Source organism: Petaurus breviceps, unplaced genomic scaffold (assembly GCF_028583685.1).
Source record: "Petaurus breviceps papuanus isolate PSGF00001 unplaced genomic scaffold, PetGlider_PUasm1.0 79, whole genome shotgun sequence".
In the NCBI taxonomy this organism is placed as follows: Eukaryota; Metazoa; Chordata; class Mammalia; order Diprotodontia; family Petauridae; genus Petaurus; species Petaurus breviceps.
Window position 1 is genome coordinate 7,490,452 of NW_027186523.1, and position 71,220 is coordinate 7,561,671.

The 71,220-nt window shown below is 37.5% G+C and overlaps 1 long non-coding RNA gene across 1 annotated transcript; it reads right to left on the reverse strand.

The window, feature by feature from the left end:
• Nucleotides 1-7,305: 7,305 nt before the first annotated feature.
• On the reverse strand, nt 7,306-60,486 carry LOC138175734 (uncharacterized). The gene is made up of 6 exons (XR_011172074.1): nt 60,285-60,486; nt 59,675-59,710; nt 25,226-25,390; nt 15,314-15,410; nt 13,760-13,893; nt 7,306-7,549 (listed from the first exon to the last, which is right to left on the reverse strand). It is a non-coding gene; the product is annotated as an uncharacterized lncRNA (long non-coding RNA).
• Nucleotides 60,487-71,220: the final 10,734 nt, after the last annotated feature.

Sequence of the window (71,220 nt, forward strand, 5' to 3'; positions counted from 1 at the left end):
GCCCTCGTCACTTTATGCCTCGGTTATGGCAGTAGAATGCTCATTGTCATACCTACCATGAATTGTTCCCCACTCCCATCTATCTTCCACTCAGTTGCCAAAAATATATTCCTAAAGTGTAGATCTAACCATTATTACTCCCATCCACATCAAATAAACCCCAGTGGCACATTATCACTTCTAGTATCAAATATAAAATTCTCTGACATTCAAAGTCCTTAAGGACCTGCCTCATCTGCACACGTTTCCAGTCTTCTTACACCTCCCTCATATCGCCTCCCTTCTCTACATTCCCTGTGATCCGCCGACTCTGGCACCCAGCTGTTTCTTGAAAAAGGCATTCCATCTCCTTACTCTGGGCATATTCATCAGATGTTACCTATTCCTGTTCCTTGTTTCCTCTTCTTGGACACCCTGGCTTCCTTCAAGTCCTAGTTAAAAATCCATCTCCTACTAAAGGAAGATTTTCCTCATCTTTCCTAAGGTTAGTGCCTTCCCTATGTTAATTATCTCCAATTTATCTCATATATATATATATATATATATATATATATATATATATATATATATATATATATATATATACACACACACACACAAATATATATATATGTACATATATCTTGTTTGCACATAGTACTTTGTATGTCATCTCCCCTGTTAGATTGTAAACTCCTTGAAAGTCATAGTGTTTTAATCTTTCTTTGAATCCCTAGTTCTTAGTACTGTGACTGGGAAATTGACAGGAGTGGTCCTGATCCTTTTTTTCCCAAATGCTTTATTAACTTCTGATTTACATCATCCATTTCTGCATGATTTTGAGTTACAAATTTTCTCCCCATTTTTTCCCTACCCACCACCCCAAAATAGTAGTCCCACAGGATATCCCCTCCTCCAATCTGCTCTCTCCCATACCCCTTTCGACTTTTCCAGTGGATCTCTATGCCCCACTGTATATCTTATTTCCAAATTACATGTAAAATAGTATTAATAATAGTATATATATTTAAACATTTGGTTTTAAAACTTTGAATTCCAGATTCATTCCCTTCCTCCCTTGTCACCCACCCTTACTGGGAAGATAAGCAGTTCAGTATAGGTTATACATGTCTGGCTAATGCAAAACAATAACATAGTAGATATATTGTAAAAGACTGACTATATTTCCCTCCCTCCTATCCCACCTCCCACTTGTTCTATTCTCTACTTTGATCCTGTCCCTTTTCAAAAGTGTGTGCTTCCAACTTCCCTCCCCCTGCAGCCTTCCCTCCTTTGCATCATCACTCCTCTCATCCCCTTCCCCCCTATTCTATTGTAGGGTGAGATACCCTATTTAGTGTGTATTTCATTCCCTCCCTGAGCCAAATTCAATGGGAATAAGGTTGATCCATTCCCTTTTGCCTTCCTATTCTTCCCCTCCATTGTGACTAGTTTCCCTTGCCTCTTCTATATGAGATAGTTTACCCCATTCTGTCTCTCCCCATTTCCTCTCATTATATTCCCCTCTCACCTCTTAATTTCACCTTTTAAGTATCATCCCTTCCTGTTAAATTGGTCCTGTGCCCTCTATGTATACCTGTAAACATATGCCCATATACCCTCATATATAATTCTATTCCCTTCAACTACTGAGAAAGGTTTCCTAAGTTACAATTATCATTTTTTCCATGTAGGAATGTTAATAGTTCAACTTTGATAAGTTCCTTATGATTTATTTTCCATTTACCTTCTCATCCTTCTCTTGCTTCTTGTATCTGAATGTCAAATTTTCTATTCAACACTGATTTTTTCAACAAGAATGCTTGAAAGTCCTCTATCCCACTGAATGACCATATTTCCCCCTGAAACATGATACTCAGTTTTGCTGAGTATGTGACTCTTGGTTTTAATCCCAGCTCCTTTGCCCTCTGGAATATCATATTCCAAGCCCTTCGCTCCCTCAGTGTAGAAGCTGCCAGATCCTGGGTTATCCTGATTGTGTTTCCACAATATTCAAATTGTTTCTTCCTGGCTGCTTGTAATATTCTCTCCTTAATCTGGGAATTCCAGAACTGGGCTATAATATTCCTAGGAGTTTTCTTTCTGGGATCTTTTTTAGGAGTTGAATGGATTCTTTCAACCTCTATTTTGCCCTCTGGTTCTAAAACATCAGGGCAGTTTTCCTTGAGAATTTCTTGGAGGATGATTTCTAGGTTCTTTCTTTGATCATGGCTTTCAGGTAGTCCAATAATTTTTAAATGATCTCTCCTGGATCTATTTTCCAGGTCAGTGGTTTTTCCCATGAGATATTTCACATTGTCTTCTATTCTTTCATTTGTTTGGATCTGTTTAACAGCATCTTGATTTCTCATAACGTCATTAGCTTCCATTTGCTCCAATCTAATTCTGAAGCAATGATTCTCCTCATTGAGCTTTTGAGATTATTTTTCCATCTGGCAAATTCAGCTTTTTAAGGCATTCTTCTCCTCATTGCCTTTTTGAGCCTCTTTTGCCATTTGAGTTAGTCTATTTTTTAAGGTAGTATTTTCCTCAATCAGGCTGTTAACTCTCATTTCATAATTTTCTTGCATTGTCCTCATTTCTCTTCCCAATTTTTCCTCCACTTCTCTTATCTGCTTCTTAAGGTCCTCTATGGCCTGTAACCAGCTTGTATTTTCCTTTGAAGCTTTTGGTGCAGGATTTATGACTTCACTGTCTTCCTTCTGTTCCATGCTTTGCTCCTTTTTGTCCCCCAAATAGGAGTCTAATGTTGGGTTCTTCTGTTTGCCTTGTTTCCTTTGCCTGGTCATGTCGCCCCTCAGTCACTTGACTCCTGGGCTTTTTGCCACAGTAGGACTCTGCCACCAGACAGGGGAGCTTTTGTCCCAAATGCTGGGGTTTTCTCAGCTGCCAGAGGCATTAGATGGGTGCCCTCTCTGAGACCTTCACACACTCTAGCAAGCTGGACACACACCCCAGGACCTCCACCCTAGATTGCAATCCAGATCCAAGCAGGTTAAAGCAAGAGTGATTACCCCTCAGACTGGTGCTTGGTCCCCCTGCACTCTACAGGCTAGAAGCTGAAGCTGCCACATGGCGCTGGCTGACTGTGCCTGCAGCTCAGAGGCTTCTCACCCTGGCGGGCAAAAGCCACACACTCACAATTACTGGGTCCCAAAGTCCAGACTACAATGACCTCTCACTTTGTCCTTCGCATCTATGTGTTGATAAATCTGGAAAAGGCCACATCTGCTGCTGATCTGGAGTCCCTCTGGCTGGTCAGCCCTGCCCTGGGGCTAAAGCCTTGGGCGTGGGGATGGGCTTGGCTTGCTGCCGGCCTGCCGGGCTGTCCTCAGTGGGAAGTTAGCTTCTATGTGTCATTTTGTGGGTTCTGTAGCTCTAAAGTTTGTTTAGAGTCCCCTTTTTACATGGATTGGGCAAAGTAGAAGCTGGAGCAGCGGGGAGGTCCTGATTCTATTCCGCCATCTTGACTCCGCCCCGGGACTTGGTCCTGTTACTCTTTAAAAACATTATTTTATTGTATTATATCACTTAAAAAAAATATACACATACCTCGTCAGCAGAGGCTGATTCTGTTAACATTCCTCACATTGTTCTTTATTCTCCTTAACAATATTTAACTTTTCCCCAATTACATGTAAAGATAGTTTTCAACACTCATTTTTGCAAAATTTTTAGTTCTAAATTTTTCTTCCCATCTCCTTTCCTTCGCCAAGACAGCAAGCAATCTGATATACGATATACATGTACAATCATGTTAAACATATTCCATATTAGTCATGTTGTGAAAGAAGAATCAGAACAAAAGGGAAAAACCATGAGAAGGAAAAAAACAAAAAAGGTGAAAATAGTATGCTTCTGTCTCCTCACACTATTCTTATAGAATCATATCTTCATTCTGAATTACTTACCTTTGCTTCTATCTTCTGAATGTCTGTTTAAAGGGTTTATTGCTAACTTTTGCTTTTCCATCATAATAATTCCTGTTTAACCTCTCCCCCACCCCTATCACTGTGCCTTCTTTTGTGAGAAAAGAAAAACAATTTAATAAAAACAAACAACACAACAACTCTATCTGACAAAATGTGCAATATTCCATACCCATAAGTACCCTCCTATATGATGAAAGCATATTTTCCAAGTTTGTTCATCACTATCTTTACTTACCTTTTTAAAAATCTAATCATTGTCTTCCTTGACCCATATGATTCACTTCAGTCACTTACCCCTTTGCTCATCAAAAACTGCTTCACTTTATGTTTTCAGAATTTCATTTCTTACATCTCCCCCTTGCCAATTTTCATTACAGAATTTTTAGGTCATGTGATTCTATTGCCTAGCTTTTCTTTGAACCCCTTGAAATGTATTCTCCTAAAATCTAGGGATTATATCAGACTAAATTCTTTCCTCTTTTTAAAAAAATCTATCACTAATTCAAAGACTTCTCAAGTTCTCATCATTTTTTCTCAGTAACCAGCTCTTCTTCAAGGTTCATAATAAGTTTCAGAATACTAGGTCCCCTCAATGCTTCTTCCACAGGTAAAAGTTTGGGTTCTCACCTATGCAGTTTCTTGGATCTATTAGGCAGGTGCCAGACAAGATAAGGAAATACAGGGCGACAGGAGTTGGATTCCTTTAAACAGTTAACATAAAGGATGTTTGGCAAGAAATACAGGGCGACAGGAGTTGGATTCCTTTAAACAGTTAACATAAAGGATGTTTGGCAAAGACAATGTTACACCAACAACTTTCAGAACAAAGGCAGCTGGGGTCTGTTCTACAGTAATAGTGTCAGATATACTGGAGAGAGAAGCAGCATGGACAGAAAACTGCCACATGGTGCTGAGTAGATTCTGTGAGTGACTTATGGTGGTCATTGGTCAGGACTGGCAGCTTGCAGATTGTTGGCGAGGTCATGGCCTTCTGGATGGGAAGGACATCAGTGAGGCCCAGGAAAAGTTAAAGACAGTATCTGCATAGTGATGCATTTTGGGAAAAGTAACAAGCAATGGCTCCTCCTGGGAGAAGTCCAGGTGACTTTGACTTGGAATCCGCTAATGGTCTGCTCACTGAGGAACCAGAAGCAGGAACGGATATAGGTGAACAGATTATTTTTTTTCTTTTTTTCTGTGTTTTGGAAAGGGATGGTGGGGGCTGGGGTAGGAATGTTGGAAAGAGATTTCCTGATATACATACCTGTGAATAACCTTCCAAAGACTTAAAGGGGGAAAGTAGAGATTTCATACCTTTACCTAAGTTGATGACACCATCTGGTGTTTTTTTTTCTTTATTTCTGATTACATTTTATAAACTTATTCTAATCTATTATGTGAATCTGCATTCTTTGGGGCCATGCAAAATTGGGAAGGAGATAGCACTCAATAGCGTAGGAGAAACTGAGCCAATTTTAAGAAAGGTATAAAATATTATATTATAATGATCTTTACATCTTAAACTCTAGATTGAGCCAAAATAGAAACCAGGAAGACATACTAAAAAACTAGGGACACTTTGACACACACCTGGGCTTGGAAGACATCCAGGTATGGAGACACTATCTACAATGTAGTTTGAGCCCAGACTGCCACCTGGTGGCTGAAACAGAGATTTCACTCTGAGAAGCTATTCCAGCAATGCCTTTGGGAGGCAAGTGGGCATTACTTGCCCACATACCTGTCTTTTCATCTTCTATATGTATGTATGAACAGGTGCTTCTGCATAGAGAAAAATACATATGCCTTCTTAATTAACAAATGCACTATTTTGGGCAGAAATAGTGCTACCATATGTCCAGATCATGCTTCTGCACAAGACATTTCCTAAATTGTTCATTTATTTGCTTTTTGTCCAGGTAGTCCATACTTAATATTACTTCTCTTTATGCCTTTGTGAATCTTCAGTCAAATGTTTTTCACCTCTCATTCCCGAATTTCCTCACATGACTTGATCTTAGTAGACAATCTTAGTAGACATTGCCCCTGTATTGTGCTTTTTAAATAAAATATGAACCACAATCCAGCCCCACACTGACAAATTTTAGTAGTATTTGTGAGGTTGAATTTTTCACTCTTAGTTAGTATCTCAAAGTTTGCCTTAGTTGTTATCTTTTCATTGTTTGTATAAAGACATGAGGTATATTCCTCTCTCTTGACTGGAATCATTAGAAATCTTCATCCCTATTCTTCCATTTTTGCTATAGCTCCCAAATGCCTACATATGTAGCTGGGTAGATCTATGTAGGCAGAACTGCCTACTCTTTTTCAGTTTAAAGCCCATTTTATTAGATTTTTGAGAATATACTTATAAAGGACTTTTATATACCTATTTTACATACATACCTACCCTCAAGATCTCAATTATTCTATAATTTAAGCTGTATCCAGAAATTCAAGTCCTTGTCTCAAATGTCACATTCTTCACCAGCTGTTCACTTTCCAATTTTTAGCATTTGTAAGACTTTGTCTTTGGCAGCAGGGGTAAAAGCACTAATGTCCCTGAGATCTTCAACTTCTTGCCCAAAACTTCATAATCCTTAGCAGAGTTCTAGATTTTGTCCTTCCATTGCATTTGTTCCCACATAAATCTGCAAACATTTATTGTAGTCATATGGTTTGATTAGTCTGCAGAGGTTTTTTTGTCATATCCTGGTAACATGCATCAAAGAGGCAGCAGACCTTTCTATGCTTAACATTAAATTAACAAAGAGTTGACTCGATACCTCAAACCATCATGGTACAATGGAACTAGTACTGACTCTAGATTCAGAAAACTCTGGTTCAAGGCACGTTGGATATTTACTACCTGTGTGATCTTTACCTGGGGGCATCTAGATGGCACAGTGGATAGAGTACCAGGCCTGGAGTCAAAAAGACTCATTTTCCTAAGTTCAACTCCAGCCTCAGACACTAGCTGTGGGATTCTGGGCAAGTCACTTAGCCCTGTTTGCCTTCGTTTCCTCTTGTGTTCAACAGGTTGGAGAAGGAAATGGCAAACTGCATCTTTGCTAATAAAACCCAAATGGGGTCACAAAGAGTCAGACACAACTGAAAATGACTCAACAACAACAAACAACAGCAACCTCTATCTCCATGAGTCTCAGTTATCTCTTAAAGAAAATGAAAAGATTTGACTAGAAGTCCTCTGAGGTCCCTTTGAGATCTATGTTCCTATGATAATTCAGGAGTCTCCCACTACTGCTACTCTCTCCTTTTTTCCTGACCCTAAGTGGATGAATCCCACCTGATTCTCACCTATGGGTACATATCTTTATCCTTCCCAAGATACTTCCTTCTTTTAAGGACTTTCAAATTTTCCACTCAAATAAAAATCAGGGTGAGCCTCATGTTTATTTCTTACCTTCTTGTGTTCCACAGTCCTTCTTTCCTTTTTCCTCAGGGCCACCTTCTTCTACTCTCTAATCTTCTCACACAGGTCAGGACTCTCCTCTTCCTTTCTTCAGTCTTTTCTTTTGTTTGTTTCTTCATAGCAACTGATACCAGACCCTCCAAAGCCAAAAGTACTCATCGCTCAATCTCTGCTGTGTTCACATCTTGAGGTGACAAAAGAGACAGGAAATGTGGGCCTGAATAGTCCTAGGAGGCTACACTAAATGGTATGACAAAAGCAGTTTGACAGAGAAGCTTTTAAAAGGATGATGCAGTGTTTTGTGTCTCTATCAGTGGCCAAGTTCTTTCCATTTGTGGACTCTTCTGGAAATTCCAACTTATAGCATGTGCCCAGAGAGTGGTTGCTATTTCAGTTTGAGACAGAGCCTATATGAGCAGTGCTGAATCAGGGAATCCCAAGGTGAGCAAGAAGCAGAGATAGTATTTGCCATGCATTGGGATAGTGACTCTGGGAGTCATATGGTGGCATCTCACTTAACAATCTTCAGTAACCAGCCTGTCGAAGGATTGGACCAGTTCTCATCTGCCAATTGACAGGAAGTAAATGGTAGACCCAGAGGGACTAGCATAGCTGATTGACAGCAGCCAGGACAGTAGTAAACCACAGTAATCAAGTTAGTGTTGAGATGACCCCTTTTTCCTAATACACACAAACTGTAAAAATGATGAAACCAAGTACTGCTTGGCATAAAGCCTTTTGGAGATATATAACTGTACTCCAAACTGTATGTAAATGAACAGTCACATTACATGAAGCTGGGAAGATTAATATCTTGCGGTATGGGGGTGAACATTAGCCAAGCAAGTTATAAATGTTGGTCAATTAATTAACAACCATTTGCTATTAAGCACTCATTCCGTGTCAGACATTGTACTAAGCACTGGACATACAAAGAAAGAGTAAGCAATGCCTGTTTTCAAGGAACTTATGCTATGATAGGGAAAACAACATATCCATAAATACATCTTTACAACATATACACACAGACACACACATATGTATACATATGCACACATAGAGATCTCTCTCTCTCTCCCTTTCTCTCTCTCCCTCCCTCCCTCCCTCCCCCATCTAGATTAAGTCAAAGATAACCTTAGATAAAAATACAGATGAGAGCATCTAGGTGATTATGGTTTAAGAGTGCTCAATTAATGGGAGTAAATTGCTCATCAGAAACCCAAGAACTTCTCGTAAGTGCGTAGCTGATGTGAGTCAGAGTGGCTCAACCTTGGGGCACCATCTGGCAGCTTGTGATGATACTGTTCTCAGAGGAGTTATTTGGTCATCCTCTCTTAGTGTCAAGTCAAAGAGAGTACTAATTTAAGTGGGACACAGGTTATTTGCATATGCATTGAACCTCTTTTAATTTGGTTTGTTTTCTAGGAGGGTAGTGTGGCATGGGAGAGAGAGAAAGTTTCAGAACCAAGAAGATCTCAGTTAGAATCAAGTCATAAGGCATTTATTAAGCACCTGCTGTGTGCTTGGCACTGTCCTAGGTGCTGAAGATACAAAGAAAGGCAAACATCCTAACAACATGTAAATAAGTAGGTACATGCAAGACATATCAAGAGTCAATGGAAGGAAACCTCAGAAGGGAATCACTAACAGTTGGGGGTCTTAAGAATGGCCTCCTACAGCAGATGTGACTTGAGCTGAGTCTTGAAGGAAATCAGGCATGCTGAGAGGCAGAGATGAGGAGGTTGTTCCAGGAATGGGTTCAGTTAGTGCAAAAACACAGATCTAGCAGATGGAAGATTGTGCACAAGGAACAGCATGTAGACTAGTGTTCAATGTGGGCAATTCTCTAAAATTAAAAGTTGCAGGGGGGGCAGAGCCAAGATGGCGGAGTAGAAGCATGTCCTTCCCGCAGCTCTGGCTTCCACCCTCCCCAATCCATGTGAAAAGGGGACTCTAAACAAACTTTGGAGCTGCAGAACCCACAAAATGACACTGAGAAGCTAACCTCCCGCTGAGGACAGCCTGGCAGGCTGGCAGGAATCCAGCAAAGCACTCTGGGAGCCAAGCCCAGCCCCACGCCAAGGCTTTAGCCCCAGGGTGGACCTGACCAGCCGCTGGCCAGAGGGACTCCAGACAGCAGCAACCATAGCCATTTCCAGATTTATCAACACATAGACACAAAGGACAAAGTGAGAGGTCAGTGCAGTCTGGACTTTGGGACCAGTAAGTGGGAGTGCATGGCTTTTACCCCCAGGGCAAAAAGCCACTGAGACGCCACAGCCAGCCAGCACCACGAGGCGGCTTCAGCTCTTGGCCTGCAGGGTGTAGGGGATCAAGCACCAGTCTGAGGGGTAATCACTCTTGCTTTAGCCTGCTTGGATCTGGATTGCAGTCTAGGGTGGAGGTTCTGGGGTGTGTGTCCAGCTTGCCAGAGGGTGTGGAGACCTCAGAGAGGGCACCCATCTAATACTTCAGGCAGCTGAGAAAACCCCAGGGTTTGGGACGAAAGCTCCCCTGTCTGGTGGCAGAGTCCTACTGTGGCAAAAAGCCCAAAAGTCAAGTAATTGAGTGGCAAAATGAGCAGGCAAAGGAAACAAAGCAGACAGAATATTCCAACAATATACTCCTATTTTGGGGACAAAAAGGAGCAAAGCATGGAACAGGAGGTAAACAGTGAAGTCAGAACTGCTGCACCAAAAGCTTCAAAGGAAAATACAAGCTGGTTACAGGCCATAGAGGACCTTAAGAAAGATTTTGAAAACCAAATAAGAGAAGTGGAGGAAAAATTGGGAAGAGAAATGAGAACAATGCAAGAAAATTATGAAATGAGAGTCAACAGCCTGACTGAGGAAAATAATACCTTAAAAAACAGACTGACTCAAATGGCAAAGGAGGCCCAAAAAGGCAATGAGGAGAAGAAATGCCTTAAAAAGCTGAATTTGCCAGATGGAAAAAGAATCTCAAAAACTCATTGAGGAGAATCATTGCTTCAGAATTAGATTGGAGCAAATGGAAGCTAATGACATTATAAGAAATCAAGATGCTGTTAAACAGATCCAAACAAATCAAAGAATAGAAGGCAATGTGAAATATCTCATGGGAAAAAAATACTGACCTGGAAAATAGATCCAGGAGAGATAATTTAAAATTTATTGGACTACCTGAAGGCCATGACCAAAGTAAGAACCTAGAAATCATCCTCCAGGAAGTTCTCAAAGAAAACTGCTCTGATGTTTTAGTACCAGAGGGCAAAATAGAGGTTGAAAGAATCCACCGATCACTTTCTGAAAAAGATCCCAAAAAGAAAACTCCTAGGAATATTATAGCCAGGTTCCAGAATTCCCAGATTAAGGAGAGAATATTACAAGCAGCCAGGAAGAAACAATTTGAATATTGTGGAAACACAATCAGGATAACCCAGGATCTGGCAGGTTCTACACTGAGGGATCGAAGGGCTTGGAATATGATATTCCAGAAGGCAAAGGAGCTGGGATTAAAACCAAGAGTCACCTACCCAGAAAAACTGAGTATCATGTTTCAGGGGAAAATATGGTTATTCAGTGGAATAGAGGACTTTCCAGCATTCTTGCTGAAAAAACCAGAGTTGAATAGAAAATTTGACATTCAGATACAAGAAGTAAGAGAAGCATGAGAAGGTAAACAGGGAAAGGGAATCATAAGGAACTTATCAAAGTTGAACTATCAACATTCCTACATGGAAAAACAATAATTGTGACTTATGAAACTTTTCTCAGTAGTTGAAGGGATTAGAAATATATATATATGTCTATATATTAGGGTATATGGGCATATGAATGTGTGTACATATGTTTACAGGTATACATAGATAGAGGGCACAGGACCAATTTAACAGGAAGGAAGGATACTTAAAAGGTGAAATTAAGAGGTGAGAGGAATATAATGAGAGGAGATGGGGAGAGACAGATTGGGGTAAACTATCTCATATAGAAGAGGCAAGGAAAATGGTTACAATTGAGAGGAAGTATAGGAAGGCAAAAGGGAATGGGTCAACCTTATTCCCATTGAATTTGGCTTGAGGAGGGAGTGAAATACACATTAAATAGGGTATCTCACCCTCCAGGAGAATAGGGGGGGAAGGGGATGAGAGAGGGGATGAGGGAAGGGAGGGTAGGCTGGGGGGAAGGGAAGTTGGAAGCACTCACTTTTGAAAATAGACGGGATCAAAGTAGAGAATAGAACAAGTGGGAGGTGGGAGAGTAGGGAGGGAAATATAGTCAGTCTTTTACAATATATCTACTATGTTATTGTTTTGCATTAGCCACATATGTACAACCTATACTGAACTGTGTATCTTCCCAGCAAGGGTGGGTGACAAGGAAGGAAGGGAATGAATCTGGAATTGAAAATTTTAAAATCAAATATTCAAATATATATATACATATATGTATGTATGTATATGTGTGTATATATATATTTTTATATATATATACTATTATTAATACCATCTTACATGTAATTGGGAAATAAGATATACAGGCACTGAGGCATAGAGATCCACTGGAAAAGTAGAAAGGGTTATGGGAGAAAATATGGGAGAGAGCAGATTGGAGGAGGGGATATCCTGTGGGACTGCTTTTTGGGGCAGTGGGTAGAGGAAAAACGGGGAGAAAATCTGTAACTCAAAATCTGGCAGAAACGAATGATGTAAATCAGAAGTTAATAAAGCATTAAAAAAACAAAAACAAACAAAAAAAAGTTGCAGAGATTGTATTGACCCACATTGGTAGAACAAGTTTCCTCATGCTGAAGTATACTTTAACAAAAAAATCACAAGTCAAATTCCTGAGAGAAATAATAATTTCTCTGTTGTATTTCATAACTAATTATTGACTCAGGACCAAGGTTTTCCCCCTTTTCTCTTTCCTTATCCAGAAGTCAACCTATGTGGAAAATATCTCTCAAAGAGAGAGATTACCTAGGTTAAGATCTAATCAAAAATAGTATAAGAAATTCTACGTTTAGGTGAATGGGTGGATTCCTGCTCATTGTGTTTACTCAGGTCTGGGAAAACTTGGATTCTTGTTTTTGTCACATGGGTGATATGGAAATTGATATCTCTTTGATCAAGACTTGGGTGATCCAAGTCACTACCCCCAAGACCCTCAGTAGAATGAGCCCATGTGTCATTATAATATTTGGTCATTAATTATTAACCAGTTAGAGCTGATTGAAATTCTCAGGAAAACACAGTTTTCCAAGGGCATATATATTGTGAGTTTGCCACCATGAGGGTCTTTGGCATTCAAAATGCCACTGACCTCTTTTATTAATAAAAATGACTAATTACCCAGAAACTATGACTCTTGAACTTTTTAAACATCGCACTCCTCTCCCTATTCTTTTCTAGGGATACTCCATTTCTCTCTGTAACTTGGACAATGGAGAAATGTCCCTTGAACTCCTTTGTCTTTTTTTTTCTAGCAAGGATACCAACCTGCACCCTTAGCATAGATAATGATCACTTGGCCCAGAATGTAGGCAGAAATCATGTGTTATATGGAAGATTACTGAAACATTCTTTTTGCCATCCATACTTGTTGGAAGAGAATTCTTTGTCAACCCTACTAATAGCTGTAATAAACTAATGTGGCAATAGGTCCTAATACAGACTCTATATAAAAACAAACACAGCTGAGTGGTTCAGTTACTAGGAGAGTTGGGAGGTTTGTGCTTCAATGAAAGGAAAGAAGGTTGTGCATTAAATTTTAGGTTCCCTGGTTCTTCCCTGTTGCTCCATTGGACAGGATTCAGCAAATGTAATGCCCAAGAATTCAAGGGAAGCCAGGCCTAAAGGATCTGTGGAGTTCCCCTGTTCATGCACTCCATACTCCTAAACCAGAAGACTTCAGGGAGGACATATTGAGTACTTGATAAGCAAACACATGGAAGAACAATTAGACCGATTGTACTCAGCCCCAGAAAGCAGAATTAGAAGCACCAGACAAAGTCTGTTAAGAGGCAGCGCTCTCAATAACCACCATTCAGGGGCTCCACATGCCTATCAAAACTTAACAAGAGACAACTAGAGAATAAAGTTGCTTTCTGGAAAGTAAATCCAGGAGTGAGGTTTCAGTGCCTTACTAGCCTCAGTCAATGCCTGCAAAGAATTCTCCATTGAGAATCCATTTAGAATGCAGAATCAGCAAAAGGGTAGTTCAACAACTGTTCTCTGTTCAAGGGCCTTCTGAGTTGCAGACTAAATATCACAAACTTTCTCATACCTATCTCCAAACTGACATCACCAGAAATTGTGTCACCATCCTTTGAGGCTCATTCCAAACACTTCCCTCCTCTTTGTCCACTTCCCTTTGGCCCATTAGCAATTCTTTACTTTCTAGTTCCATCCACTCACCCATTGTTTCTCCTTCTATCTTCCATAAATCACAATTAGTCTTTGATATGTTTCTTTTCCAAATATTTCTTTTAGTTCCTATTTCTTTCTTCTCCCAGTTTCATCGTTCTCCATGTTCTTTTGTTGTTGTGGTTCTGGGGAAACATCATGCAGGAGGCATCTTTTAGAAAAGCTTATGATCATAAATGGAAAAGAACCTTGAAAGTCATCTAATCCAACCCTCTCATTTTACAGATGATGAAACTGAGGCAAAGACTTTAAAAGACTTGCCCAAGGTCACACAGTTATTAAGTGCAGAGCGAGAATTTGAACTCAGTTCATCTGACTCTAGACCCAGCATTTTCCCACTATATCACAGTGAAAATTGCTACACGAATCTGCTTAGTAACATCTGACTCCTCATGACCCTATGGACCATAGAGCACTGATACTGTCCATGGGGTTTCCTTGGCAAGGATACTGGAGTGGTTTGCCATTTCCTTCTCCAGAGGCAAACCAAGGTTAAGTGACTTGACCAGGCTCACACAGTTAGTAAGTGCTGCATGAATTACCAAGGAGCATATCCTCATGCCACTCAAAGTTGGTGGGTGGAGCAGGAAACACTGAAATATAGGATATGAAATGAAAGAGTAAGTCTTGAGAGATAGGCAGTGGAACAGCTAGTTTCCATGAAAAACAGGTAGAACTAACAACTGTGAGGCAAGCTCTAAGCTATGATAAAGGGAAGCCAAAGAAGACTAATTAAAATACACCCAAGGAATCCAGTTCAATGGGGAAATTGGTTTAAGCCCTTGAAATGGGGGCAGCCGTTGTACTAAAGAATTAGCTGTGATTAGAAGCAGCTGGGAGCAAAGAGTGAGCTCCTGGGGTCTTCACATAAAGGAAGAGCTGATCTTGTGAAATACAGTGTTACAAGCTCAATTTCAATGTTTAGCTGTATTTTTTTAATGTTTATATGGACAAATACTAGTGGGGGAAAATGTCTACTCATTGAAACTAACTACTGTCAAACCATAGGATAATGAAATCCAGGACAAATAGCAGTGTGGGTTTGTTAAGAACAATCATGCCAGACAAACTTAATAGCTTGCTTTAATAAAAAAAATAGAAAATCCAAAATGAATGGCTGAAGGGAACACAGCAGATGTTATCTATTTGGATGTTAGTAAAGCACTTGATAAAAATGTCCCATGAAATTTTACTTGCAAAACAAGTTCAAATTGGCTAGGAGAGGAAAATGGTGATGCAGATTGAAAACTGGCTCCAAAATTGTAAACCAAGGCTAATGGAATGATGAATAAATAACACTGGATCCAGCTATAGGGAGGTGTTTCACAGAAGGCCCCAGGGGTTGCTGAGGGTATGAGTTTATTAAAAAATCTTTATCAATGAATTGGAAAAAGGATTCAGAGCACAAATGAAGCCTGCCAGGAATACTAAATTAGGAAGCATTACAGACAACGCAGAGGACAAAGTTATAATGTAAAAGGATGTAAAAAGATGTCTGGGATATGTTTAGGAATGAGGAAAGAAAGAAGAAAAAACAGTATTCACCTGGGAAATGTAAGTCAATACATCTGTGGAAAGTTAGGTGGAATTCAAGTGTTCAATGTTGGAGAGAAATTTTGGAAATAGGAATTCACCGAGGGACCTAGGAATAAGAGGAAACAACAAATTAGATACCACTTTACAATGCTAATAAGTGGTCAAGAAGTCAGTTGAATTTCTTGCAAAAGGACATTGTATTCTGGACAGATAATATTAATAAAATCCTCCCACTTTGTGGTTTAAGTAGGAATCTGAGAGAAGGGGAAGACTGTGAGGTCCAGTTAAACAAGATCTAGAAATTTTAGGGAGGTTGACACTGGACTCACCATAATGTTACCTTATAGTATGCAATCTCCTTAAGAGCATGAGCAATTGGGCGGCTAGGTGGTGCAATGAGTAAAGCGTCGGCCTGGAGTCAGGAGGACCCGAGTTTGGTTCTGGCCTCAGACAGTTAACATCCACACCAAAAAACACTAGCTGTGTAACCTTGGGCAAGTTACTTAACCCCAGTTGCCCTCCAAAGAAAAAATAAATAAAAATTAAAAAAAGAGCATGAGCAATGTCTTACAAACATTTTAAAAAGGTAAGGCTGCATTTGTGATTTCCTATATTTGGGATCTCAAACAAGGGGCCTCCCTCTAACAGGGCAGGTCAGCATCTTCTCTGTAACTCAGTTTGAGAAAGTGGTCTGGGAGCACTGAAAGTTTAAGTGATTTAAAAGTCACACGGTCACTATTGTGATGTGTAAAAGGTGGGGCTTTGACCCCAAGTCTTTTTGACTCAGGTATTCTCTCTGTCTACTATACTATGCTACTTTTGGAATTGATTCTGATTTCTATACTTTCCCTGACTCTAGCTGTTATGTATCTTGGAAGGAAAATAGAATAATATTAGAAGCAATAATAACACTCCCTTTTACGGTTATTGTGAGGATCAAATGGGATAGATTGGTAAAGCACACTGCTTGGCACAAAGTAGATGTGCAAATGCTAGCTAGTATTAGCATTATATGAACATACAAAACATTGATTGGGCATCAGTGGAATTGGATAGTTCTACACATTTATATAGTTTGAGCTAAATGCTTTCCTTTTCCTTCAAGGAACTTAGAGTTTAGTGAGAAGGCAGAATGGATGGCAGAGACATAATACGTTTGAGTAAATATGATTCACAGCTAAATAAAGACAATTCACAGGTGACATAGAACACACTGAAAATAATCACAAATGTGTATACATATCCACACAGGCAAGGTGTATTGCATGCAGGAGCATGGTTTGGGGTGGTAAATGGTAATTTGGTAATGTTTACAGGAACAGATGGTTGGCAAGATGAAATCTAAAGTCTGGAGAGTTTCAGATTGGTGGGAAAGATGTGTTCCAAATGTAGATGGTGGGGTCGCCAAATGATTGGGAGGTAGGGGGGAGGACGGTACCCAGATGACAAAGGAAGCAATGTGGTATAGTGGAAAGAATTCTGGATTGGAAATAAGAAGACCTGGGATTGCATCCTCGTTCTGCTTCTTGCCACCTGTGTGACCTTGGACAATTCACCAGAGGTCTAGAGTTCAATTTCCTCATCTGTGAAATGAGAGGGCTAGACTAGATGACTCAACTAGGTCTCTTTGAGGCCTGTATCCTATCATCCTAAGATTGATGTTTCACGAATTGAACTATTTAGAAAGAAACAGGATTTGGAAATACGATTTCATTATTATGGAAAATTCTCTGATAAGAAAACTTCCCTTACTTAGAGAGAGGAAAAAAACACCACAATATATATTACAGGGAAAAGCTGCATTAACAGAAAAATTTTGGTTAAATAATGCACGTTAGTTTGTTGTGTTTTTTTTCCCACAGTGTAAATGTTTCAAGAAAATGTATTCAGATCAGAGACATTGTCTTTAATTTACCTATTGCCAAAGTCGGATAAAAATACCTTGTTAATTACCCAGGTTACCATGTATAAGAGCACTTAGTTAGGATGGCCCAATGAGATACTTCTAGTTCATTCCTGCGTTCAGAAACCTCTTGAAATTGTTATTCTCTTTGATTCAGGAAAACTCTGGTGAAACAAGTTATTTTTTGTACCCTCATCAAGGTATGCAAATTGTGCCTACTTTCATGTTTAATCCTTCACCATAACATATCACAAAAGTAAATACCTCATGCCACAGAAAGCAGCTATTCCCACATCTTTCTGTATAGCCCATCTCATACTGCTACTACTCTAGCTCATCTCCTAATAGATCCTCTCTGTTTCTTGGAAAGGCCATCTACTGACTCTCTTTCCTTCAAATTTCTTCCATTTGAATCCATCCTTCATATGACAGCCTCCTAAACTCCACTGGCTCTTTAGAACAGGGGTTCTTAACTTTTGGGGCAGTCTGGTAAAGCCTATGGGCACATCCTCAAAGTAGCATTTTTAAATGCTTAAATTACAATATGTGGGTTTCAATTATGTTGAAATGCAGTTATCACTATATATATATATATATTTTTTTTTTAAGTTCACTGGTCCTAGATTAAGAACCCCTGCTCTAGGGTAAAATATGAACTCCCTTATCTGACATTTGAATCCCTTCCTACCTTTTCTGTCTTTTCACTGCCCTTCCTCAAATGATATGATCCAACCACAATAACCTCGTCTGTATTCTGCACCCACCATACTCCCTAGGTCTGTCTCTTTGCACTGACTATTCCCCATGCTGCAAATGCACCCCTTCCTCCTCTGAGACTCATTTCAAGAATCATTTGATTCTTCACTCAGGAAGCCTTTTTTGATCTCCCTACCACCACCCCCAGATGCCACTATTTCTCTTGCCAAGACACCTTGTATTCATTTTGTGCATATTACGTTTATACTTCCTGTATATGTGTTCACATTGTCTCCTTATTGGAAAGAACATAAGCTCCTTGAGGACAGCGACTATTTTTTGTTGTAGTTCTGTATTTCCTCAGGACTTAACATGGTGCTTGGCACATAGAAAGAGCTTAATAATAGCTAGCATGTACATAGTGCTGTAAAATTTGCAAAGCCTTTCAAAAATAGTATCTTGTTTTATCCTCCTCATAATCCTGGGGAAAAGGTGCTATTATTACCCCCATTTTACTAATAAGAATATTGAGGCATACAAAGGGTAAGTGACTTATCCAGGGCCACACAACTGGTCAATGTCTGAGGTGGGATTTGAATTCCACCTAGCTGCCTCAATAAATAAATGTTAATTCAAAGCTTGTGCATCAAGATAAAGTAATATTTTTTTTAAAGTGCCCCTTGTTTGTACCTCTGACTTCATCTGTCCACCTTGCCAAACCCAGTTTCATTCTGCCTAGCAAGTAGTGTGGGTGGAGGAAGTCCTTTCTTTTACAGGATTCTCTTGGTAATCAAGGACACTTCACTTAGACAGGGAGGGAGTAAATTTTAGGACTTGGCTACATCAATTCCTCTACAAACTCAGACTAAAGATTGTTAGAGCCCTCTGATGCTGGACCCCTGTGTATACCTAGCATTTGTAGTATACCCTTTTTTCAGTCACTGTGGTATTGTCCTACTTCATAAAGTAAGTATCATAGTATTTAGCCAAGAGACAGCACTTTCATCTTGCTTAACAGTCATGCTAACTCAGAGTCTTTCCAGTTGGATGAATACCATCTGTTATGGTTTGTGATTTGCCTCAGTGGAGTAAGTGGTGCTTGCCAAATCCTTCTGCACATTAACAGAGAAGGATATTTTCCTTATATTTGTTTATTTATGATTCACAGTGATCAGCAAAGCATTGAAGAACTGATAAGAACACTCGTCCCTACAACCAGAACCCTGTCCCTCTTCTGCTTTCCTTTCTCTCTCTTTCTCCCTCCCATTTCTCTTCCCTCAAACCTGATCCTTTTCTTTCCCCTATGCCTCCATAGTCTTTCCCTTTTACCACTTTCTCATTTCTATCCATCCTAGGAAGGATCAGGAAGACTTTAGAGTTGCTCCAATTTGACAATATATGTTCCTGGAAAAAAAGCCCCGAGTCTAGCCCTTATCTCCTATTAGCATTGTTTATTCATTTCATGGAGTCTTCTTCAGCTATGGTCTGCGTCCCTTGTCTCTCTCCCCCTTCATTTCTTCCTTCATTTCTCTTATTTCTTTTTCTCTTGAAATTTCTCTCTTTATCTCTCTCTTGAAATTTCTTTTTCTCTTTCTTTCTTTCTTTCTTTCTTTCTTTCTTTCTTTCTTTCTTTCTTTCTTCCTTTCCCTTCCTTCCTTCCTTCCTTCCTTCCTTCCTTCCTTCCTTCCTTCCTTCCTTCCTTCCTTCCTTCCTCCCTCCCTCTCTCCCTCTCTCTTTCTTTCTTTCCTTCCTTCTTTCTTTCTTCCTTCCTTCCATCCTTTTTTACTTCTGTTTTTCCTTCCTTCTCAGATGGGGAAGGAGTTAGGTACTAAAGAACCTTGAATACATTGAAAAGCTACTCTAGAAGCTTGTGTCAGAGAAAGACACTTCCCTTGTTCATAGGGACTTCCTGTTTCAAGTAAGACAATAAAGGCTCTGTGAATCCCTTTCTTTGATATATTCTGAGATAATAGGCATGGAAAGACTTTGAAAAAAGTTAAAAGTGTTACACAAGTACAAGTTACTGGTTTCTGCTGTTGATCTTATTTAGAATCTAACTGCACAGAGACAAAAGGAAAATATGATAAACAATGTTTTGGTTAGGGTAAAGAAGCAAACCAAAGCTTGACTAAAGTTGAGCAGAACTTTAGCTGAGATTTCAGATAAACCTGTTCTTCATTCTGAGTGGTTCAGTGACTAGACACATCTGTTCCACCCAAAGAAAACCACTCTTTTGCCATCTACATTCAGAGCTTATCAAGATCAAAACTGTGAATTGAACATTGAATATAGAAAAAAAGCAAAATGTAAAGAAAGGGAGACAAATGATATTTCATCGAGTCATGGCATCTGAGAACTAGAAGGTTCTGGATTTGTAATTATTTTTGATATAGGAGACACTACACAAAGGGAAGAAATATACCATGAACATAATTGCAGGTAAAGTCCAGAGCGTTTTGAGACCTCATTTAATCCATCTTCTTCACTGAGCAAATTGCAGAACCAAGGTCCTAAGTAACAAAATAAAGTGTCCAAGGTCATGCAGAAAAGTTAGCAGCAGAATTAGAAATAAAACCCAGGCCTCTTGACCCCTAGTCCAGTGTTCTTCTGCTGGGTAACTGTGAAAGCAGGAATTGAGTTTGAAGTTTTTCTGAACTTGTTTCACCAAGACTGTAAAACCAATCTGGACTTTACAGAATGGGATTTTCTCACGAATCTTATATTATTGTCTTGTGCTTTCAGCTGAGCTAGAAATATCAAAAGACAAGCTTTTGTTTTGCAATATTTTGAAAAATTCTATGCTCTCTGAATTCCTCATCATAAGCAAGGGGACAGACATCATTCTTGCAAATAATATATTCATGGCAACATAACCAAAACTTTTATCTGTTTCAGTTTATCCTCCTTGAATTTTTACTTCAGCGTTAGATAACGGTTTTTTACAAGGCCTTTTTCTTTCTATATCAATGTTAATCAATGACAACTGGCTGATAAAACTCCAAATCTCATGTTTATCATCTGCCAGGTCTTTGTTATGGGGATTAATTTTTCTCTTTTTACAAGCTGTGCAAGCATACTAGCTATGGACACCAGATGTTTTTTGCATATTGGTGTTTTGTTATGTGTGCTTGCTTTGAGATGCTCTGAGGCTGGGCTGGTGTAGTAAAGTTACTATAGTTATCCGAGTCAGTGTCAACTTCTCCCCTTTTGCCATCTTGAAAGAGTTTTCTGTTTAGCAGATTCTGGAAGTCACTTCCTTTTAACATCCCAGTGTGCTCTAAAGCAGTAGAAGTCCCAAGTTCAAGTAAATGTTAATAAATTGCCATGTTGCTCACTCTTCCTGCCAATTCTGTAATTTGAAAACAACAACAACAAAAATCAATGGATAAGGCTATAGATATATATGTATATATATACATATATATATAAAGACAGAGAGAGAGAGAGAGAGAGAGAGAGAGAGAGATACTTGGGTTCGGATACTGTCTTTAATATTTATTTGTTGTGTGACCCTAGAAAGTCATTTATTCTCCGGGCCTCAGTTTACTCATCTGTAAAATGAGAAGGTTGAATTGGATTGCCTCCAAGGTCCTTTCTATCTCTAAACCTAGGATTTATGTTAAAGTGTTATTATATCTTTCTTCCTAATCTTTTTTTTTTTACTCTGAAAGGATAGAGTATGTCTCCCCTACCAGGGTTTTTTCCAAAAGTCTTAGGGCAGTTTTAGAGTTTAATAGCTTAAGATGGTGCTTAAAGCTCAACAACTGTCCTAAGTCTTTTGGAACACCTGGTATTTCATGCCACAGTACTTTATTGGGTGCTCAAATAATTATTGGTTAAAAATTCTTTTTCACGGCTACCTAGACCAATTCTGTGCATATATTTGCATGTCAAGACCTAGGGAAGAAGGTGATAATGCATAAGCTTCTGAGAGGTCCTGAAGAATTTGAAAAGTAGAAAGTTCTAGATTTGTCTTTTTTGGGGGGTGATGTCTTCTGATCTGTGCATAAATTGGATTTAAGTGAAGCAGAGGTTCATGGAAGTTGTCCTCCTCAGTCTCTCTTCCAGAGTCTCACAGTCCAGTGGCAGGAGTGAATCAAGACTACTGGGGATGACCCTGGATGCATGGATGGCCTTGGCTTCTTCAATGTCTAACCCGAGCTCAAAGTTCTCCACAATGCCTGCTTCAGCTGCCTTCATGGTGGTTGGAACAAACTGTTCTCACCTGCTTATTCCACCAGGGGAAGTCTTCACATATGTGGGGTAGACACCCCCTAACTCTCTAATGGTTTACCCCTAGGTTATCCTCAACTTGCTTTAACCTGTCTTCAAGATGGTTTACTGGCATGTGGCCACTGAACATGCTACAGCTTCTTGGAATTAGGTGGATCAGGTGGACACCAAAGGTAGAAAGCATCCCTGAAAGGGGCTCGACAGCTAGCTAGTCTCCCTGAACATACCCAACACCCCAGATTTGTAATTATCATTGAGATGGAACAATAAACTATGAAGATAATTGCAGGTGAAATGCAGAGTCTTTTTAGTGATATTGGTACTACTTTGAAATTGAATAAACAACAAAAATGAAAGTTTTATGTAGATAACTGAGGATACAAGAGTTGCAATTAATATAGTCATGGTAATTATATTGTAGGCTTGATATAATCATTTATAGACAGCTTAAAATGTTTTCCTTAGCACTTCCTTCTCCTTCCCATTTTATCCACTGCAGAAGGAGAAGGTGTATTCAGGGGTGGGGAACCTGCGGCCTTGAGGCCACATATGGCCCCATAGGTCCTCCAGTACAGCCCTTTGACTCAATACAAATTTCACAGAACAAATCCCCTTAATAAAGGATTTATTCTGTAAAACTTGGATTCATTCAAAAGACTGTACCCAAAGACAGAAGACCACATATGTCCTCAAGGCACCAGGTTCCCTACCTCTGGTTCTAGTAGAAATTAATATATAATACGTCTTGAATATCATCTGAGGGTATTTAGCAGTGAAAACAATATGAAAACTTTATTACAATGTTTTATAGATTGGACCCAGGGAAAGTATTTATTAATTGTAATTTTTTTGCATATTAGGAGGTGAGTGCTTTAGAAATTCTGATGTGGCGTATCTATTCTCATACAAATCTTAGAACTGATGATCAAGACCACAGAAGCTTCTCAAACATTAAGCCCTTAAAGTTGAGTTTGGCATAAGAACTGAAAACAAACCCCAAACCCACACGAACAACCTCCTGAGAAATCAGCTGTTTCACAGGTAATGACTGATGGGATTGAGTCTTGCTATGTATTCGTGCCTTTGTAGTCAGAGAGAGAGAGGGGAGTGAGGGGGAACGGGGAGAGAGAGAGAGAGAGATGATGACATAGTGGATTCACTGGACTTGGAGCTGGGAAAACCTGGGTTCACATCTTCCCTCCGATACTTCCTACCTCTTCAATCCCAGGTAAGTGCTATAAAGTTTCTGAGCCTCTGTGTTCTCATTTGTAAAATAAAGTTAATATTAGTACATACCTCACAGGCTAGTGAGAGTCAAATGAGATAATTTGTGTAAAATGCTTTGCAAATTTTAAAGCACCGTTATGAATGCCATCTATTTTTATTATATTAGCAGAGTTCTTTTTATAAGTGGGAGGAATCCTTGGCAACAAGTCACTGAAGTAGCCATACATACAGTCTCTCTTCTCAAAATTCATTTTTCCCCTCAAAATCTCATTTTACTCAGTTGACCCCAACAGCATTTTTCCAACTGGCTAGCAACAAAATTGTGAAGGTACTTTCTTTAAAATTAGATTTTAGTTGGGAGTTTGTTAGTTTGAAGTGAATATCCAAGTCAAGTTTCTGGCTTAACAAAATAGTTTCTCCTTTCTCTTGGATGCAAGTTAAGATTTGTGGTTGTTGAACCTCCCCATTCAATATCTCTTCTTTGTTCATTTGTCCATTGGATAGCTTCATTTTATTATTCTAAAAAGGTACAAGAGGAAAGATACTTTATAACATCCATGAAAATTCACCTTTTCCAGAATGTCCAAATATTTAATCTATGTCACCACTTAAATCTCTCTCTGGGTCTCAGTTTCCTCATTTGTCAAATGAGGGGGTTGGAATTGATGATCCTTAACATCCTTCCTAACTTCAACATTGAGTGGTTCTTAGTAGGTAGGACTCCTTGGAACTTTTCTGCTAGGTAGTTTATCCAGTATCATGAAGTTTAATATTTTCCTATCTCTTCTTATTCTGTCAGTCTTCAAGGGCCATGTCTTTTAAAGCTTCTATCTAACAAATATTAAATGAACAATCTTCTGCACTATTATTAACTTTTATTGTTATTATCATTAATTGTAGTAGTAGTTTTACAGGGGGAAGGGATAGGAAAGAAATAAGCATTTATATGTTTAGTCTTTTTCAATTATGTCTGACTCTTTGTGAACCCATTTGAGGTTTTCTTGGCAAAGATATTATAGTGCTTTGCCATTTCCTTCCCCAGTTCATTTTACAGATGAGGAAACTGAGGCAGACAGGGTTAAGTGACTTGCCCAAGGTCATGCAGCTAGTAAGTATATGAAGTCAGATGTTAATTCTGGAAGAGGAGCCTTCCTGACTCCAGGTCCAGCATTCTATCCATTGTGCCATCTAGTTGCCAAAGCATTTATACAGCACCTACTATGTGCCAGACACTGTGCTAACTGATTTATAATTATTATCTCATTTGATCCTCACTACAACCCAACAGTTGGGGAAACTGAGGGTAACAAAGGTCAAGTGACTAGTCCAAGGACAAGACATCTAATAAGTGTCAGGTCTGACTTGAATTTACATTCTTCTGATTCCAGGCTTAGTACTGTTTTGTCCCATTAGATTAAGAGAAACTATAAGTACTACCATGGTATATAATACAGATCACTAATGATCATTTATAAATACTGGGAGAGGAACACGTGGCAACAACCCTGGCAAGGGCATCCTGATCTTATGATAAGGAAATATCATAATCTCTATGAGATCGAGAAAGGACCTTTGAGTCTATCTATTTCAAACTTTTCATTTTACAAATGAAAAATGAGAGGACAAGAAAAGAAGTTTATTGGCCCTGTGGTCACATAAATAAGAAACAGAGCCAAAATTCTACCCCAGGTCTTCTGGCTGAATCCAGGTCTCTTCCCAGTAAGATATACAATATATTCTGCCTATGAATCTGCACCAAATTGGGGAAAACAATATGGTGATATCTGACATTTGAGAGGCAGCATGGTGAAGTAGAAGGAGAACTGGTTTTCAAAGCAGAAAGACATCAGTTGAAATCTCACCTCTGACCCACACTTGGCTGGTGATTCTGGCCAAGACACTTATTGCATTGTGCCTCGGGTATTTCTCTGAGCCTGTAACTTGCAGGACAGTTCCGAATCTGCATAAGTGAAGAGAATTTCTTCTTCAGGTGTTGCCAACACCAGTCCAGAAAGAAAAAAGAGCACCTGAAATAAACAAAACAGAGCCAGAACCATAGAGTGACATTTAGAGAAGCATTAAGGTTTAGTTAACTTGCATTCAAGAAGATCTGGATTCAAATTCTGACTTTAACTCTTACTGGCTGTGTCCTACTGGACAAGCCAACTGACTTTTCTGAACTCTCAGAGGGTTGAAATTTATATTATTGAAGGGAATTCTCACACTGACAAAAATAACAAATTATTATCAAATATAACCAAAATAACAAATTAATGGAAAGGAAAGGAAGGGAACCAATGTTTATATGGAGTTGTAGGCTTACAAAATCCTTTACATACGTTATCTCATTTAGTTCAGTTCTTAGCACAATGCCTGGTTCATAGTATGTACTTGATCAATGTTTATTGATTGAGTGATTGTATATTTCCTTCTTTATTTTACAGAGGAAGAAAGTTCATAGAAGTGGTTTGTTCCTATTCCACAAGTAAATGTTAGAGGCAAGATCAGAATTCACATCTCTCCTGACACCAAGTCCTGCACTCTTTCTACTACAAAACACTCCTTCTCATTGTAGAGGTAGATGAGCTGTGGACAGCCTCCAGAACATAATACTTGGTCATTAAAGTTGGAGGAAATTCCCCATCGGATGTAAAGATTAGGAAAAATTTAACCTGTCACTGGGTGAGCACATTCTCACTCTCCATATTTAAAGGATTTTGAATATGTATTCATGCACCTTCATGCATTCCTAGATATACAAAAAATACTGTAAAATTTTAGTTTAAATAGGCATAGCTTGACTTATAATATATCAAATATATAAATATTTGTGTAAATAAAAATAATATATTAAATATATAAACACTTGTATAAATCAAATCATAATGTAAATACACTAGGGCATCTTTTCATTTAGAGAACTCCATGAAAGATCCTCTTTGTAAATAAATGATTCATTTTATCGCCTCTTGCTTATAAATTTGGGTTTCTATAGTGTTTTCCAAAATCAGAGTAAAAGAATGCCATATGTAGGCTACCCTGACTTGGTTATTTTACAACAATATAACTTAGTATGAACAAATCCCCACATGCCATTAGGAAACCCCTCTGTCACGCCCTTTATCTGATGGCCCTATATAACATTGTTTTACCTTAAATTATGTTTTTGCTTGATAAATGTGAATTGAATTGAATTGAATTGAATTGTGTGAGAACTCTGAAGTTCAGAGTGTAGAAGACAACTCGATTTGACATTTAGAAAGTCAATGGAGGAGCCAGGAATGGAATTTATGGCCCTAAGATTTCCATTTCACTACTTTGCCCTTTGCTACATGACAACTCAGGGGAAGTGGTTTAAACACAACTGCCATTCTCTCAATGTCCTCTTCCTTGTCTACACATATGATGAATTGGCCCCTCAAGTTAAGACATGGATAGAGCAGCATTTCTCTGCACATTAAAACAACCATCCACCTGTTAATTTATCCTTTATGATTCGAAACCAAATATCCCTTCTCTGAATGAGCAACACATAAAATTCCTTTAAAACATGAGCAAGTAAGTGTACACTGGGGAAAATGCATCCAATACTATCTATCACACAAGATGGAAATTATTCTTATTTTCCTTGAAACCCCTTCTGTATATCTTAAGCTACATGAAGTTGACTGTTACTAGAGAGTATATATAAATTTGAGACACAAATTTCACCTTTATTCTTAATTTTGGGATGAGCACATATTCAAGTTAGAAGTTTATCGCACTTAAATGTATATAATTTGTGTAGAATGGTCCACTATAGAACCATGCTTATACTAAGTACTAAATAAATATTTGATCAATTAATTAATTTCTCTGAAGAGAAATTTACTGGAGTCAGTTTCAAATAAATATAATAAATATTTATAATTTAATATTATATACATGAAAATACATACTCTATGTAAAATACCTTGTTAATCATGCTGTATCAGAATTTTTTTTCAGTTATATTTCCATGAACCAGTATATCCTAGATGGAACCCAGCAGGTTGGAAATCCAAGTCCCTTCCTTATTACAATTTCATAGCTATGTAGGCCATGCTTTCCTGCAGGGTTTTGATGAGATGAATGTAATCATAACAGAGCATGTGACTAAGTATTTAGGTTTTACATATTTATCCAGTAAATGGTACCTTAGGATTTTAAGAGCAAATTATGGAATGAGTGGAAGGAGAAAATAGATGTGAATATAATTCAGCCATGAAAAGTCTCCCAAAACAAGGCAAGAAAATAAAACAACCCTGAAGCCAACTTTGAGGATTGGTGGTAGGGGGTGGGGTGGGGGAAGAGAAAAAGATATTACTGAGAGTGACATTGTCATTTGTGTTTGGCATGCCTCTTCAGGGACTGTCTCTCAGAGTTAATTCCCCTTTATCTTATCATGTTACACTCCTTATTCTAATTTAGCTGTTTTAATTGTCACTGTTCTCAATATTCCCTTCTAGATAGGCTGCTATGTCAAATGGACATTGCAAGCATGTATTAATCAAATCTCATTGTAAAAAATCACAAAGTGAATGTCACACCAGAAATTGATTATTTAAAAAAAAAACTTTGGGAAAAATACAGGGGATTCCTAAAGCCCAGAAAGAAGAAATGGTTGAGTGGGGGTGAAGGGGTAGGGGTGGGGTAGGTTTCAGCAAAACCATATCATTGAATAGTAATAATAATAATAACAATAATTATGGTGATAGTTATAGCAGACATTGACATAATGTTTTAGGTTTGCAAAAATCTTTATATACATTTGACCCATATTTTTAACCTGGGTCCCTAAAGACTACTAATTTCTAGTCCAGGCTAATTAATATACCATCAATTTCTTCTTTGGGGAACTTTGTTATGAAAAGAAAAATTGCTAATGAAACACCCACACAGATTGTACATGGTGACCTATGAGAATCTGTCTCACATCTCTATAAAATGCAATGAGCTGACAGATATTTTTTCTCAAATACATTTCTGCAAGGAACAGGTTGGCTACTGTTGCCAGAAATATGTATCAGAGCCTTATAGAATAGTGGCATTTGTCACAGCTCTGTCAGCATTAGAAGGCATCAAGCTGGTTCCCAGGGCTGAATTACAACTCCCCCTAAACTAGGTGCTCATATTCAACTCTGAAAACCTTTCAGTTTTTCTTACAGTGTTTCCCATCATTGTCATTGGCTCACACTAGAGAAACTAAAAATATATCTGGGGGCACCTCACCTTAAGGAAGAAGTCAATTAATGAAGAAACAAGAAGGCATAAGAAAGAACCATCTGATTATAATATAAGAGAAGGTAGGTCAGAAATGAGTTTTGGGGGAAGAAGGATCATCCATGCACCTAGGCAGCCGATAGGATTTAAAAGATGCCCCCAAACATATGAATTCAGTGTTGTCACATCATGGGAAGATAAGACTGTTGCACTGCCAACCAGCACAGCTTGATCAACTCTAGATGTGGTTCCTTGAGGTCAAAGTTGAAGTATATGACTCTAGGTGGTTATATCTTAAACAAAAGAAACAGGATAAGTACTCTGCCCTTGCACATCTCCTCTGGAATATTATGCTCAACGTTGGGTGCCATTGTTTAAGAAGGAAATGGGTAATCTGTACAGAATACAGAGAAGCACAAACAGGGTGAGAAAGAACCTTGGGTCTATGAAGGAGCTTGTCATGTTTATTCCAGAAAAGAAAAGACTCAGCTACCTTTCAAGGTAACTTGACAAGGACTGTCAGGAGGAGATGGGATTAGACTTGCTATGTTTGACTCCAAAGGGTAGAACCAGGAGCAATGTGTAGAAGCTTTAAAAAAGTGAATTCTGGCTTCGTGTCAGGAAAAACTTCCCTAGCAATTAGAGCTTTCTATGAGTAGAATGGGCTGCCCCGGAGGCGGTGGGTTTCCCCTATTTAGAGGTCTTCAAATAGAGGCTGGATGACCTCCTCAGGGATTCCTTTCATTTACAGATTTAGACGAGAGGGCTACTGGTATCTCTTTCAGCTCTCAAAATATGTGATTCCCTTATTCTTTGTATTCACATGACTACCACTCTAGTTCAGGCCATCATCATCTCTTGCCAACACTATTATTATTAGCCTTCTAATTGGTATTCATGTTATCTATCAGTTTCTCCCCTCTCTTATCTTATCTTCCACACCACTATCAAAATAAACTTCTTGATGTACTTTTTACTTCCCAGCTCAAAATTCATGAAAGATAAGCTTTCTATTTTCTGTTGCAAACTCCTTGATCTGACATTGAAGACTCTTCCAAATACAAACTCCTTGACTTGGCTTTGAACACTCTTTGCTTACTGTGACCCACCTTTCTAGCCTCATATTACATTGCTCCCCTGTACAAATTCTAGGATCCTGCCAACCTGGATTACTAGCTCTTTCTCCAAATTGGCTCTCCTTCTCTCTTCTCACTGTAGCCACATAAGTCATTTCCCATGCTTGGAATGTGTCCCATCCACAGCTTTATCTCATGGGAGGATCTTTCTCTTTCCTGAAGTTTCTGCTCAGGTGCTACCTGTTCAATGAAGCCTTGCTGGATACCTCCCCCTATTTCCCACACCTGTTGTGAGTGCTCCTTTTCACAAATGTCCTTAGATTTACTTATGTGTGTGTAGACTGTGTCCTGCCCTCCAAAAAATGTAAACTCCTTGAACTCAGGGATGGTTTCACTTTTGCTTTTGTATTCCATGTGCCTAGAACAATGTCTTCAAAATATTTGGGTCTTAAGCATTTGCTTGGACATTCAAAATATTTATGATTTTGGCCGTACTGGGAGCTCCAGATGTAGAGAAGGAACTCCCCCTGCCAATGCACATAAGAATATGCCTATGATTTAACTAAGAAATCCTATGGAGTTGCTTAAGGCACATAGAATTTAAGGTCACACATTTAGGGTAAGAAGTCACATTTGAACCCAATTCTGCCTGAATTAAAGCCCAGCTATTCTGTCTTTTAATAAATGCCTATTCAATTGAATTGAATTCTGGAATTCTTATTCTTGGTCCATCACTCTTCAGTATACCATTCAAATGTATGCATTCTCATAAGGAGAATGAAAGGCTGAATATTGTACTCTGTGCATACATACTCTACAGACCAAGAGGTGACCCAGTGGATAATATAAAGGGACTCAGAGTCAGGAAGATGGAAGTTCAAATCCTGCCTCAAACACTTTTATAAATTGTGACCTTGGGCAAGTCACTTGACCTCTCTCTAACTCAGTTTCCTTATCTGTAACATGCGGATAATAATTGCTTCTATTTTGCAGGATTGTTATGAGGATCAAATGAGTAAACATAAATAAAGTGCTTTGTAAACCTTAAAGCAATAAATAAATACAAGCGATTACTATTATTATTAATATAATTTGCACATAAGCAGACTCAGGGATACCATGGAAATATTAACTGTTATTTCCCAATATTTAGTTTGCCACATCTTTTAAAATTCTATTTAATTGATATTCTTTGTTTTACAAGTTCATTTCTGAATATATGTCTACCCCACCCAGTAAGTCATCCCTTATCACAAATTTTTTTTAAAAAGAGGAAAAAATGTACTTCAACATAATTAACCAATGTACCCACTGAGTTTGAAAGTATATTCAATATCCCACAACCACTTCTCCCCCACCTCTGCAATGAGAGGAGAAAGGTGCATTTTGTCAATTCTTCTTTGGGGGCCTGATCATTATATTTACACAGAATCTTGCATTTTCACAAATTCTCTTTACCTTATAAAAAACCAGAACATAATTTCTTGGAATTAGTAAAGTTTAAGGGAACTTAAAATGTCAAGAAACAAGAGACCCCAAATGTCCTCTTCTCTCCAGAATTATTACAAACAGTACACTTCTCCTGTGCCAGTGTAGAACCAGCCCTACTATGATCTAATGAGTGGTGGCAGTTGCTTTCCAGAAGTCAGCTGGGTTTTGATTTATTTAGGCAGCTCCATCAGTGAGTCAGATGGAACAAACAAAATATAGTCACCCCCCTCTCCCTGCCTGCACCCGACTGAAACGTAAACCACAGAAAGGGGAACGCCATTGGCATTTACAGAAGCTTATAAAACTGTCAGCGAATCAACCCCTTACATTCGGACCTCCAGGCTTCTGTGTTTTATAGTGCTGAAGTCAGCATCTTGGTTCAGCTGCATAAATAATCTCACTGGAGTCCTGTAGAGGAGGGGGTGGGGAGGGGAAGACAGGAAACCTGTCAGTGCTTTTTAAACAAAAGCCATCATAGGATGGAACACATAAGGCCAGGGTCACCATAAGAGTGCAAATCAATGTGGTTTATGGTGGGATCCACCATAAAATCTGCAGGTTGCAAGTATGCTAGGAAAGTAATGTTTCCCCTCTTTCTTCTAAATTCTTACTAAATCCTTGCACAGCCAAGAACAGCACACCTACTGCTCAGAAATGTTAGTCAACTAATTGAAATACTTTAAAGACCTGATTGGGTTCTAGCCCAGCTTGGTCATTAGCTTACTTGGGTAAGTTACTTTACCTGTGGTTGGGTTATTGTTGTCTCTCTTTATTGGTCACATGAGAAGGATAGACTATAAAGACCCTATCATCTCAAAGTTCCCTTTTAAGAAGGGAAGAAAAAATGCAATAAGTTTAGACAAATTACCAGGATGCCTTTGCCTCTTTCGCATGGTCCTGACAATGGCTATAACCTTATACGATCTATGTCTTCTTGTGTTATTCTCCCCTTATCATTTTCTTCTCTCATAACTTATCTCAATGCCTGCAAACCACACCATACAGCTAAACACCTTACTGAGCAGGTTCACTGCTGAAGTGGAAAGGCCAATGAGTTCAAAATTAGGAGACCTGCAATTCTGTTCTTGCTGTTGCTAGTTACCTGCTGTGTCTCTTTGCTGTGGATGGGTCACTTGATTTTTTCTGGGACTTAGTGTTCTCATCTCTTAAAGCAGGAATTTGGGCTAGATGGTCTCTCAGATCTCATCTAGTGTTTGTGAACAAGGACCCTTTGGTCAAACCTATGAAGCCTAGCATATCCTCTTGCAGTTCCAATCTCTACATTTCCAGACTAATTACGCGTTATTAGCCTTCATGTTCCCTGTGGTCTAGCCAAACTGAACTGACTCTCACACAGGGCATATATCCTCTATCCTTTACAAGCCTTCACAAGGCTCTTCCCAATGCATGGCTGGGGGAAGGAGGAGGACATTCCCATTCCTCCCATGCTTTCATCTCTTTAAAGTACTAGCCTCTTTCAAAGTTCACCTCATTCTTCCTCTTCCTTGCGGCCTTTCCTGATCTTACTCCCCCCCCCCTCCAAGTTGTTAATCCCTTCCTACAAATTGGGAGGGAAGTGTATAATTAGTAATCATGAGTTTGAACGTGAATGGGATAAACTCACCCATTAAATAGAAGTGGATAGCAAAATGCATTAGCAACCAGGATTCAAAAATATGTTGTTTACAAGAAATACACTTGAAAGAGAAAGACTCACACAGTTAAAATAAGGAGCTGGAGCAGAATTTATTATGCTTCAGCTGAAGTAAAAAAGGCAGGTACAACAATCATGATTTCAGAGAAGGTAAAAGCAAAAGCAAAAATAGACCTAATTAAAAGAGATAAGCAGGGAAACTACATCTTGCTAAAAGGTACCACAGGTAATAAAGTAATATCAATACTAAACACACATGCACCAAATAGCGTAGTATCCAAATCATTAAAGGGAAAGTTAAATGAATTATAGAAGGATATAGACAGTAAAACTATTCTAGTAGGTATCCTCAACTCTCCCCACTCAGAGTCAAATAAATGTAACCACAAAATAAATAAGTCAAGTAATAAAAACTGTATTTAATAAAGGGCCATGGAACCATAGATTAAAAGTTAATTGGAAACCAAAGAATCTAATCCTAAAATGAGTAAATCAAAGAACAAGTCATAGAAACAATGAATAATTTCATTAAAGGGAATGACAACAATGAGATAACATTCCAAAATATATGGCATGCAGCCCAAACTATACTTAGGGGAAAATTTATATCTCTAAATACATACATCAGTAAAGGAAAGAACAGATCAACTAAAAAGAAAATTAAAAATGCAATAAAAACCTAGAAAAATAACAAATTAAAAATCCCTAATTAATCACAAATGTGGAAATCCTGAAAATCAAAGGAGAGATTAATGAAATTGAAAGTAAAAAAAAAAAATAATTGTACTACTAAAGCCAGTAACTGGTTTTGTGGGAAAACCCAATAAAATAGACAAAACATTGGTTAATTTAGTTTTTAAAAAAGAAGAAAAGTAAATTACAAGTATAAAAATTAAAAAGGTGAATGCACTACCAATGAAGATGAAATTAAAGCAATTATCAGGAGTTATTTTGCTCAATTATATGACAGCAAAACTGACAATCTAAGTGAAATGAATGATGACAAAAAATACATATAAACTGCCCAGATTAACAGAAAAGAAAGTACTTAGAAAACCCTACATTAGAAAAAAAAATTGAATGAGTCAAAAATTAGCTCCCTAAGAAAAATTCTGAGGACCAGATGAATTTACAAGTGAATTTGCCAAACATTTAAGCAGCTATTAATTTTAATACTGTATAAATTATTTGAAAAATAGGCAAAGGAATCTTAATATAGTTTGAAATCTAGGACTCCTAGGATGCTTAACTTGACATTTTTTAATTGATTCCCTTGATGTTGACCTTTTGTTCTTCCAAATGAATTTCGTTCTTATTTTTTCTAGTTCTATAAAATAATTCTTTGGTAGTTTGATTGGTATGGCACTGAATAGATAAATTAACTTACATAGGAGTATAATTTTTAGTATTATTGGCTTGGCCTACCCATGAACAATTAATATTTATCCAATAACTTAGATCTGTCTTTATTTGTATGAAAAGTGTTTTGTAATTGTGTTCATATAATACCTGGTATTGTCTATAGTTGTTTTTAATTTTTTTAAAAAAATTATTAACTATTAGTTTACAACATTCAGTTCCACAATTTTTGAGTTCCAAATTTTCTCTCCCCCCATAACATCTCTCCCACCCCCATGGTGACATGCAATCTTATATAGGTTCTATGTATACCTTCACATTAAAGTTCAGTCAAGTTTTAAAGAAGTATAACCAATAGAATGAATACAAAAGAAGAAGAAACAAAACAAAACAAAAAAGAGAGAGAGCAAGTAGTTTATTTCAATCTGCATTGAGACTCTATAAATCTTTCTCTGGCCTTTTCCATCACTCCTTTGGAGTTGTCATAACTTTGCATTGCTGAGATAAACCCAGTCTATCAAAGTCAGTTATCACAGATAAGATGTGTCCATAATTAGGTACAATGTTCTCCTGGTTCTGCTCTCTTCACTAAGCTTCAGTTTATATAAGTCTCTCCAGGTTATTATGAAGACCATCTGTTCCTCATTTCTTATAGCATACTAGTATTCCATTACATTCATATACCACAATTGTTTAGCCATTCCCCAATTGATGGGCATCCCCTTGATTTCCAATTTTTTGCCACCACAAAAAGAGCTGCTATAAATATTTTTTTCAAATGCTTTATTAACTTCTGATTTACATCATTCATTTCCGCCAGATTTTGAGTTACAAATTTTCTCCCCATTTTTCCCCTACCCACCGCCCCAAAATAGCAGTCCCATAGGATATCCCCTCCTCCAATCTGCTCGTTCCCATATCTTCTCCCATACCCCCTTCAACTTTTCCAGTAGGGCATGGTGGATCTCTATGCCCCAGTGCCTGTATATCTTATTTCCCAATTACATGTAAAATACTATAATATTATTAATAATAGTACATATGTATATATATGTATATATACACACACACACATATATATATATATATATATATATATATATATATATATATATTTGATTTTAAAACTTTGAATTCCAGATTCATTCCCTTCCTCCCTTGTCACCCACCCTTACTGGGAAGATAAGCAATTCCGTTTAGGCTGTACATGTGTAGCTATGTAAAACATTACCATAGTAGATATATTGTAAAAGACTGATTATGTTTCCCCCCCTCCTATCCCACCTCCCACTTGTCCTATTCTCTACTTTGATCCTGTCTCTTTTCAAAAGTGGGTACTTCCAACTTCCCTCCCCCCCCCAGCCTGCCCTCCCTTCCATCATCCCCCTCTCATTCCCTTTCCCCCTACTCTCCTGTAGGGTGAGATACCCTATTTAGTGTGTATGTCATTCTTTCCCTGAGCCAAATTCAATGAGAATAAGGTGAACCCATTCCCTTTTGCCTTCCTGTTCTTCCCCTCCATTGTAACCATTTTCCCTTGCCTCTTCTAAATGAGATAGTTTACCCCATTCTCTCTCCACCTCCTCTCATTATATTCCTTTCTCAGCTCTTGATTTCACCTTTTAAGTATCATCCCTTCCTACTAAATTGGACCTGTGCCCTCTATCTATGTATACCTGTAAACATATATACACACATTCACATATGTATTCATATGCCCATATACCCTCCTATATAGACACACACACACACATATAAATATATATATTTCTATTCCCTTCAACTATTTTCTTACTGAGAAAAGTTTCATCAGTTACAATTATCATTTTTTCATGTAGGAATGTAAATAGTTAAACTTTGATAAGTTCCTTTTGATTTCTTTTCCCTGTTTACCTTCTCATGCTTATCTTGATTCTTATATCTGAATATCAAATTTTCTATTCAACTCTGGTTTTTTCATCAAGAATACTTGAAAGTCCTCTATTCCACTGAATGACCATATTTTCCCCTGAAACATGATACTCAGTTTTGCTGGGTAGTTGATTGTTGTTTTTAATCCCAGCTTCTTTGACCTCTGGAATATCATATTCCAAGCCCTTTGGTCCCTCAGTGTAGAAGCTGACAGATCTTGTGTTATCCTGATTGTGTTTCCACAGTATTCAAATGTTTTTTTCCTGGCTGCTTGTAATATTTCCTCCTTGATCTAGGAACTCTGGAACCTGGCTATAATATTCCTGGGAATTTTCTTTTTGGGATCGTTTTTAGGAGTTGAATGGATTCTTTCAACCTCTATTTTGCCCTCTGGTTCTAAAACACCAGGGCAGTTTTCCTTGAGAATTTCTTGGAGGATGATTTCTAGGTTCTTTCTTTGATCATGGCTTTCAGGTAGTCCAATAATTTTTAAATGATCTCTCCTGGATCTATTTTCCAGGTCAGTGGTTCTTCCCATGAGATATTTCACATTGCCTTATATTCTTTCGTTTGTTTGGATCTGTTTAACAGCATCTTGATTTCTCATAACATCATTAGCTTCCATTTGTTGCGATCTAATTCTGAAGGAATGATTCTCTTCAGTGAGCTTTTGAGATTCTTTTTCCTTCTGGTAAATTCGGCTTTTTAAGGCATTCTTCTCCTCATTGCCTTTTTGATCCTCTTTTGCCATTTGAGTTAGTCTACCTTTTAAGGTGGTATTTTCCTCAGTCAGGCTGTTGACTCCCATTTCATAATTTTCTTGCAACGTTCTCATTTCTCTTCCCAATTTTTCCTCCACTTCTCTCATTTGCTTCTTAAGGTCCTCTATGGCCTGTAACCAGCTCGTATTTTTCTTTGAAGCTTTTGGTGCAGGAGTTCTAACTTCATTGTCTTCCTCCTGTTCCATGCTTTGATCCTTTTTGCCACCAAAATAGGAGTGTAAAGTTGGGTTGCTCTGTTTATTTTGCTTCCTTTGCCTGCTTATGTTGCCACTCCATCACTTGACCCCTGGGCTTTTTGCCACAGTAGTACTCTGCCACCAGATAGGGGAGCTTCGTCCCAAACACTGGGGTTTTCTCAGCTGCCGAAGATATTAGTTGGGTGCCCTCTCTGAAGCCTCCACACACTCTAACAAGCTGGTTGCACCCCCTAGGACCTCCACTCTAGACCACAATCCAGATCCAAGTAGGTTAAAGCAAGAAACCCCTCAGACTGGTCACTTGGTCCCCCTACACTCTGCAGGCCAGGAGCTGAAACTGCCATGTGGGGGTGGCTGCTCGGTTGCTGGGCCTCAGCAGCTTCTTGCCCCAGGGGCAAAGGCCAACCCACTCCCAACTGTTGTATCCCAAAGTCCACACTGCACTAACCTCTCACTTTGTCCTTAGCATCTATGTGTTGATAATTCTGGAATCTGCCACAGCTGCTGGTGATCTGAAATCCCTCCAGCTGGTGGGTGGTCAGGCCTTCCCTGGAGCTAAAACCTCTGGCTCTCCTGGGGCTGGTCTTGGCTCCCAAAGTGCTGAGCTGGCCTATTCCTGCTGGCCTGCTGGGCTGTCCTCAGTGGGAGTTTAGCTTCTCTGTGTCATTTTGTGGGTTCTGTAGCTCCAAAGTTTGTTCAGAGGCCCCTTTTACATGAATTGGGGGAGGTGGAAGCTGGAGCCCCGTGGAAGTCCTGTTTCTCTATAAATATTTTTTCTACAGTTGTTTTAAATGGAATTTTTCTTTCTATCTCTTGCTAACGGGTGTTGTTAGTAGTATATATGAGTGGTAGTATATGTATGACAGTTTATGTATGCTTATTTCATATTCTGGGCAGCTAGATGGTGCAGTGGATAGGTGTAGACTGAAGTAAACTACTTTCTCTCTCTTTTTTGTTTTGTTTTGTTTCTTCTTCCTTGTCAAGTTAGGCAGCTTAGCAGTTCTAGATTTCAAGCTATATTACAAATATTCAGAATAATCTGGTTCTGTCTAAGAAATAGAGTGGTGGCTCATTGGAATAGATTAGATGCAGTAATAAATAAACATGGCAATCTAATGTTTGATAGATCCAAAGATTCAAGCTTTTGGAGTAAGAACTCAATATTTGACAAAAAAAACTGCTGGGAAAACTGAAAAGCAGTTTGGCAGAAAATAGGCATAGGCCAACATTTCACACTGAATAGTTAGATAAGGTCAAAATGGGTAAATGATTTAGATATAAATGGTGATAGCAAAAGTAATTTGAGGGAAAATAGAAAACTATATCTGTCAGATCTATGGATATGGGAAGAGTTTATGACCAAAGAAGAGGTAGAGAGAATAATAATTTTGATTACATGAAATTGAAAAGCTTTTGCACAAAGCAAATACAACTAAAATTGGAAGAAAAATGGGAAAGTGGAGAAAAATTATAGCAAGTTTCACTAATAAAAGTCTCATTTCTCAAATGTATAGGGAACTGTGCCAAATATATAAAAATAAGAGCCATTCCTCAGTTGATAAATGGTCAAGAGATATGAACATGAAGTTTTCAGTAGATGAAATTAAAGCTATCAATAGTCATAGGAAAAAATGCTCTAAATCACTATTGATTAGAGAAATGTAAATTAAAATGACTGAGATACTTCCTCATACTTAGGTTGGCTAACATGACATAAAAGAAAAAGGGAAAATGCTGAAGGAAATGTAGAAAAATTGGAACACTAACGCATGGTTAGTAGAGTTGTGAGTCTAGTCACTATGGAGAACAATTTAAAACTGTGACCAAAGGGTTATAAAACTATGCATACCTTATAACTCAGCAATACCACTACTGGGTCTGGATCCCAAAGAGATTATGGAAAACAGAAAAGGTCCTATTTTTACAAAAATATTTATAGCAGCTCTTTTTTTGTGGTAGCAAAGAATTGGAAATCAAGGAGATGCCCATCAACTGGGGAATGGCTAAACTAGTTGTGGTATATGATTGTAGTGGAATACTATTGGGCTATAAAAAATGACAAAAAGTATGGTTTCAGAAAACCAGGGAAGACTTACATGAACTCATGCAAAATGAAATGAACAGAAGCAAGAGAACATTGTACACAGTAGAGAAATATTGTAAGTGTGATCGACAGAAAGACTTAGCTACTTTGATTCAGAAAATGATTCATGACAATTTCAAAATTGTCATGATGAAAAATACTATCCACCTCCAGAGGGTGAAATGATGAACTTTGAATGCAGTTTGAAACATAGTTTTTAAAATCTTTATTTTATTGTTTTATTTTGTTTGTGTTTTCTTTTGAAACATGAATAAGGGAAATATGTTTTGTGTGACTTCATATGTACAATTGATATCAAATTGCTTGCCTTCTCAATGAAGGGGAGGGGTGGAAGGAAGGGAGAGAATTTGGAACTCAGAATTTTTTTTAAAAGATTATTAAATTTTTACATATAACTGTGAAATATTTAATAAAATAAAAATAATTTTTAAAAAATAATAAATTCTAGGATTTTGCCAGGAATTGAAGGCAAAATTACCAGCCTATACTCTACACTCTCTTTTTTTCTTTCTAAAATGAGTGTATTTCTCATATGTAGTCCTACTGATACTCTCCTATTATCCTTGAACTTTCCAATAGGGATTATCAATAGTTATTCTGCTATTAAATCTTTCCATTCCTTTAGTTCCCTAAAATGTGCTTTGGTCAGGCTTAATTAGAGAAGGAAATAGCAAACCAATCCAGTATATTTGCCAAGAAAACCTCAGGGACAGTATTGGTGTGATATGGTTCACAGGGTCATGAAGAGTTGGACACAAGTGAACAACAACAAGGTAAACTCACTAGACTATTCATCTAGGCATCCTTTTATAGTCTACAAACACATAATATACTGGTTTTTAGGCAGCCTGCAATAGTGAAACACTACTGAGCAAAAGACTTGAAGGTAGAGAGGTCTGGGTTAGAATTCTTCCTCAAGCACTTAATAGCAGTGAGATCCTAACCAGGTCATTTAGCCTTTCTTGGCCTCAGTTTCCACATTTGTAAAATAAGAGTGCTGAATATCATCATCTGAAAGGTCCCTTTCATCTTTAAATCTATGACTATATGGTCCTGTACCCAGTACAAAAACTATGCAAATAAATGGAAAGCAATGCAGTGCAAACCAAATACACAAGACATGCCTGCCTGTATATAAAGAGGCTTAGAGAATGATTTAGCCTTGAACCCATGTCTCCCTTATTCTACTCTGAAGCTAGATGGTATTACTCTCTGAATGCTACTTTACAGTGTCAGAATCATAGGCTTGCAATTCCGGGACACCCACAGGGAGAAGCATCCTCAGATTACCTTTGTAATTCATAGTTTGAATATAATACAAGAAATAATTCAGATAAATCCCACCATTGGAGGGAGAATGTTTTACATAGAGGTTTGGTAGATAGACTCTCAGAGTTGGAATTCAGAGGTCATTCGTCCTAAACCATGGGATTCCGAGTACCATGATTTTCACCTCCACCAAAGAAGCTTCTTCCTACCATGTTTTCCCGATAATAAGACACTGTCTTATTAATTTTTTTTGACAGAAAAACACCAGAGGGCTTATTTTCAGGGGAGGGCTTATTTTAATGAACATTGACAGCAATTTTAATAAACAGGTAAATGTGAACAAAAAAATGTACCTTTATTCAATAATGAATTCAATAAAGAACAGGATGACGCGCTCACTGCTGCAGCTCTGATTGGATGCAGCTCAGAGCGCGGCGTGTGTTTCACGGGGGTGGGGGGTGGACGGTGCATGCAGAGGGTACCGTAATGTAGCGTGTAGCACAGGGGATCGCCTTCACTACAGTAGCAATCTCAATAGGGCTTATTTTCGGGGGAGGGCTTATTTTAGAGGAATCTTACACAGTAAGGGGAGGGCTTATTTTCGGGATAGGTCTTATTATCGGGGAAACACGGTATGTGTTGTGCATAGGGCTTATTACTTGCTCTTATTAAAAATAAAGGTTACAGTTGCAGAGAAAATATGGAAGATGGCCTGGTTTGAAGGAAATAGGAAAGGTGAAGGCTTGGGAAGGAGATTTAGATGGGGCTCTTGGGAGTTTCTTAATGGGATGGATGGGACAGACAGGTTAAAGTCTGCTCGCTTCCTGCCATTTGAACATCCCCTTCCCTGAACCTTGGCCAATTTCTGAGTCCATATTCCCTTCACCTTCTTCTACTCTGCTGAAAGTGTTACATTTACTCATTCTCTAAGTACCCTGCCTTGGCCAAAGTCTCAACTTCTGATTGATGATTTATCTTCAGATTTCAAAGGAGAGCAGGCAGGGTTGCTCCAAACTCTGCTAAAAACCAGCGAAGAAAGAACAAATCTCAAGGTAAGGGTCCAGGCTATATTGTCACAGTTGTTCCTGAAGTTGTGACAACTATTGCCTCCTCATATGATACTGAATGTGAAGCAAAATGAAACATGTTTTCAAACCCTGATGTTTCCACAGGAATTTGGCTCATGATAAAGCATACATATAAATGCTGGACTGGTTGCTTAGTTAAAAATTCCCTGGTAATATTATTAGGTGGAAAATTGTATCATTTGAACATGCTAACTTTATTAATTAAGACTATTTTTAGAATTTCTGGAAAGAGTCAAATCTGTTAACAGAGGATATTTTTGTCAATAACTTGCCAGGTCACCATTTTATTCCAGGTCTTCTTAATATTTCAATTCTAATTGAATTTAGATATAAGAAACACTTTTAAAATGCCCTTTTTAGTTACAGTCAGATTAAAAGTCCTCTCTAGTACTTCTGTGATTAATCAGCTTCTTTGGGAACTCTTTTCTATAATATCATTTCATATTTCAAACAATGCCCTGGCACAAGAAGGGAAGGGGAGGGGTACAAGTATTTATTAGGTCCTACTATGTGCCAAAAACTTTGCTAAGTACTTTACCCATTATTTTATTTGATTCCCTCAACAACTCTGTGAGGTAGGTGCTATTATTGTCCCAGTTTTACAGTTGAAGAAGCTGAGACAGATGGAGGATAAGTAACTTGCCCATAGCTAGTAACTTTCTGAGGTCACATTTGAACTCAGATATTGCTGAATCAAGGTCCAACACTCTAACCTCTGTTCCAGGACCTATCATATTGTTGCTCAGTCATTTCAATGGTTTCTTATTCCTCATGACCCAATTTGAGGTTTTCTTGGTAAAGAGAGTGATGTGGTTTGCCATTTCCTTCTCCAGCTCATTTTACAGATGAGGAAACTGAGGCAAATAGGTTTAAGTGACTTGCCCAGGGTCACACAGTTAGTAAGTCTTTGAGGCCAGATTTGAACTCAGAAAGATGAGTCTTGCTAATTCCAGGCCCAGCACTCTAACCATTATGCTATTTGCTACCCTAGGATGTATCATGGTACAATACTGAGAGTTCCTGCTCTAGACCACAAGACTTCTTAACCTTTTTCTGTGTCATGGACTGCTTTGGCATTCCAATGAATCCTATGGAACCCTTCTCAGAATAATATTTTTAACTGAATAAAATAAAATATGCAGATTTACTAAGGAAACCAATGATATCAAAAGTCCACAAAACATTTTCTAAGCAAAGTTCTCAGACCCCAGATTAAGAACATCTAGAGTCAAAGAATTCAAATCCTACTACTGATGTTTACTACCCGTGTGACCTTGAGCAAGTCATTTAACCTCTATAGACCTCAATTTCCTCATCTGTAAAAGGAGATTGGACTGAATGGACTGTGAGTCCATTTACATTTCTACATGTGGTCTGTTGGTTAAGTTGGAGTCAGAAGATCTGGGTTCAGGTCCCAGTTCTATGATTTCCTAGTGTGCTCTCTGTCCCAGGGTCCCACCAAAAACTCTGGGTTGACACACACCAGGTTTGATCCTAATGACCACCATCCACTACCATCCAAGGTAATCCTTATCCCTTTGTTTTGTTCAGGGGTTTGCTGGAAAGAGCTCCAATAAGCCTTGCCCTCAGAAATCAACAATCACTACAAATCAAGTCTTGATTTATTGTTTTGTTGATTGTTTCCAGACTGAAGAAAGTGTTAATAATGCTGAATAAATTTAAAATGTTTTTGCATACATTTTCTCCCCTTGAGAGCAAATTGCTAAACTTTTATCAGTAAAGGCGTATGCATCAATACTGCTCCATAAATATTGCTTGAGTTCAGCAGGGATACAGTAGAAGGCTCAGGGAATGACATAATTATCAGACTGTAGCATAATAATCATGATAAAACAGCATTTATATAATGCTTTAAGGTTTTCTGAGTGCTTTATATCTGTTATCTCATTTGAACTTTACAATATCTCTCACTTTATTGTACCTGGTCCAGAGTAAATCTGAAAAAGTTGTAGGTAGGGCTTGTGTTCAGGTTTCCAAAGTGTGGATGATAATATTTAGGTTTCTTCAAATGTGGTTAACAGGATTCCTAGACCCTGTACAGGTACTCAATGTATGATATGGATATTGGCTATGGTACAGCCATCCCTTCATCCACCAGGGAAAATGCACAAATATAAAGGATTCACAGGAGCCTATGAAAATATACAGAAACAAAATATTCAAATAGCCTATTGTGTTCATTAGATGCCTCCTACCACCCAGCACCTAGAAGGTAAAGAAATTCTTCGAGACTGATGAACCAATATTCCCCACTGACTTTTTACCCCATACCATCCAAGTAATCAGAGAAATATAATAGAGGGATGGCAAGGTCCAGGTCATGTCCAAATTGGAGTGCTTCAGAGACAGGCAACACTCCATGGGGGATATTGTTCCCCTTCTTAAAAAGCATGCCGTTGAAAGAAATCTATTCCCTCTGAAGCCTCAGTGTCTGACTCTTTTTTTTTTTTTAAAGCAATTGAGGTTAAGTAACTTGCTCAAGGTTACATGGCCAGGTGTTTCTGAGTGGGTGCTGAGTGTCTGAGCCCGGATTCGATCCCCAGGTCATCCCGACACTGGAGCTGGTGCTCTTACTCACTGAGCCACCTGACTGCCCCTCAGTGTCTGACTCTTGAACTCAGAATTATCCATCATTTAACCCTTAAGGCTGGAATTGTCTGTTTTCAGGATCACTAGTCTCTGGCTCAGGAAACATAAAAAAGAAAAGCAGAGCAATTAGAGATCCAGAAACTCTCCTCTAAGACTCAGTTGGGCAAACACAAGGAATTCATCCATTAATTATGTGCTCTTGCAGATCATCATGTTTTGCTCCTTTTGGTGGAGGGCAGAGCAAACCAACATCCTCACCCTTACCCCTCCCTACCTTGCCCATCCATCTCTGGAAGTTCAAGATTAAGTCAGTCTATGGGAAAGAAGGAAAAAGGGATGAGTTATTTTTTAGCTTGTTCTTATAGGCCAGGGTCAGTCTCCTACTTATTCTTAGTCAACCTATTATCAGGAGGCAGCCTCAATCACTAGAGACAAATCAGAGGAGTTCCCTGTGCCTTTTCGACCAGATAGTACAACACACATCTACCTCCATGTGTGGCCCTTCCATCAAAGGTCTAGGTTCCATAATCTATAATGTTAACTGGGGAAATAAATCAAAATGACCAGGGGCTCTCCAATTACCCTAATACACCAGTTATGGGACTTTGGTCAATTCACTTAACTGCTCTGAACACTTTCCTCATATTTAGAATGGAGATAATCATAATTTTCCTGCCTGCTTCACAAGGGTTATTGTGAGGATCAAAATGAGATAAAGTACATGAAGGGGTTTTTTAAGCTATAAAAGGGTGTACACATGTAAGGTGTTATTATGGTTAGTTCTATTGCTTAGTAACACTGGCAGGCAGAAAGATGGTAAAAATATTCCTCAGGGTAAGGCTGGCGAGTAATAGGATATTTTTTTATCTTCAGGTAAGTCTATGCTTATGAAAATATAATTTCATTTTAAGTTTAAAAGCATGATGAAATGAATCAGAAAAAATAGTGTCAATTCACCTTATCCCTCATAAGCAATAAATACGTATCTAACACCTTGAGGGCTCCAGAACAATTGCATTTTCCAGTTAACAAAGATTTTGTTTCACGTGTACCTGTTCTGGCCACTGAGAGGGCCATTAGGACATGACAAAGAACAATCATGATTCTGCTCAGACCAGAGACACCGTGTTTCCTTGCTTTTGCAAGGGTGGATTTTGGCAAGTGTCCCCCAAGTAGATTCATTTCATCAGCATTTTAAAATCGTTCTGGGGAAAGCCCATGTTCTGTAGTTACATTTCTAAGAAATTCTCCATTTCTTTGCCCTGCAGCTGCATGGTCTGTTGATTATTTATGACTGAATGCATCCAGCTTTCTAACACTCTGGTGAATTTTAAAACAGGAAAGCTATCCTTTGGAAAGCAGACAAAGCTCAGTTAATTGTATTTGCTCATTTTTTTTAAAGCTGTTTCCTTTTCAATATGGGCATTGGGCCAGAGATGAAGGACCCTCTGATTGTTTCATTGAGAACCACTCTTAAGAAATCTTTCTAAGTTTAATTTAGTCATATGCATCCTAGAGCACTGTTAAACAGCTTTATTTAAAGTAAAACTAGGGAAAAATTGAGCAGCGGTCTTTTTCTTTTTGAGCTACAACAGAATGCAAGGTATACAAGCCAGCATTGTGCATTAGAACTATTTGATTCTTTCCCTTTCAAGACATGGAGAGATCTTCATCTTCTCTTTTGGTGCTGGCACAAGTTTTTGATGTTCCTCTCCTGTCAATTAATAATATACTTAGCTTCCATCTGTTGTTTGTGAATTGAGAAGTACTTTCTTTTCTCTCCTCAGTTTTCCTCTATCTCTTAATTTGCTTCATTTTATTTTCTCAATAATGTCTTTACTTCCTTTGGGTCAGAATAAGATTCTAATGTTTTTGTAAAGAATTACTTCTATGGGAAGTAGGGACAAGAAAATTCTGACAAGAAAGTCCCTTGAATTGATATTGGGAGAAAGTGCTGACTGTAAAATCCCTTATTGGAATAGAGGAAAGGGTATTTCTACTTACTATCTTCTTGCCTTCCCATAAAGAATCCTAGGAGGAGAGGGTTTTGGTAAAGGGAGGGCCATAATGGCAAGAACCAGCTTAGAGCTAAACAAGTAAGTATTAGTAATGAACCAGTAAATCCCAGTCTGCTGGTAATGTCATAATTGACTATATCTGATTCCTAAAAATTAGTATTGCTGCAATATAAGGAGAAAGAGATGATGTGAAAATTAAAAAGCAATCTGATCATTATGTTAAAATCTTAGGGAGTATTATTTACTCAAATGGATATGATTATCAATAAAATATTTGTGGATTGACACATTTACTTTTCTGTTCCTGACCTATTATCTTAGGTGTGTGACCTCTGTTACATGGTTCCCGTGGAGAGCCCTAGCAGGAAAACATTATGTGGATCGATAACATTAATTTTTTTTTACAAGTCTCTTTTAGCTTGTATCAGTGCTCAGCTTAGACAAGATTTTAGAAAAGTTTGAGGGATCTTTTTCCTACCACCTTTCTCTCTTCCTTCCTTCCTTCCTTCCTTCCTTCCTTCCTTCCTTCCTTTCTTCCCTCCTTCCTTCCTTCTTTTCTATAGTCAACTTACTAATAACATTAATAGCTAGCATTTATATAGCACTTTAAGGTTTGTAAAATTTATACATTATCTAATTTGATTCCCACAACTACATTGGGAGGTAGATTGCTCAGAGAATGGATACTCATTGGGCAAGACTGAAAGGCATCATATTACAGTGAATGGAGCACTGGGAATCACATAACCTGCATTCTATGCCCAATTCTACCTCTTTCTAGTGAAGTAATATCAAACATTTTTTTTATCATCTCTAATATTTATTTCACTTTCATCATCCACAAAATGAAGTTAACAATTCTTAAACTCCTTATTCCATTGGGTAATTGTGAGGACAAAATGAGATAATATTTAAGTAACCCTTGGCTCAAAGTCCATTTGTATGGGACTCTTCTTTGGTGGAGACTGATTACTCATTGCTCCTCAACTGTGTGAAGTTCAGAGTTGTTGAGAGCTTAAGAGAAGAGAGATCCTGCTCTTCTTTCTTTCAGCTTCAAGACAGAAGCCACCTCTCTTCAGGAAGTGGTCCCTTAAGGGAGAAAAAGCCTGGGAAAAGGCTGACCTGTAGAAGAAAAGGCACCTTGATCATATCCCTAGTTCTAACTTAATGGGGTCTTTGAGAGTTTTCCCCTTGAATAAAATCTGAGACTTCCATGTTTGATGTGAGATCTATCTTTGTTCCCAGTGGAAGAACTTATTCACTCGGTGTATTGTCTAGTATATTCTCATCTGTAAAACTTTTCTGATTTCTATTTGTAAATAAATAGATTTATTTATTAATTGTTAACATGTGGTCTTTCTCTTGAAGCTGAAAGTCACAAGACCTGAAATATCTTTTCTCCCAAACTCTTGCCAACCCACAGTCATGGAGCACTGAGCAATTAATTCTACCAATGAAGAGAGTCCCATACAAATGTAATTTGAGCTGAGGGATACATATGTGACAACACTTTGAAAATAGGTGAGCACTATGCAAATGTAAGGCATTAATATCCCTTTCATTAATCAATAAATCTATCAATTAGCAAACATCTTTTAGGAACCACCTTCTTAGATAAGTTGGTTAGCACATTATAATCATCAACATAAAATTCTGTCCTATGTATGACAAATTTCTTTCATTTTAATATCAAGTTGAAACATATTCAATAGTTTATGAATTCCATTGTGTTAGTAATTTGGAGGAAAAGATTCTTTCTTTTACTGTTTTCCCTTATTTATAGCCTATGGTCCTGATATGGAGACCTTATACACTCTACTGGTACACATATCATGGATTTTAGAGTCGGAAAGGAGTTTATCTAGTTCAGCCCAAGCACAGAGAAGTGAACTTATTTGTCCAGGGTAGCACAACTAGTAAATTTTGAGTTGGAATTCAGTGGTTCTCTGCCCTTACCTAAAGATCCTTTAGAGCATGGGGGAGGATATTTAATAGGTAGCTGGAGGTGGGTGCCTTCATATATGAGTGGTTGACCTATTTCCTTCTTTTTCATAGTTTAACAAAGGATATACTCAAAATATACTAAGGCTTTAAATCCATGAATGTGGGGGAGAGTCTAGATGGAATGAGAGTTAGTGATCTGTGTAATACTTTAGACTTTATAGCTTAATATATCGCATAATAGTACATTTCATCACTTAAATTAATTCTGAACTCTGCCAGAAGGGATGGGATCAAACTGAAGTTGCTGCAGAAGGTATATCCCCTCTCCCTTTTCCCTCCCTCCCACTTTTTACACCAGAAAAAGAAGTGCTAAAGTCCACTGTGCTGGTGCTGTAAGCAGAGTGTCAGATTGTGGCAAACTCAGATATTCTGCTCCTTCACTGGATAGTTAATACAATGACATACTGTCTTCTTGTAAGTTTGAGGAAGGAAGTACTAGAGTCAAACAAGTGAATTTGAACTACTTATAGCACTGCATAAATCAGTGGAAACCATTCGTCTATTCCTCCTTTTAGCCTTTTCCTCATCTCCTCTTCCCTTTTCTTTGGTTCTTCTCTCATATACTTGAATTTTCCTTTTCTCTTTTCCTATTGTTGCTATGTATTGTTGGGCAGGCCCTATGCTTTCATCATTGACATTTTCCTCTAGAATCTCCCCTTTGAAGAGTCAATCCATTCTCATTGCTTCAAGCATCACCTGTATAGAAGACTTCCAAATTCAGAACTTCATATATGCCTCTCAATAAAGCTCTTGTTGCTTGGTGGGCATTTAAACATTTTTTTTTTTTATAATCATCACTTCAAACACATTTCCAAAGCTAAATTATCTTCTTTTCCCTCAAACCAGCTCTTCCTCCCAACTGTATTGTCCCTTAAAAATGCTGCTATTTGGTTGTTTTCAGTCATGTCTGAGTCTTCATGACCCAATTTGGGATTTTCTTGGCAGAGATACAGGAGTGACTCGCCGTCTTCTTCTCCAGCTCACTTTTACAGTTGAAGAAACTGAGGCAAACAGGGTTAAATGACTTACCCAGGGTCACATACCTTATTAAGGCCCAGAACTCTATCCACTGCATTACCCAGCTGCCCCTTTAATGATATTTTCATTCTATGAATCAAACAATCTTCACATTTTGGCATAATGAATAGAAATGCTAGATTGGGAGAGTCAGGAAGATCTGAACTGGAATCTTGCTTCACATAATTACTGGCTGTGTGACCCTGGGCAGGTAATTCAATCTCCTGGAGTCTGCTTTCTCATCTGTAAAATGAAAGCACCGGACTCAGTGACCTCACAGATCTTATACAGTTGTAAATCTATGATATTAGGATCTTTGACGTGTCCCTCAACTTCATCTCTCAGGACCTAGTCCTTTGGAAGTGCTAAGGCATTCCCTTACAGACGTCTCTCCTATACATTCTTTCTTCTTCATTCTCAGTGCTGACTGTAATAGTAATGGAATTTAAAGATCACCCTGTATTGGCTTGGTTTTCAGATTGATTGTGTTAAAACCCAGAGCTTGTGAATCCCACTTGTGGGATGGACTTGTTGACATGAAAAGAGAGGGCTGAACTGGGAGGAGCTGGTGACGTGAATTTAGAGAGGCACAAGCAGAGAGAGAGGCAAAAGAATTTTTTGGAAGCAGCATCGTGGAGGCAGAGATGGAGAGGATTGCTGAGGGCCAGTTCGAACTGCCCAGGACTTTTGAGAGCTGCCACCCAGAGCTGCCAAGGATGAGGAGACATGGCTGTTATGCTGGTACTTTGTCTGTCTGTTTTGATGTTGTTTTGCCAGATTCATCCACTGGTGAAGGACAGTGCTGTTGTTTCAGAGATCCTGGAACCTTGCTATTGGTTCAGGGGTCCTGAGACTGTTCTGCAGACAGAGAGTGAATTGCACCCACTGGTGAAGGCCAGTACTGTTGTTGCAGAGGTTCTGGAACCTTGCTGTTGGTTCAGAAGCCCTGAAAAAGGATTTTCTTGTTGTATGTTTACAGAAATCCTGGAAGAGGGTTTTGCTAATGTTTTCAGGGGTCCTAGGACTGTTCTGCAGACAAAGAATAAATTAATGAGGACACTGGCAATGTATCTGGTGGCCTTGCTAAGCTTTGTCTCCCCAGGAACAAAGATTGCTGAGAACTTGCCTCGGATCAAGATGAAGAAAAGACCTCTCTTTGGGTATTAAATGCTGTGCTTAAGCTTGTTGTAACTCTGGGGTAGATGGACTACTCAGTTGTGATCCAAAGGTGGGAAACTTTTGACTTTTTTGTGCTCTGTGACTGACTAAATGAATGTACTTTGCTTATGATTGGAAACTAATCTCCATTTGAGAAGAGGGGCTTTGTGATTGACTAAATGAATGTACTGCCTAGGGGTGGAGTAGTACTTAGAAGAGGGACTTTGTGATTGACTAAATGAATGTAATGTCCAGGGGTGGAGTAGTACTTGGAAATTATTGAATTACACTTGGTGAATGCTGTATTTTGAATTATGCTATATTTTGATTTTCTCTGTTCTTAATTTGTCACTGAATAAAATGGAGAGCATCTATGCTGGTATTTTGAACCTTGGGAAATTGCCTTTGCTTGGCATTACACTGACATCTCATGTGTTTATTGCTCTAAGAACTACTTATCTGTCCTCTTGGAGTTAAGTTCCTCCCTGCTCCAATCTTTCTTTCAATTTACCGATACACTAATTATCATCTCCCTAAATTATCACTTTGATCATGTCACTCCCATCCAAAAAAAATTATATGGCTCTTTATATTTTTCTGCAGAAAACATAAATTCTGTTGCTAAGTGCTCAAGACTCTGCAAAATCTGGTCTCATCCCATCTGTACCTTCTTATTCCCATTGCTTCCCAACTTACACCCTCTATTTTAGCCAAACTGGTCTCATTTTGATATAAACAATCTATGCTCATTTCTTTCCATGACTTTATTCATCCTATTACCCTTGCCTGGAATGTACTCCCTTCTTCTGTCTACCTGTTTAAAACCTAATCATCATTCAAGGCCCAGTTCATATTCTATTCCTCCATGAGTGAGTCTTTGAATATCCTGGGAGTCAATGATCTCAGAATCGTGAATCTGGAAGAGAACTTGGGGATCATCTACCTTATCCTATCTCCTTTCCCATTTGAGAAAACCAAGAGCCAGAAAACTTAAATGGCTTACCTAAAATTATGTAGATTAGTTACTTGCAGAACCAGAGCCAGAAACTACATCTTCTGACTTCTGGGTCACTATCCATTCCACTGGGCATTCTTTCCTCCTTTCTGCTCTTACAGGACTTGACCTCTCTGTCACTTAATAATTGACCACTAGTTTTGGAGTTAGCAAACCTGAGTTTGAATCCTTCCCTTCCTTCTTCCTACTGTGTAACCCGGGACAAGACACTTCATCTGTTTGGACCTCATTTGTGAAATGAGAAGAGTGGAGGCAATGGACTCTTAAGTCCCTTTCAGCTCTCTTAGCGCTATGACCCATGGTTTAGATAAGATATCCATCAAAGGAGATGTACTCAACTTTCTTAGAGAATGACTTAGTACATTAAAATTTTCAACATCAGAAAATACTTTCATATGTCTAACAAACTTACTGTTTTAATATCAGTTAAAAATTATTCAAGATACTTTATAATCATTAATTTTGAAAGTTTTATACTTTACCTTCATTTTACTGGATAAAAAGTGACTATAAATTCACGGAAAATCTCAAAGACCCCCAAAGAATAAAGAAAATCTTAACTCAGAAAAAATTAAGTTAATAAAAAATACTTTATAATTTAAAATTTTAATATAAAATTTGCCTCCTTTTCTCCCTGTTCTAATACAGAATTACATAGTATCATAGACTTCCAGATCTAGAAAGTTGCTTCAAGAATATCTGTTCCTACCGTTTCATTATTTTATAGCTGAGGCCTCTCGAGATGAAGTAAATTGCCTGAAGCCACATAGGTAGTTAATAGAAGAACCAGGACTAAAACCCAAGTGCTCAGAATCCTGGTCTGTCTCTTTCCTATTATGCCATTACCTTGGACATGTCCTGTCTACCAAATTCTCATAACATTTAATTGAGTGACACAAATCAGTAAGGATAGTACATTATATAGTAAGGGCAAAAATCTAGTTCTGGATATAACTGAACTCACTTAATGCCATTATTCATGATATATATGGTATATATTATTCAATAATATCTATAGAGAGTGAACTATAGAGGAAGGTATTTCTTTAGGATTCTTATAAATAAACCACTGGCTTCCATCTTAAACCTTCTTAGGGTCCTAGATTCAGTACTCCAAGGGAACTCAAAGACCATTTAATCTGACCCCTTTATTTTACAGATGAGGAAACTGAAACCTAGGAAGATTAAGTGACTTTCCTGTGGTCACTAAGGTGGTTCTCATAGGAAGGTTCTGAACCCAGGGCCCTTCCTCCTATAGCACAAGTACAATCCCCATGGTATTGGTCTAATCAGGGAGTCTAGACCAATATGGTCTATATGGCTATACCTGATGCTATGACTCAGATCATACTATAAAATTATATACAGGAGATCTGGACAGACATTTTGAAAGCAAATGTGAGACCCCCTATGTTCTTCATTGTCATCAGCAGGAAAAGACAAGAGCAGTCTTCAAGGATAATGTGAGCTTCTCTCTACCTTCTCCCCACCCCAGACCTACCAAGGAAGAGAAAAGAAGAGGGGGCAAGAAGGGGAAAGAGAAAAATAGAGAGAAAGCAAGTGAGACACAGATGGTGTCATACAGACAGACTGATAGACTGGAAAGCCCTCATATTGGCCTATTTGCTTATCCCCTCTGGTGGGTGTAACTCATTTCACTTTGTGTTGCTTCAGATTTCTTCTTAGCATTCAGATGTCTGAGTGATGGATGTGTTCAGGAGCTGTGATTAAAATGCACATATCTCAGCAGAGCACTTAACCCAGTCTAAATATCTTCCATGCATGGCGATTTTACACCCTTCTGGGGATGCATTAACTCTGAGTAACTTCTATTGGTTAAAAACAAAACCCAGGCTGAGAGTTACCCTTTGTCTCACCAGAGCAGCTTTGTGTATGTGTGAGCAACCCTTTTGCTAATGGATAGACAAACTAATGACTTAAAAGAAACTCTCCAAATCCTGTCTTTAAAGAACAGCAAGGCAAGGGGAAAGTGGTGCCCTTGGGAAATACTGCTGTTAGTTGCAGCTGTTGGCACCCTTGGGGTTAGCCTCTGCCCAGCAGGACAGCTGGGAGTAATTTGCCCCCTTCTTCTCCCCAAATAGGGAGGGGAATAATTTGGGCAAAGCCAGAGTCTGTAACATACGGGAGAATGTATTTTAAAAGATGTGTTCGCTAAGGTAAATGAGTTCAAGCCAGCACTGTAAATCCATGTTTTTAAAATCCTTCTTAGTCTGGCAAACTTTCACCAACTGGCACAGTTTGCCTTGACTCAGGATCACTCCCCACACCTGCTCTCCATATGATAAACAAACACCTCAGGCTCCTCACCAGCTCACACATCCATGAAAACCCAATAAAAAAAGGAACAGTTAGGAGAATCAATTGTTAACTTTCCTCTAAGCCCCCAACCTCATTTCTTTTAAGCCTGCTGCTTGATTTCTTGGAAACATTACAGTGAATTGAATATGTGGAGTCAACAGTTGTTCAACTCACTGCCTTTGGCCCTGGATTAAGCAGCACTTTTCTTCAAGCAGGACTTGTGTGGAGTCTATTGTCAGAGTGGATGGTAGACTTTTAACTACCCATTTCCAGTCCTCCCCCCCAATTCTGAAAGTTGAGGACATTTTAGTCTGTCTGCCATTGAAGACTTTGAAGGAATCCCTTACTTCTGGTTTTAAAAATGGCTTCCTACCTTTGACCTCATACAACATTTTATTTTGTATTTTTCTAGTTCACTGGAGAGGATATAGGGTAGCCTCCATCAGGGAGACCTGAGTTCAAGTCCAGCCTCCTGACACATACTGACTCTGTGACCTTGGGCTAGTTGTTTAGCGTTTCGGTGCCACGGGTTACTTGCTTTTTTCTTTCTTTTAAAAATTTATTTTATTTTCAATTCAGGGAATAAAACAGGCATTTTTATAACATTATTTTTTTCTTTTCCTAATTTTCTAGGATTGCTTTCTAAAAAAAAAGTTCAGAGAAGGAATCTATTTCCATTGGTTTGGAGTTTCCTTCTGTGGAGTTTCCTATATCCATGATATCCTAGGTCTTATGAAAAAATAAAATAAAATTCACTTATGTAATATCATATATTACAATTACCTCTATTTGTGTCTTATATGTCTGTATGACTATAAGGTCTATGATGGTCAGGAGCCATCCATGCCCTATATTAAACTTGTATTCCTCCTGAACAAGCCCTAAACACTGTAGGCACTTAATAAGTACAAAGTAATGAAAGGAAATATATGCAAAATGAAGGATTATGACAAGATGATCTCTCTTTAATGCTCCCTGAAAGTCCAAATCCTATTATTCTACGATCCTGTGGTCATACAGGCATGATGAGGAGGATCCAGACTCTCCAATAACCCCCTATTATGTTTAACCCATGGTCATGGTCATAATACCCTACTCTTTGACCCTGGATACATGGAGATGTTCATGTCTTGCCCAAATCATTTATTTTTGAAGAGGCAGGAAGGAGTTAGGGAAAGAGCACCCAAAGGACGATTTGTCCTCTAGTCCTAATTCATTCCAAATAATTGTCTGACTTTTTAGTCTCAGTTTCTTCATCTGAGCATCTAAGTGGCATTGTAGATACAGTGCTACAGTAGTCTGGAGTCAGGAAGACTCATCTTTATAAATTCAAATCTGGACCCAGACACTAGCTGTGTGGCCCTGGGCAAGTCACTTAACACGCGTGCCTCAGTTTCCTCATTTATAAAATGGGCTGGAGAAGGAAAAGGCAAAGACATGTCAGTGTCTTTGCCAAGAAAACCCCAAATTAGGTAATGAAGAGTCAAACATGATTGAAAATGATTGAATCATCCCAAAAATTCTTCATCTATTAAAAGAGGAGGTTGGAATAGATGAATCAATTCAAAGGTCCCTAGCACATCTAACATTCAATGATTCTAGGTGGCACAGTAGATAGAGTGCTGGGACTGGAGTCAGGAAGACATGAGCTAAAAAAATCTGGCATCAGACACTTCCTAGTTGGGCAAATCATCCAACTGTTATCTGCTTCAGTTTCCTCATATGTAAAATGGAGATAATAATAGCATTTATCTCCCACTGCTTAGCACAGTGCCTGGAACATAATAATGCTAGCTATTATTAGTAGTGTTATTGTTATCATTCTAAACATCACAAATTAACTAAATACCTTAGAGTGAATGCACTCTTGCTTCAAGCGTAAATAATAAACACAAAAAATGACAAACATTGAAAGTGTGGGTTAGGTTATCAAGGCTGGGAAAACAGAATTTAAATTCTAGATCCCAGAATGAGGCAGTTTCAAGGTGAAAAAGATTTAATGTCAGTAGGTTCTAGAGAAATCTGAGGTAGCAAAAGCCCGGTAGATAAATATAAATGTAAAGAGAGTGAGGAAAAACAGATGGACAGCTTGAGTGCTTCACTGGCATTCATGAATTCAAAGTTCGATTTGTATGTGTATGAGTACATGTCTATGAGTACTGAATAGTGGCTTTGCATTCAAACTCCCCTTTAACCTTAGCCCTGTGCTCAGCTCATCCTGTTAGCCAACTTTATTAACATGTGAATAGGGAAGGCAGCACTGGGCTCTGCCAATTCCAACTGCCTTTAAGTCTTTTTGAGCAAGTCAGAAACCACCACAAGGCAGAACTCAGAGGTTTCAAACAGGTCTGGGAGAGGGGCAAAGAGCCATTCTCTTAAGGTGTATAGAATGTATTACAGGAAGAATCTACTGGTGGGGCATTTCCATTTACTCTCTGAGATTATGAAGAGGGGTGATATTGTGGAAATAGGAAAGCATGGAAAGAGGAAATTCTGTGGTAGGAGAGGTGGGAAAATAACATTCTAGACATCTTAAGTTTAAATTTGTGGGATATCTGCAGTCATTGGAAATGTACAGAAGGTAGTCAGAGGTATAAGAGAGGAATAATGGACAATATATCAATTCAAAAGACATCTGCATATACTTGACAGTTAAATCTATAGGAGATAAAGAGATCACCAAGGGGCCCTAGTCACTGTTTCAGGGACAAAAGGAGCACTTGTAGCTGCAGGGGATCAAGGTCTCTTCCTGGGTAAAGACCAGAGCATAGGCCAGGAGAGCAGTGACCACACCTCTCCTTGGATCAAGCTGTGTTAGAAGCACCAAAAAGTTATGGACTCCCAGAACTAGCTCCATAAACAGCAGCATGAAAAATCTGAAGCTTGGGACAGAGACCACTACACACTAGGAACAAAACCCAATCTTAAGGTAAATCAAGAAGTCAAGAAATTGGATGGAAAAATGAACAAACGTGGCTGTAAAAAGTTATGGTCACAAGGAAGATCAAAACACACTCTGAAGGAACCAACAATGTTAAAACAACTACAAGCAAAGCCTCAAAGGAAAAAAAAAAGTAATGTGGATACAAAACAAACAAGAATTTCTATAAGAGCTCAGTTTAAACATAAAATAAAATAAGAATGGTAGAGGAAAAATTAGGTAAAGAAATAAGAGTGAAAGAAGAAAATGATGAAAAAACAATGAACAGTTTGGTAAAAGAGGCACCAAAAAAAAATACTGAAGAAAATAAAACCTTAAAAAACAGAATTGTTTAAATGGAAAAAGAGATACAAAAAAATCACTGAAGAAAATTAATCCTTAAAAAGTAGAATTTGGTAAGTGGAAGCTAATGATTCCACAAGACATTAAGATACAATAAAACAAAATAAAAAAAACTAAAAGAAAATGTGAAATATGTCATCAGAAAAACAACTGACCTAGAAAAAAAATCAAGGATAGATAATTTAAAAATGATTGGATTAACTGAGACCCCCAATTAAAGAAAGATTCTAGATATCATATTTCAAGAAATTATAAAATAAAATGACCCCAATATCCAAGAACCAGAAGGTAAAATAGGAACTGAAAGAATCCCTATTACAAACTGAAAGAGATCCCCAAATGAAAACTCCTAGGAATATTAAAGTCAAATTCCAGAGTCCCATGTCAAAGAAAAAGTACTTCAAAGAACCAGAAAGCAACTATTTCAATTCCATGGAGCCACATTCGTGATATATTGGATTTAGTAGCTACCATGTTGAAGAAGCAGAGGGCTTGGAATATGATATTCTGGAAGGCAAAGTAGCCAAGATTACAAACAAGAATAATCTAGTCAGCAAAACTGAACATATTCCTGCAAGGAAAAAGTGGATATTTAATGTAATAGAGGACTTTAAAGAATTCTTCACAAAAAGACAGAATCTGAATAGAAAGTCTGACTTTTTAATATAAAACTCAAGATAATCACAAAAAGGTAAACATAAAAGAGAAATGATAAAGGACTCAGTAAGGTAAAACTGTTTACATTCCTATGTGGAAAGATAATACATGTAACTTCTAACAACTTTATCATTACCAAAGCAGTTAGAAGGACTCCAAGTAGACAGAGGGCATGGGAGTGAATTGATTATGTTGAAATTATCTTAAAAATAATGGATGGATAAGAAAGAGTGAGGCATTGGGAGAGGGCAGAAAAGAGAGAATGGAGAAGATTACAACACATAAAAGTGGTGTGCAAAGGAAAACTTTTAAAGTGTAGTAGAAAATGGGGATGGGGTGGGCAACATTTAAAACTTTCTCTAATATGAATTGGTTCAAAGAGGGAAGAATATACATACACACTCAGTTAGGTATAGAAATCTCTCTTACCTAACATAGAAGTCAGAGAAGAAGATAAGAGGAGGGGAGTCATAAAAGGGAGGGTGAGTAAAAGAAGGCAGTGGTCAGAAACAAAACAGATTTCTGAGGAAGGAAAGGGTAAAAAGAGAGAGGGGAGGGTAAACAGAAGAAAATATGATTGCAGGAAATGCACAGTTAGTTATTGTAACTGTGGATATGAATGGGAAAATTCACCCCCAAAACTGAAGTGGATAGAAGACTGGATTAGAAACCAGAATGCAACAATATACTGTTTCCAAGAAACACACTTGAAACAGAAATACACACACAGTTAAAATAAGGAGCTAGAGCAGAATCTATTATGCTTCAGCTGAAGGAAAAAAACAAAGCCAAAGAGTAGTAGCAATCATGATTTCAGACCAAGCAAAAGCAAAAGTAGATCTAATTAAAAGAGATAAGCACGGAAAATAAATCTTGCTAAAAGGTACCATAGGCAATGAAGTAATATCAATACTAGACAAATATACACCAAACAGCATAGCATCCAAATTTTTAAAGTTAATTTCCTTTACAGGAGGAAATAGACAGTAATATTATACTAGTGGGGGAAAACAACTTTCCACTTTCAGGGCTAGAATAATCTAACCATAAATAAGAAAGAAGGTAAAGAGATTAATAGAATTTTTAAAAAGTTAAATATGAAGACTTCTGGAGAAAACTGAATGGGATTAGAAAGAAATATACCTTTTTCTTGGCTTCATGTGTCACTTTCACAAAAACTGACTATATAACAAGCATAGAAAGATCACAAATAAATGCAAAAATATTAAGTTATCCTTTCCCAGACCATAGTGCAATAAAATTGCACTCAATAAAGTGCCATGGAAGTGTAGAATAAAATTAATTGGAAACTAAATAATCTAATCTTGAAGAATGAGAGTCAAAGAACACACCATAGAAAATATCAATAATTTCATTAAAGAGAAAGATGGTGAGACAACATTCCAAAATTTGTGGGATGCAGTCAAAGAAGTACTTAGGTGAAAACTTATATCTCTGAACATGTACATCAATAAAAGAGAGAGAAATCAGATCAATAAATTGGCCATGCAGCTTAAAAAAAGCTAGATAAAGGGTAAATAAAGAATTCCCAATTTAAATACCAAAATGGAAAGCCTAAAAAATCAAAGTAGAGATTAATGAAACTGAAAGAGGAGGAAAAACATTGAAATAACCAATAAAAGTAGGAGCTGGTGTTATGAAAAATAATTAAAATAGATAAGATATTGACTCATTTGAGTTTTAGAAGAAAACCAAATTATGAATATCAAACATGAAAACAGTCAATGCACTACCAATGAAGGTGAAATTAAAGCAATTATTAGGAGTTATTTTCACCAATTATATGCTACCCAAAATGGCAAATTAAATGAATTGAATGTATATTTACAAAAAATATAAATTGCCCAGATTAACAGAAGAGGAAATAGAATACTTAAATATCTATCTTAGAAAAAGAAACTGAACAAACATAAATGAGCTCCTTAAGAAAAAAGTCCCCAGATCAGATGGACTTAAAAGTGAATTCTGCCAAATATTTAAGCAGCAATTAATCCCAATGCTATATAAACTATTTGAAAAAATAAGTAAGAGTCTTACCAAATTTCTTTTATGACACAAATACGGTTTTGGTACCTAATCCAGGGAGAAAAATAACAGAGGGTTAAACTATAGGCCAATTTACCTCATGAATATTCATACAAAAACTTTAAAGTTTTTTAGCAAGAAGATTAAAGCAATATATCATAAGGATCATACAATAACTGAGTGGGATTTATAACAGGAATGTAGGGTGAATTCAACATTAGAAAAATTATCAGCACAATTGGCCATATCAATAAAAAAATAACAAAAACCATATGATTCTCTCAATAGATTCAGAAAAAGACTTGAACAAGATACAACTTCTATTCCAATTAAAAACACTAGAAAGCATAGGAATTAATGGAAACTTCCTTAAAATGATAACTAGTATCTATCTAAAACCAAGAATAAGCACTATACATAATGGAGATAAGCTAGAAGCTTTCCCAATATGATCAGGAGTGAAGCAAATATGTCCATTATCACCACTATTATTCCATATTGTACTAAAATGCTAGCTATAGCAATAAGACAAAAAAAAAAAAAAAAGAAATGGAAGGAATCAGAAGAGCCAACAAGGAAACAAAAACATCACTCTTTGCAGATGAGATGATGGTATACTTACAGAATGCATTAAAAACTAACTGAAATAATTCACAACTTTAGTAAAGTTGCAAGATATAAAATAAATCCACATGAGTCATCAGCTTTTCTATATATCACCAACAAAGTCCAGGAGGAAGAGATGCACAATTCCATGTGCAATTGCTGAAGACAATATAAAATACTTGGGAGTTTATCTGCCAAGACAAACTCAGGGACTATATGAACACAAATTCAAAACACTTTCAACACAACTACAGACAGATCTAAGCAATTGCAGAAATATTAATTGCTCATAGGCAGGCTGAGCTAATAAAATAAAAATAACAATTCTACCTAAATTAATTTACTTTTTTAATGTAATACCTATCAAATTACCAAAGAATTATTTTGTAGATCTAGGGAAAAAACAACAACTAAATTCATCAGGGAGAACAAAAGGTCAAGGATATAAAGAGAATCGATAAAAAAACAATGTGAAGGAATGTGGCTTATCAGTACCAGATCTACCACTATAGTACAAAGTGGGAATCATGAAAACAATTGGTGCTGAGAAATATATGGTTGATCAGTGGTATAGATTAGGTGTGTAACACACAATAGTAAATGATTATAGTAATCTAGTGTTTGATAAACCCAAAGATCCAAGCTTTTGGAGCAAGAACTCACCATTTGATAAAAATTGCTGGGAAAACTGGAAAGCAGTTTGGCAGAAACTAGCCCAACATTTCACAATGTATACAAGGATAAGGTCAAAATGGGTACATGATTTCAACATAAAGTGTGATATCATAAGCAAATTAAGGGAGCATGGAATAACTTACCTGTTAGAGTTATGTATAAGAAAAAAAATTTATTTCCAAGTAAGAGAATAAAGAGAATAAAATTACTCACAGGAAGCAAAATAGATAATTTTGGTTACATGAAATTTTAAAGTTTTTGCACAAATAAAAGCTATGCAGCCAAGATTAGGAAGAAAGCAGGAAACGGGGTGGGGGTGGGGGAAGGGAAATTACAGTCAGATTTTCTGATAAAGGCTTCATTTTTCATATATAGAGAGAACTGAGTCATATTTTTAAGAATATGAATTGCTCTTCAATAAATAAATCATCAAAGGATACGAATAGGCAGTTTTAAGAAGAAATCAAAGCTATATATAGTCACATGAAAAAATACTTTAAATCACTATTGACCTGAGCAGTGCAAATTAAAACAACTCTGAGTTTGCAGCTCACACCTATCAGATTGGCTAACATGACATAAAAAGGAAAATGAGAAATGTGGGACAAGATGTAGACAAACAGGTACACTAACTCACTATTGGTGGATTTGTGAGCTGGTCCAGCTATTTTGGAGAACAATTTGGAACTATGCCCCAAGGGCTATAAAACTATACATACCCTTTAACCCAGCAATACCACTATGAGGTATATATATCCCCCCAAAAAGATTTTTTTAAAGGGAAAAGATCCTACTTGAACAAAAATATTTATAGCAACTCCTTTTGTGATGGCAAAGAATTGGAAACTGAGAGAATGCCCATCAATTAGGGAATGGTTGAACAAGTTGTGGTAGATGACTGCAATGAAACAATATTATACTATTAAAAAATGATGAGCAAGATGATTTTAGGGAAAAAAAAACCAAGGATGACATATAAACTGATACAAATTGAAGTTAGAAAAACCAGGAAAACACTTACATAATAAAGCAATACTGTAACTCATCAACTGTGAAAGACTTAGGTACTCATCAATAAAATGATCCAAGATAGATACAAAGACCCCATGATGAAAAATGTTATCCATTTTTAGAGACAGAACTGATAAATTTTGAGTGCAGATTGAAACACACTCTTTTCACTTTCCTTATTTTTCTTGCATTTTGCATGTGTGTTTGTGTGGAAATGTTTTGTGTGATTTCATATGTATAATTGCTATTATATCGCTTACCTACTCAATGGGTTGGGAAGAGTCAGGAGTGTCAGGAGGGTAAGAGAGAACTTAAAGACCAAAATTCTAAAAGATTATTGTTACATTTTAAAATGTAACTGGGAAATATTTAACGAAATAAAAATATATTTTAAAAAAGAAAGTAAATGGTAATCACTCCTCTGCCCCACCCCTTTAGAATTTTGTAAAGAGACCAGATTCTTTCTCATTTCTTCTCCTCCACTAGCCTCCTGGGTGTGCCCTTTCTTTAGTCCTAGCCTCTATTCTGTTCTTGCTGCAGAAGATTTTAAACTGGGAAGTTTTTAAATAGTCTTGGACTTCTTAAGTGAACTTTGCCTGAGGCTCCTGCTTCTTCTAAACTAATTTTGTTTACTTTTTTCTTAGCCTAGAGGAAAAGGCACTAAGCTTTGTGTTTATTCTTTTTCTGTTATTAATAATCTTAGAAGAGTTATTATTAAAAATAGTAGGGGCGTCCAGGTAGCACAGCGAGCAAAGAGCACTGGCTCCAGTGTCAGCATGACCTGGTGATCGAATCCCAGGCTCAGACACTTAGCACCCACCCAGAAACACCTGGCCTTGTAACCTTGAGCAAGTTACTTAACACTGATTGCTTAAAAAAAAAAATAGTAAACAAAAAAACCAATAAGATTCCCTCAGCTCAAGGACTTCCAAAACTAAAATAATAACTCAGTAGTTTTAGACTAAGGTTCAAAGCTCTGTCCATCTTTAGTTCTGTGTACTACAATTCTGTTCCATTGACCTACCTTTCAGTTTCTTAGTCAGTACCAGAGAGTTTTGATAATTGCTACCTTAAAATATAGTTTAAAATCTGGTACCGGTAAATGTCCTTCCTTTACAGATATTTTTTTTATCATTTAGTTTTCATTAGTTGATATTCTTGAACTTTTCTTCTTCCAAATGAATTTTGTTAGTATTTTTTATAACTCAGTAAAATAATTTCTGGCAATTTGCAAAGAAAGAACTGAAAAAAATTTAAGTATGTATAGAATGAGTTACACATACACATATTTGTGTCTAATGGTAGCCATCTCTATAGTGGAGTGTGGGGGAGGGAAGATAAAAAGGGGAAAAGAGTTATATGATAGCTTTTATTATATACATAAAAGGAATAGCAAATTCTACATAACAGATTAGCAGTTTCATGTGCAATTATCTTTTTTTTTTCTTTGTTTTGGAAATACTTGTTTTATTTCTTAAGTTTAGAATAAAAGGGAAGAAAAGAAAATGTAACTAACTGTAAGAATGCTATAATAGTCATTTAGTAGAAGTAATTATGAGATTCCTTACTATCTATTAAGTAAATGAAAATTACCAATAAATAGTCCTTTATACATAGAAAATGAAAGAAACAACAAGTACTGTAGGCATTATTGGTGAGATCTAAACATTCAGTCATATGTGTGTGTATATATAATTATTCATGAGAATATATTCACACACATACACATGTCTTCAGTGTTATTTATATATCATTTAATTGTTATATATCATTTAATTGTTAAAGGTACATGAGAATTAATTGGTCTCTCTTTGCATATATACATAAATATGTACATATACATGCTATATATACAACATAAAGATTGATCTACTGTCATATATCTTCAATAATTATAAGATATATATATATATCACTAAAAAGAAATATATGTGTATGTGTAAATATCCACCCATATATTCACATGTGTATATATTTGCTTATGTATACTTTTATTATATATTATAAAACAGTTTATATATTATATAATTTTATAATAATATAATTAATTACATTATGTATTAAATTACATTATATATCTTAATGCTTATGCTTTTATCACATACATCTTAAGTTATAATATAATGTATTATATTGACTTATGATATATGATAATATAAATCAACATACAATGTCATATATGGCATATATAGGTAGATACATTATATAATAGATAAATGTGTTTATGTATATTATATATAATACAGATTCTATAAAGAGAGAGTGGGTTGGGGTGGCTAGGTGGTGCAGTGAGTAGAGCACCGACCTTGGAATCAGGAGGACCTGAGTTCAAATCCAGACTCAGACACTTAACACACACACACACAAACACACACACACAAAACTAGCCATGTGACCTTGGGCAAGTCACTTAACCTCAAATGCCCTCCAAAAAGCAAAAAAAAAAGAGTAGGTGAAGAAAGGATAGGGAAGGAAAGAGAGAGGAAGAAAGTGAGAGAAAAAGAAAGAGAGAGAGCAGAATGATGTATCAATCAATTAGCATTTTCTAAGTGCTTCTATGTGTCAGACACTATGCCATGCTTTGAGAAAGCAAAGACAAAAATTGAATAGTCTTTGCCATCAAGGGACTTATATTCTATTGGGAGAAATAACATTTGGATGCAATGATACAGTGGAAACAATTGGCTCTGAAGTCAGAAGACCTTATTAGCGAGTAAATTGATAATAATATTACAATTAAGATGTGAAAATATATCACACTGTCTCTCATGCATAAATATATTGTTGCACGGTATATCATGTATATTATTTTGCCCAGATGCATGTATCTAAAAAAGGAGTCAATAACCCAAAAACCTTCAAGACAGAAAAAAAAGCTAAAGCTCTAATAGTAAAACGACAAGCAATAGTTTTGAATAGGAAGCAGCCTTGTGAAGTGGGAAGAATAGTGAATTTGGAATCAGTGGCACTATATTCTCATCCTGGTTCTGTCACTTACTTAGCTGTGCAACCTTGGGTGAATCACTTAACTTCTCTGGCCTCTGTTTTTCCAACTGTAAAATGAAAGGATTGAACTGAATGACATCCAAAGTCCCTTCCAGGTCTATGAACCTATGATTTGAAGGTAGGGTGTGAAGATGTGGTGCCCCTCACCCCTTTGATTTGCATTGTGGAGACTTGTTCTCATTAAAACTAAACCCTCATGTTCTAAAGACAGTATATAATACTGCAGTCTTTGGCAGTTGCTGCTGTTTCATTGGTATTATAGTTCTTGAAATCTTTCTTTTTTTTCATTTGTAATGTTTGGTTATAAAATGACATAAAGTAAAAAAAAAAAAGCTGTTTATAAATACAGTTATCCCTTCTACATCAAAGGGGTTAGGGCCAAAGTGTCCTCATCATCTGGAAATCGTGTGTACGATTTTTGGCTTTCTCTTCATACCAGAGAAGTCTAATTTTTTCTTTTTCTTTTATGGGATGTTTAAAGTACCTTATTATAAAATTTGGGTTGATGTTATACAATGCTATATATATGTATATATATATATACACACATACACATATACATATGTGTGTATGTATTTTGCATTTCTGAGTTTCTAAGCTTTTTCTGTGTCATCTGCTGGCTTATATGAATCACCTGCTGCTTCTGCAAAACTCCCCCCAAATTCCCATTTAATTTCTTTTTCTGACCCACAACATATCAAAACTGTGATGGGGAAAGTCATGATGCTGAAGGGCTAACTGTAGATTCACAATGGCCATGTAGGTACAGTAAGAGATAACCAAAAGACATCCCCTAGACTCCACTGATATCTATTCAACCTCAAGAGATCTAGAGAAAAACCTCCAGTGCTTTGGATGGAATGAGTGCCTGCCAGGGGGGCCTAGCTCTCTGAGAAGGAGGGCCTGGATCTCAGAAAGGACTTGGGCTAGAATCAGACAGAATGAGATGTACCAGTGGATGTACCATTGGAGGGAATATTCACATCAGCGGGATCACAGCTTCATCAAAGTATAAAACATCAAATTCATGGAGCTTACCTAATTCTTCTGACCAACTCCAATCGTATATTTCTTTATCCATATCATTTCTTGCACACCCTATAGGGATAAAGCCCAAAGGCCTAAGTAGCAACAGAAATGGCCTTTTCTCCGCAGGGAAGGCCTCCTATATCCTTCATCCATTGTAGGATTCCTTTAATAGACAGATTAAAAAACAACCCTGGAAGTAAAACTGTATGAGTCTGTGCTCAGGCCTCCTAGCAGGTTTTATTTTTTTTTCCTCCTCCAATTGATGAAGAAACCAAACATAGCTCTTCAGCTCTTCTTAGTAGCTTCATTATTATTACAATCATTGATTTTAAAAAAAATGCCTAAAGAACGCACAGCACTTAAAAGTGAACAAAGGTAATGGAGTTTCTCATTTCAAATGGACACCTGGGGCGGCAACAAGTCTACAAACTGTACAGAGACGTGGGAGAAATCAATAAGTGTTTCACATGCCCCTAACAACTGGAAATTACATGAAATTTGTGTCTGATGTCTAAGCCATGTGGAGATAAAGGCTCAACGTTATTTTTATATTATTAGACACAATTATGATACACCATAAAAAGGGAAAAAATACACACTTCTATATTCAAATGGAAATAAATGCCTCATTAGCAATAAAAGCTCCAGGTTATGTTCCTCAGTAACCTTTTGTTCAAACAGGAGGTCTGAAATTTGCATAAGTAGTCAGCTGTGTATATATCTCAGGGCTATTGAAATGATGTGACTCGCTAATCTAGACAGCCCTTATAAATAGTGTTTTTCTCCTTTTCTGTTGCCCTTGTTTTCACAGAAACACAGCTGTACTGTATTGATACAGGAAAAGTTGGAGAGTGAGCTAGGATGGTCCGTTAAGTTAATGCAATTTTACCCAGGATACTCCTGGATTTATGGAGCTGCACCTGGGGGCCTGCTTTGTACGTGAGGCCACATGTGATGAGTGCTTGTGAGGTCCGTCCGTGGTGCTTTTGGTTTTTCCATTCAATGAGAGTGAAGATACATTCAGTTTGGAGACTGAAAATGTTCTTGGAAATGGCTTTCTTGTTATTTTACTCTTGGCAACAATTTTAACTTCCTATTTTAAATGATGAGATGGGATAAAGGTTCAAAAGGTTTCTTGGACAAAATAAGGCTTAGCCAACCACTTTCCAAGAAGTTAGGTGTGAATGAATTGGAAACATATGGCACAAATTTTCCATGGAGTTCACATATGGATTTTTGAAGAGGTTGGAACAAAAAGGGTTGGAGGTTGAGGAGGTTGAAGGAGGAAGGGGAAAGTGGAGAAGACTATATGCTGGGACATATTAAAAAGCAAAGGTTGGAAAAGGATTTTATTACTAACTCGCAAAACCTTTGGGTTTATCAGACCTTTATATTTCATGGGATTAAGAAATTCCATGTACAATCCCTGACCTTCATGTGGGAGGCAGTCTTCATTTTGTCAATCAGCAAATAAAAAGGGAGCACCCCTAGGGAGCATAGCTGTGGAGGAGAAGCTTGAGACTCACTATAAGGAGGAAATAGTGCCTTGGCCAATGTGGGACCAACAGCGAATTAAAAATAAGCAGGTAATAACACAAAAACAATTATAATTTCTAATACCCAATATAAACTTCTCATCCACAGCTAGCTCCCTCTTTATTCACTGATTGACAATGAAAAGCAATTATAATATCCCAAACCCAATATAACCCAGTATTTGGGTCAGTCCAAAAAGACTTCTTGGAGGAGATAATCATGGATTTAATAAGAGCAGGGTGGTTTAGAATCACATGCTAGTCTAATTTCGGGGAATTTTAAGATGACACTGAGAAGTCACTTTCAATGGAAAGTTTGCAATTGGAGAACTCCAACAATAAATGTCTTTGGCCAAACCAAATTTGACATATATAATGACCCAAGAGAGAGAAGTCCAGCCAGTGAGACAGCTCCACTAGACGTTCCTGAAATAAAAGAGCTTATAATTTAAACTCTGACTCCTGCCAGCAGGGTCAGGAGGACATAAAAATGGCATATTCCACAGTTTCTGTAGACAAGCACCAATACCTGCTCAGATTACATAATATAACAGAATATAGAGTCTTTAAGAAGTGTCAACTTGAGGAAGTATGTTGTTCCAAATCCATCAGAAGAAAGCTAAATGATTGGAAGAAATGGATAGTACTCTACATCTGCTACTACCTTGGGATGGGAGGAAGTAGATTATATATAACTGGAATATAAATGTCAGCATGGATTCAGTAAGAACAATTCAAATCAGACTAACCTAGAATCTCTAACCCTAATTCTACCTCTAACTTTATCTCTACACTCAACACACACACTCACGCGTATGTGTGTATGTACATATATGATACAATAAAAATGATAGAATGTAGAAGATCAGTTTAATCACAATGTTAAGGACCAAAATGGAAGAATACTAATATTACCAAAAAGGGTAATATTAAAAAGAAAAATAACACTACTACTAACCATGATAATATTAACAATAGGAATAATTAAAATGAACAACCACCATTTGAACCATTTATATACGTCTACACAAACACACACACATATATATATATACATACATACACATATATTCATATATGTGTGTGCTAAAGGGAAAAAAGTCTCAGTTGTATAAAAATCTATTAAAATTCTCTACACAAGTATTATTAGTTGGAACATAGTCTAAATAAAATTATCCAAGGTAATACATTAAAAAAATAAAAGATCCCCCAATACTTCAAAATATTTATAGCACCGCTTTTTGTAATAGCTAAGAATTGGAAACAAAGTATATCTGCCCATCAATTGAGTAATGGCTAAACTAATTGTGGTAGGTGAATGTAATGGAATATTACTTTGCTCTAAAAAATGATGAATACTAACATCTTTATGAATTGATCTACAGTGAAGGAAGCAGGCCTAAGAAAATCATATACATAGTAACTGCAAAAATGTAAATGAAATAACAACACACCCCAAATCAAAGGTAAATGTAGCAAAATTTTAAAGATCTTCACCAGAGGCAAGGGATCAAGCAGAGAACTTTATAGTGGACTAGAAAAGCTCTATGGAAATTAAAACCGGGAAAGACAGAAAATGCAAGAATGTTGACCATAAGAATGGGAGAGCGATAACCAGTTATGAATATGATGAATAATAAAACTGGGCAAACTGAAAATAATACAGAATGAATGCAGAGAGAAGACAATAGAATCCTCTAGGAAAAATACCTAGCAGGACATATCAGGTCAAGGCTATACCTGTTTTCAAGGGAAGAAATCCAAGCTGTCTACTGTCATAAGAAAAAATACTGTCAATCACTAATAATGAGAGAAATACAAATTAAAGTAACATTGAGGTTCCATCTCAGACCTATTAGATTGTAAAAGATGACAAAAAGTGAGAACTGACCAATGTAGGAGGTACTAAAAGAAAACAGATACATGGTTGTACTGTTGGTAGAGTTGTTAATTAGTCCAGCTGGTCTAGAAAGCTAGCAAATGATGAATGCCCTTATTTTCTCCCTCCCTCTCTCGTCTTTCTTTCCTTCCTTCCCTCTTTCCTTCCTTCCTTCTTTCCTTGACTTAAAACCTCATGTGAACAGGGACAGTATCTTATCTAAACTTTTCCTCTCTCCTAGCTCCTAGTACAGTACTCAGAACAATATATAATTATCAGTAGAAAGAATAAGATTTCAACTTGTAAGAATGGTAAACAGAAAGTAAGATGAAATTGTATGGGAATAAATATAAACCCTTAAGGGAGAGTTTAAAAAGTTTCTTGCACATGTGGCATGGTGGATAGGGGATGGGACCACATGTCAGAACATTTAAGTTCGTATCCATCCTCAAACACTTAAGTGACAATACACAAATCACTTAACCTTTTAAAATGTCTGTTTCCTTGTTGTTGATGTGGGAATAATACTTATTATACTGCCTATTTCTCAGGGTTACTGGGAGATGAGTGCTTTGTAAACTTTTAAGTATAATATAAATATGAGTTTTTTTTTTTATCAATTCAACTTAACGACAACAAAGGATGTGGCATGATAGGCAGGAGTCAGATGCTTATTCTATGTGCTTGGAATAACTTTGGCATCTTTGGAGAGGCAATTTGTTTGAAAGAATGTTGGGTTTGGAGTCCAAAGACCAATTCTCTTTCTGCTGGTTACTGCTTATGTGACATTGGGTCATGTAAGTAATAGGGTATGTAATAAAATAGGGATAATAATAAACATTATCAAATATCAAATAAATAAAAAAATAAATAATAATAAAAGTAGGGTATGAAAAAAATACTTTTCTGGGCCTCAGTTCCTTACCTGTAAGAATGAATTGGTTATGTGTTGAGTGTACATGTAGTACACTTACTCCACTGCACAATTTGCCTGAATCAGGGGGAAAGAAATAAAGGACCAAGGGGTAGAAAGTCTAGGCCCTGGACCAAGCCAGTATCCTCCACCAGGGGACACTGCTATCTTTGTTACACCAGAAGTTACACTTTTGCCAAAGAACACAGGTGCACTTCAGGGCAGCTACACCTCACTCTAACTCCTTCCAGATGTGCCACATGAATTATAGAAATTTCCCAAGCCTATCTATTTCCTAAAACCTGATGTTTATAGTCCATGAGAACATTCTGGTTCAGAAAAACACCTATGTTTCGGCTCATAATAAATCAACAATTATAAGGTGTTCATAGGGAGGCATTTATTCTCCTCAGTAAGGATCCCTGGCTGCTTAGTCCAGAGGCTATTGGAAATTCATCTGCTGCTTGCTCTGTGGATACAAGCTTTGGAAAACCGATGATGTAGGGCTTGGCAGACCTGGATTCAGGTCCCAGGCTTGTCATGAACTAGACTGTTAACTTAGCCAAGTCACTTGAGGTTTTTAAACCTCAGTTTCCTCACTATATAGTAGAGTTATAAAAATAAAGACTAGTCTAGAGTCACTCCAAAAAAACTGTGAAGTGGGGACCCTTCCTATCAGTGGCTTAGCTATCCATTTTCCTGAAACTTTTCTTTTTTCTAATTGAATAGAGTATATTATTAATGCCACAGTCAGTTCATACATCCTTTCCTTCCTCCCTTTGTTCTTCGTTCCTTCGTTCCTTTGTTCCTTCGCTCCTTCCTTCCTTCCCTCCTTCCTTCCTTCCTTCCTTCCTTCCTTCCTTCCTTCCTTCCTTCCTTCCTTCCTTCCTTCCTTCCTTCCTTC